This window comes from Cibotium barometz, chromosome 27, assembly GCF_041138505.1.
Source record: "Cibotium barometz isolate CiBa-2024 chromosome 27, ASM4113850v1, whole genome shotgun sequence".
In the NCBI taxonomy this organism is placed as follows: Eukaryota; Viridiplantae; Streptophyta; class Polypodiopsida; order Cyatheales; family Cibotiaceae; genus Cibotium; species Cibotium barometz.
Window position 1 is genome coordinate 1,274,055 of NC_141072.1, and position 72,089 is coordinate 1,346,143.

General features: G+C 40.0%; 1 protein-coding gene across 1 annotated transcript; it reads left to right on the plus strand.

Moving 5' to 3' along the window:
* The first annotated feature begins 26,616 nt into the window (after nt 1–26,616).
* Nucleotides 26,617–29,164, plus strand: LOC147622982 (obtusifoliol 14-alpha demethylase-like). Its single transcript, XM_086821006.1, has 3 exons — nt 26,617–27,512; nt 27,787–28,232; nt 28,325–29,164. The coding sequence occupies exons 1-3, from the start codon at nt 27,018–27,020 to the stop codon at nt 28,878–28,880; spliced, it is 1,497 nt and encodes a 498-aa protein (XP_086677132.1). The 5' UTR covers nt 26,617–27,017; the 3' UTR covers nt 28,881–29,164.
* The last annotated feature ends 42,925 nt before the right edge of the window (nt 29,165–72,089 follow it).

Here is a 72,089-nt window from a genome sequence, read left to right on the forward strand (position 1 = left end):
AACTCCTAACCCAAGTTAATCTAGCTAATGGAGAGCTTAACCCAAGCTCTGATACCATGGTAAAAGTATGGATCGAGCTCTCCTAATAACGACACATCTTAATCACACACTAATCTACTCTAATGACTACTAATCTAAGGCGGATAGAAATCAAGGAGACTCATTGTGAGTGTGTGCTAATTAAGATTAAACTCAAGTTCAATTAGGTTACAAGATGGAAACTTGTACTCATATAAAGACTTGAGATGTTGTGCTTGTGTTCCATTGCTTGGAATGTCCCCCTTTATATGAGGAGAGTATAATTTGTCTTTTCTCTTGCATGTGGGATAATTCTCAACTCTTATCACATTCTCATCTCTCATGTCACCTCAAATATCAACATTGTTAATGCCCAGGGTACCCCCACTACCCTAACTTGAATGCTTTGAGGGGGTCCATGATTCCTTTGACATTGAAAGATATAATGGACTTAAACATTATTTCCTTTGTGTTTTGGGAATCTGCATTGTCCTAGTTGGGAGAATAAAAAATGTGTGGTGGACAAATCCGGATGAGGCAGTGCTGGACTAGAGGAAGGATGAGGCCACATGGACAAGGGAAGACCAGAATCATGCTTAAGTGTTGGGGTTGTTGTGTCCATTATACTGTTCTTGTCTCTGCATTCGAAACTCAGAAGCCTCTCCTCCTCTAGGGTAAGGGCTATTATGGGAGTCATCACAAAAGTCCATTTTGTCAATTTCTCTTTCTAGTCATTTCGAGTTGTTGAGTTGGGACTCCTAAACAAATTCTTCCCGATCTAGACAATTTTCTCTCTTCATCCTATGGTTGAGAAGGGTCTGCTATATCTATAAGAAGTGGGGTGAACCTATTTTGGTTTCTCCCTCTACCTTGTAGCCTGTTTAGGGTTAGTTTAAACCCTTTCCCTCTCCTATTAATCGGTTGAAACCATCATTATCCTTTTGAGAATTTTCGGTCAGAAGTGTGCCCGAATTTTGTTGAATACGGGAATGATTCTTAAGGGGAAAATTTCTAATGAAGTGTCATGTTTGTTATAGTGAAAACATGCATTGGGAAAGTTTCTATAGAGGATAGGCTAGACAAAGCTAGCATTGAGATCAAGATTAATCAAAATATCTTCTAGATGTTCCTTATTCAGATCAATTGCACATGGGGAAGAAGTATCTGTATAACTATAGAAACTGACCATCTAGGTCTTCCCTGGCTTTTATAGCCTCTATGAAATCCATAGAAATACTTTCCCACTTAACCTCAAGTATTTGTAGTGGTTGTAATATTCCACCTACTTTTAGGTGCTTAGCTTTAATGATTTGGCACTTAGGGCATTCTATAACATAATTTTGGACATCCTTCTTTAAACGTGCCCAATAAAACTGTCTTTTAACAAGTGTATAGGTTTTAGAAATTCTCGAGTGCCCTGCACTTGGATTGTCACCACGACATTCTACTAGTAAAATATTCTCACGAATATTTTCTTCTTTAGGTACACAAATGCGACCTTTATATAACAAGTACCCATTATCGATGGAAAAAGTTTTCGACGATGATCTATCCTTTCTACCTCTTAACTTCTTTTGAGTATTTAACCATTTGACTTTCATGGTAAGACAATACTTCAAAATTGGCACCATACAAACAATGATGCCACTTCTTAAGAGCATGCACAATTGCAACTAGTTCTTTTTCATAAGTTGAATAGTTACTTTGAGCTTTGTTTAACTTTTTACTTTCAAATGCAACTAGTCTTCCCTTTTGCAATAATACTACTCCTACAACAAAATTACTAGCATCTGTTTCCAATACAAATGGTTCATTCGAATAATCCACTATTTACTAGCATCTTTTTCCAATACAAATGGTTCATTCGAATCCACTATTTACAAAATAGGAGTAGTAGCTATTGCTACTTTCAATTTTTCAAAACTAGTTTGTTGGTCGTGAGTCCAACTAAACTGTTTTCCTTTCCGTTTAAGTTGATTCATCATTGGAACAACTACCTTAGCATAATTCCTTATAAACTTTTGATAGAACCTTACAAGTCCTGAAAAGTTTTGTAATGCATCTATATTGGACGAGGACTTCCATCTTAATATAGCTTCAACTTTATCAAGATCCATACAAATCTCTTTCTCAAACACTATGTGTCCAAGATATTGCACTACATTTTTAAAGAAGTCGCATTTAGATATTTTAGCAAATAATTTATTTTTTCTTAATAATTGAAATAATTTTCTAAGGTGCTCAATATGTTCTTGTTCATTTTGACTAAAGACAAGTATACCATCAACAAAAACCACCACAAATTTCCCGAGTTACAGTAGACTTGGTCTACCCGGCTGAGATTGTAAAAAGGGAGTGCATTACTGTCTAGGTAGAAAGACTCATGTAAGGTCTACTCGGGCCCAAAGAAGAGGAACAATACCGAATAGGGGAATAGGAGAGTTGAGTGAGAAATTCATAAGCAGAGTTCTTACTAAGGCATTGTATTGTAATACTCAAGAATGGATTGGTCTTTGTCTTACTGTTGCTTTCTCTCTATTCATCTCTGTCGATTCACAGTGTTCAATCTTATGTGAAGTTTGGTCTTTTTTGTGGCCATGGAATACTATTTGGATTCAAGATAGCCATAGGAACTAACTCGCTTTGCATTCTTAATCAATCTCCCTACACTTAGGCAGACACGTGGCTCAACCTCCTAGCATTTAGATTATTACTAGACACCGACACTTTTGGTGACCCTGCTGGGGAGCTGGTATGCTAGGTAAGGGAGTAGTAGGAAGATAAAGGTTAGTTCTAGGCTAGTCCTACATAGTTAGTTATTAGAGTGAAGGTAGTTGAAATAGATCTACAAAGGAAGTGCAAACACACTCATGTTAAAAATGTTCAAGAGAGTCATAAGAGTATAATGGAGTATGCATGGAGAATGAAGGTAGCTTAAACAGAGCAATGCAACACCACCCACGCATATAGGCCAAAGCTGCAGAACAACACGAAGGACAATTACATCATCTAAGAAGACTCCTAGAAGGGATTTCACGCCAGCTGGAATGACAGATTCAGGAACCACTGAGAAATCAAGAAGGAGATCACCAAGAGCCATGAAGCTCAAGAAGAAGAAGAACTGGCAGCTGGGGAAGGATGTCTCTAAAGTACCCTAAGTTCAAGGGCAAGGGTGAGGAGGATCTAGATGCCCACATCTTTGCCTTTGAAACCACATTCCTGGGCCATTAGAGCTCCGTTGCCACAAAAGATGGAGTATGTTGCGACAACATTGGGTGGCAAGGCCACCAGAGCTGGTATGCACAATATGGTCTTGATCACTTTGAGACATTTTAGGAATTGAAGAAAGCCTCCTAAAAAGATTTAGGAAAGCCAAGGCCATAACAAAAGTGCTAAAAAAGTTGCAGAGGCTAACTTAGACGAAGAGGCCAACAAAGAACTATGCAACTAAATTTTGAGCACTAATAATGCACCTAGATCAGCCCAACCGACCTACTCCAGCCACGTTGAGCCAATGGTTCCTGAGAGGACTGAGGGAAAATCTCTAGATACCAGTGGCCTCATATGACTTAGATGCCCTCACATTTGAACAAGTGGTGGCAAGAGCTACCAGAGCTGAGAGGATCTTGAAGTAAACAAGTAAAGACCCAAATAAGAAGAAGGACAAAAGGAAGAAGGAGGTGGAAGAAACTTTCAAATTGGATTCTAGAGAAGGCACCTTAGAATCAGAGTCAGTTAAGAGTCAGATGCCAAAGAGTGAAAGCCCCGAAAAAACAAAGGCAAGAAGAAGGCTATAAATGTTCAAGAAGAACTAAAGGCCGCCCTAGCCAAGATTGCCACGCAGGATTGACACTCAGAGCAAAAATCTGGTGAACACAAGGTGTAACAATCAAGGTCACACATGAAGGACGAGTGCTATATAAAAAACACACAAGAGATATGCACTATCTGCATGGGAGGAATAATCACAGTGTAGAAACATTTTTCTACAATACTGAGAATAAGAATCTAAGGGTGATGGAAGACAACAGGCAGAAGCCCTAGTTGTCAACCAGGTTGACCACAAGACCTCAAATCAAAATACCGTATGGAAGAGGAGGTGGTATATTTGGGCCAAGGGGATCTTGTTTCTACTACAATGGTCTAGGACATAGACAAAAGGGTTGTTGCAAGATCAGGGTGTCCAGTTTTGTCCAGTTTATGCTGGACTAGGACAATGCTAGGAGAGCAAATTTAGGGAGCAAGGTACTTCAAAAGAGATCAAGCAACTAATAGAAAATACACATACACTCAAATTAATCCAATATAATGTAAATTAATATAAATTAGTCTAATTTTAATCAAAATTAATAAAAATAATAATGAAATGATTAAAATTTGATCTTTTCATACTTAGAGTGATCCAAATTTTTTTCCATAAATGCACCATTACAAGTACACTAGTCCCTACAAGTTTTAGATGATTTGCATCAAAAAAGTAATTTTACTAATTAGATTATTAATATTTGATGGCCTTTTGATAGCCTGAAAGAATTTTGGAAAAGAGATAATTAAAAATCCAACCATTGGATTTGCAATTTTGACTAAGCACCACATTCTACTAATGTCTCACTATTTACCATTCTTTTCATTTACAAGATTGAGCATTTTAAGTGGTAGTTATTGTGGGTGCAAAAAGTGGCATATATTATAACATTTTAAAGACCTTGAAATATTTAAAGAAAATAGATAGATAGATTAAAATTTTCTCAAAAAATCAAGTTAAGATCTATATTATGTGAAGATATAAGGTCCAAAGTGGGAATCTTATATAAGTTTATATTATGTAAAAGATATTAGCATTTTATGGAATCAGTCCAAATTTGGGACAACGTATATACATTGAATTTGTACTTAAGGAAATGAGGACTTTCGACTATCTAATGCTTAATCAAATTATGCAACTATATTCCCAACTTTTTATGTGATGTTCCAACAAAAGAACTTGAAAGGAAACTCCTTCATTAGCTAGGAGAGATTGGCCACTAAAGCTAAACAAATGCCAGTTTTTTTATTGTTTACAGGATGCTTGAATGGACAAAACTGGGCACCCTGATCCTGCAACCACCCAAAATGACTTCCCTATATTTTAGTGCCATTAGCATAGAAGGAACTATAAAAGAGGCAACGTCGCAAAGGGAGGCAAACCCAGCAGGAGTTGATGCAGTTGTAAACATGGTAAAAGTGGACCATGGGGTAGGTAAAGAACAAGAAAAGCCACCAGAGGGGAGAGAGTCCATGAGAACAAATCACCAAGTTGGTGCAAAGTACACAAGGAATGTTGAGGATAATACAAGAAAGCCCTGAGAGAGCATTTTGAGGAAAATTTGGATAGGACAAAACTAGTCAAGAAAAGGGAAGAAATTAGAGTAGGAAAGAAGTCAGTGTGCAATGGTAGAGCAATCGAAGAAAGGATATTGAAGTGCCAAGTGGAGCCAGCCCAGAGCAGTGGAAGCATCTCGAGAAAGGAAATGGAAGGAAATCTAAAGGGAATCTAGATAGGAAAACTGACAAGGGAAAGTCAGGAAAAGGAAAGGGTATAAAAAGAGGAAGAAGGAAGAATGTACAGAGCCCAAGGTATGCCCACTGGCAAGGAGAAAAGCAGCAACTCCGTGAAGAAATATGACTTGTGGAAGGATCTCAACAAGATGAAACTCAACATCACACTGGACCAAATGCTAATTCTGGTTCTCAATTCAGGAAAAAAGTTACGTTAAACCATAGTACCAAATGAGAAACTCGTGTAGATGCCCTTATTATAGGAACCGAAAAAACCAACAGTAGAATGTAAGAATGTGGAAACATTATAGGATTATGACATGTTCATTCCAGAAGTGACAATCAAGATCAGAGGGTAGACAGTGACAAGAAAGTTCTGGATGGAGGATCATTAGTCAACATAATATCAGATAGCCTAGCTAAAAAGCTAGGCATCACTAAGCAGCTCCGTTCCAGATCCACATAGCTGACCTAAGAAGAGTCCGACGAGTTGGAGTAATAAAGGGAAAACAAATAGAAGTGGTAGAATGCATGTTCACTATCATGTTCATGGTCCTCAAAATGACTGAGATAGCAGGTGCATATCCTATGCTCTTGGGAAGACCGTGGCTCTCAAAAGTGCAAGGATAAAGCACAACTAGGATACATAAAAGATCATAAATAGGAGAGGGAAAAAGAAGGTCTGTATCTTGCAAGAAAAGACAAGCTAAATTTGGCCAGCTGACCGATGCATGCAGAGGGCCTAAAATACTTGGAAGGGGTAGAAGACGATGAAGAAGAGCAAATCATGAAAGAAAATCCAAATCTGTTGTCACTATTTGAGGTGGATATAGAAAGGGTTGTATAGAGATACGATCCAAAAGTTCTGGTGGCTCACCTTGAAGTGTTACTAAATGAAGAAAGTGTAAAGAAAGACTAAATGAAGAAAGTGTAAAGAAAGAGGAGGAGGATATGCACGACAGTGTAAAGAAAGAGGAGGAGAAGGATATGCACGACAGTGTGGCATAATTGCAGGCTAAGTAGGAAAAGGCCATGATGGCTCTCAAGCAGAAGGAATTCCAACCCAAGAAGCGGAACACTGAGGAGGATGAGCTTGAAGGAGTAAACTTGGGGGATGACCAAGAGCCCAAAATAGTCAAATTTGATGCTAACCTGAATCAAGTATTCAGAGGAAGACTCTCGAAACTGCTAAAATCCTACAAAGATGTGTTCCCCTAGAACTACTCCGACATAGGGGATTGATCCTAGCTTCTACCACACAAGATCAACTTAAAAGAGGATGCAACTTCTATCCAACCGGCGGAGAAGATACAGAATGAACCCCAACTACACCAAACAAGTAAAGGAGGAGATTGATAAGCTGCTAAGAGTAGGGTTCATTTATTCAGTGGTGGAGAGGGAAAAATGGCTTTCACCAATAGTCATCATCCCGAACAAGAATGGGAAGCTAAGGGTCTGCATTATTGACTACCACAAGCTAAAAACCTTCAACATATTGGATCCGTTCCTACTACCATTCATAGATTCCTTGCTAGATGTGGTAGTCGGGCATGAGACATACTCCTTCTTGGATGGGTTCAGTGGTGGGTATAACCAAGTATGGATGGCCTCAAAGTATAATGAAAAAATAGCCTTCGTGAGATGGAGTGGGGGGCTTTTTCCTCCAATGCAATGACTAGTTTCATAGAGAAACTTTGCTACTATTGACGATGCCTTACAGTCTTTCAAGGCCTTGGCCTCTACCCATTTTGTACAGTAATCCATAGCCACCAAAATGTATTTATTTCCTTTTTGTTGAGCTACTGACTTGAATGGGATGACAAAGTCCAGACCCCACTTTTTGAACAACTCTAGGGAAAATATTGGATTATGCAACATTTTGTCTACATCATTCAGTTTCCCTAGCCTCTGCTAGTATGTATTGCACTCCTTTGCAAACTTGTGCGGTGCGTGGCCACCACAATCTTGCTTGGAACACTTTCCACCTCGTGACTTCTTTGAAAAAGTTATCTCAGCATATTCCTTGGTGTGCTTCTGCTATAGCACAGCCTGTTGCTCATGTTTGGGGACGTATCTTCTTAGTATCTAATCTGTAAGATTCCTCCTCAGCAGCCTGAATAATGAATAAGCTTTTACCTCAATCCCTTGTAATCATTCCCTATTTCAGAATGCAAGAAAATATTATTTTTCCTTGTTTTTACCTAGAGAGAAGAAAAACTCTAGAGAGAGATAATTCAATATTGAGATATTTTTTGATATAAAAATTCTCCTAATATCTAAAATATATTTCCCTGAAAGAGAAGTTCAAAATAAATTCTCCAATGTGCATTAGGAATCAATTAAAAATAATATAAGGGACCTTAGCCTAAGGGTCTAGATTTTTAGAAATTTCTGGATTATGGTCCAATTAAGGTTCCCATGGGCCAATAGGATTAATCCAAGTGTTGGGATGAGAAAAATCCATAGAATAAGAGAAAATACCCAAAAATGAGTAAATGCTCACATAAGATAAAGAGTTGACTGAGTACAAGATTTATTAGTTAAAAATTAAGAGATATTACTAAAAAAATGAGATATTTTGGAGAAATGATGAATTTTTGACACCTTGGTAAGGAGGGGGGACCTTTGAGGTAGGCACCTCCTTCATATGTGTGGAAGGGTTTTTAATTCAAAAAAATTGTGATATTTTTATCTCTTGTCTCTCCTTGATCAAATTGGATAAAAAGGGGAGCCAAACTGGTTCCAATCTTGCCCAAATTGAGTGAAACTGAAGCTGGAAAATTCTAGAACCCAACTGGACTCAGCTAGTGACCTCCCTCACCTATAAATAGACCCTCATTCTTCTCATTTGTGAGCTATACCATGCCAGTATTACATTAAAATAATCATATTTTCTATTATCCCTTAAAAATCCTCTACTTTTGGGGATCTTGGAGCTTCTCTCTCTCTTCCAACAACTCTTGATACTCTCTTCTCCACTTGCTAAACCAATTGATTGGTTGGGGGCTTCACTTCTAGAAAAAGAAGTAAGCTAATCTTGAGGTAAGAATGAATTTTATGGTTTTTTGTTAAATTTTCTCAAATGACCTCTTCTCAACCCCTCTCAAGCTTGAGAAGTTTTCTAATTGATTATTTTAAATTCAAATCAAGCTTTCCCTAAGAATTTTAATGTGTAATCAAGAAAAAGTTAATCTCTATGCTTAATTAGAATGCTTTCTTATGTATATCTCTCTCTCAAGAAGAATAGTCATTCCTATGGCTAATTCTTTAGCAAAAGAATGCTTCTCATTGATAAATTCTTAATTCAAAATCAAACTCTAAGCTTGTTAAGCTAGAGAATAAGAAAATGGTATTTTTATGCTTTTATGTAAATAATGGTGAATTCTTTTAGATTATTTATAAGTAGTTAAAAACTACTTTAATTGATTCTAAATGGAAAACAGATAATCCTATCAATTTGGGAAAAGAGGAATAATGGAAATAGCTTAATCTAGTAGAATAATCATAATTAAGTTTATGATTATGGTTAAAATTATGATTTAAATTCATAGTTTAGATTTAAGTTTAAGAATAGATCTTCTATCATATTTGCATTACAATGTTTTATTCTTTTAAGAAAAAAATTTAAAAATTATCAGTAATAGCAGCGAAGCTATGGTAAAATTTTCAGAAAATAATACATATCTTATTTTTATGCATAATGCTAAAAGAGGACTTCCTACCATATTCTAGGATTGGATATCCTATGCAAAAAGAATGATTTTCATCATGTTCATGTGAAATAAATTTTTAGTATTTATGCATAAATATTTAATTAAAAGAAAAGTAAAATTTTTGGTAAATTTATTTTATGCATAAGAAATTTTTAAATGATAAAAGAGAAATTCCCATGACATTTGTAATTCAATCATTTAAATACGAAAAGAGGAAATTTTGGCATAATTGAAATAATGGATATTTTTATTTAAATTAAAAAAGAGAAATTTTAGATAAATTTATTTTATGATAAACGAGAAATTCCAATGACATTTGGAATTCAATCATTTAAATGCAAAAAGTAAAATTTTAAGCATATTCAAAAAAATGGATATTTGTATTTAATTAAAAGGAAGAAATTTTATGGTATTTTAAGTAGAGAAATGTTTAAATTAAATTTTGGTGACAAAAGAGGAATTGTCACCATAATTCCACCTAGAAAATTAGGATTGATAATTAAATTGGTAGAAAGAATATTCTTAGATATTTTATGTGGATAAATCACCAAATTGATATTTAACCAAAATTAGATTAATGAAAGAAGAGTATTTTTATAAAAATCCAATATTCTCATATAGAACCATTTATTAATCTATAATGGTTAGGAGGGAATGAAATTCATAAAGTTGGAATTTTTCTTACGGTTAGAAGTTCAATAGATTTTTTATATGAAGAAAATCCTTAGGAATCAAAGTTAGAAGTAAACCGAATAATTTTGGTTAGACCACGACTGTGAGAGGGGCGACTAGTAAACTACTTGCCCATCTCTCGAATCTGAATCAAGCAAAAACCTCGTGAGACCAATTCCAATTCTTGACACAAAGAATAGACTATCGTTGAATTAGCATAGTTTTTCCTTAACCAAAATCACCAAGAATCTAGTTGGAAATTCAGTCAAATGATGGGTAGATTACCCTGATGAGAGATCAATGATTCTCATTAAGAAAATTTGGATTAAGAGAAAAGGGTTTTGTGGAGCCACTCGCGAACCGGGAATTCTACTTGCATAGAGCCTGTGTTTTCTTTTAAAGGATTTTTTTACATCAGAGTGCTAGAGAGGAAGCATTTGGTATGTGATTAACTAAGGAGAGACTCGTTGCAATAGCTGGCAGGGAAAGCCAGCATCACATCAGCACTTGCATCTTTAAGGGCTCAACTTAAGTTATACCAAGACATAAAGAACTCCATAAAATAGGACTGTGAGGATTCACAAGTTTCTAAACAGGCCTCATTAAGAATTTTCAGAGGGCCAAGTGTGCCAGTGTACACAATAGGTACTCTTGAAAAAGCTGAAAGCCAAAACGAGGATGAAAGTGTGCGGTTGCCAGAATTGAACAATGTGAAGAAAACCTCACCACCGACTTTAACCCCAACAATTAAAGTTCGACAAGAATGGAGGCCCAAGCAACGACAAGTAAATCACTCAACAACTTTCGTGCATTCAGCACCAACACAAGAGCTTGTGTGTTTAAGCAAACAATCAGCAGTCTTCCCTACTACCTCACTCACATCTGAGCAACAAATTTGAGAATCAATACCCACATCTACAATGGAGACTTATGAGCGAATCAAGGACAAAATAAGAATGCTCTTGTCACCCCTCTGGATGTGAGAAATGAGTACACAAGAACCTGTTGCTCACAAATCAGGACTTAGTTGTCCCATAAAATCAATATAAAATTAAAATATTAAAAAATAATTTAAAAAAACCATCGAGGTAAAAACCTGCAACTTCATGGAATCAAAACCTGCAGTCTCACAAGTTCAGGTTTCTCAAGAAATACAATCTCACGGCTTAAGAATCTACACTTTCACAATTTATGCCTCATCATGGATTAAGCCCTCTCACGCATTAACACTTTCCCAACGATCTTCAATAGCCATTATATATTTGTTAAGCTTATTGCTTACTCTTCTTTTGGCTCAATTAATGTAGCAACTGCTCCATGAGTACATATCCATATTCATGCACTGGAGAACATTTGCACCAAAGCCTCACCCCATCGACAACTTCCAAGTACATCTCTAGATGGGGGGGGCATGGTGGGGTGAAAGCCTGGTCAATGGTACAACCCATCGCCTAGACAAACAAGTGGTTACTTCAACACAAAGTAGTTCAATAAGAGTATATATGACTCAATTCTTGTACTTCATGTAAATCTGCTTCATAAGAGTACTTAAATATACATAAAAACATAAAAAGCACATGGGCAGAAGAAGACAGGAGTAGGTCGTTCTCAACAACATTTGACAAGAATCTTGCTACACAAAGGGACATCATCAAAAGCCAATTACTTCAAATGATGAATGTCGCTTCAATGAATCAAATGAGGAGCTGAGAATCACCGTCTCATTCTGATGATTAAGTCTACGTTCCTCCGGAATCCTTCCCTATCTTCTCTCCCATTATTAACATCTCTTAGTTTCCCCACTAACAAAAATCAAATGTAACCTTGCTTATGCTTGCCAAAAACAAAGTGAGCAAAAAGCCCAAAAAAAAAACATGCTCACACAAATATGCAATCATGCTCACACAAATATGCAATCATTCACAAAAAAACCCCACCCCATTAGGAATTCCCAATAAACCACTAATCTCTTCATTCACTAACTAGCTTTTCTTATTCCTTCCGGAGGAACGAAGACCATTGAACGTCATTCAACATCAAATCCATCGACAAGCTTGTTCATTCTCCCCACACAAAGGTCTTCAATGCGATTATGAGGACATGATCGCCATCAGGAAGGGGGGATGTTAATTCCATTCTAGGATTAACAAGAGCTACCACCATTATCTTATATCAAGGAGTCACGGTAGATACACCAAAGGGTCATACATTATAGATATGAAGCAATAGTGTCCAAAACTACAACTTGGACGGGCGCCCGTAATGGTGTGACCGAGTATTTATGGCAATTTCCACTTCAAGAGTGTGTGGCAGCAAGATAGGATGAAGTCCTAAGTGTTGTACTTCATGGATATATTATGAGAGTAGTCATTGTAATAGCATTAGGCCTCTTATGAGCCTAAAGTGCCCGACTGGCCATAATATTTAAGTGAGCGTGAACACTTATGGCCATGTATATAAGTGAATATCTCTCATAATACAACATACTCTCTCATTGTGCAATTGAGTCTTGTGCTTGCTAATCCTCTTGCTAATCTCTCTCCCTAATGCATGCCAGTGAGTGTGTGTGAGTGACGTGAGGTGAGAGGAGGGACGAGTACTCGTAGTGCAATGCCACGGTGTGACAACGCTCGTGGGAGGCACAGTGGAATTGCTTCTCAAGGAGTTGTAGAGCTTGGAGACCTCAAGGGTTACGAGCTCGACCATTAAAAAAAATCCCCACAACAGTTGCAGTTCACCAGGTAATCTCTTTTTGGATGTGTTTCAAGGAGGGTTAGGGTGAGCCATAACAGCCCAGTGATTCTATAGCTGGACTACACCTACCTAGTCCAACCGAGTTATGGCATACTTATCTTTCTACAACTCACATGCATTAGGAAAAAATTGGGCTCCAAATGGGCCCTTTTAGAGCCCATTGAAATAATATAAGGCCAGCCAATGAGAGTGCTTGGATTCTAGATCCATGTAACATGGATCATTTTTGTCAGAGTGGTCCCCAGAATTTTGAGCTCAAAAAAGAGGAATAAAATATATTGGCATAAAACTCAAAAATAAAAGAATGTCACAGGACAATATAATCGACACATACATCAACCGTTGAAAGGTTTTTGGGGCGTTTGTGAGGCCGAACGGCATAACTTTGTATGCAAATGTCCTCCACATTGTGTTGAAAGCTATCTTGTGCTGGTCCTCTAGTGCTATGGATACCTAATTGTAGCCGAAGAATCCATCCAAGAAGCTATAAGCTTCTCTCCCAGCCACTCTTTCCAAAATGTGTTCTATATAAGGCAATGGATAATGGTCTTTCCTAGTGGTTGTATTAACCTTTTAAAGATCAACACATACCCTAATATTTCCATTCTTTTTTGGCACTATCACGATTGGTGATAACCAATCCGTATGTTCGATTTCATAGATAAAATCCACAGCAATGAGCTTGTCAATTTCCTCCTTTACAATTGCTGCATACTTAGGATTCATCTGGTATGGTTTCTACTTGGTATGAGCTTGTCAATTTCCTCCTTTACAATTGCTGCATACTTAGGATTCATCTGGTATGGTTTCTACCTGGTTGGTGTTAAACCTTCCATGATTGGAATCGTATGTTGTACCAACTTAGGCGGTACCCCCTTCATCTCCTTGTAATTCTATGCAAAACAATCCTTAAATTCCTTGAGCAGAGCAATGAGCTCGTCTTCTTCAACCAAAGTCAAATCAATGTATACGGGCCAAGCTTCTTCCCCTGGTCTTACAATATCCACCTCCTTGACTTCTGTCGGGCCATTGTATGATGTGGACAGCCCATCCTCTTTCACCCTTGTAGCTGTCAGTCGGACCACCTTCCATTCGCCCAACAGTGTAGGTTTTGAAGTGGTCGGGTACTGAGAGCAAGTCTCGTTTGTCCTCATTTTCACTTTTGGCTTTAGCCATGATCTTTCTAGCCTCACGTTCTACCTCTGCCAGGGCTTTATTGCATTTTTGGCACCCATCTTTTGTAAGCTTGTGTGTTTCTGACTCTTGAAGGATGATTTTCTCTTTGTGCCTTCCCTCCAACGATATCTTACTCAACTCCTCACCCCAATCCTTTGAAAACTCATCATGTACCTTAGTGGCCTCAAGATAATTCAGCCCCACTGGGAATCCGTGGGTTTTCTTCGTAATAGGGCATTTCGTCGGGCTATATACCGTTTCTGTTTTTGCCACCGTCTGAGGCGCTGAGTACTGGTACGGCTTCGTGCTATAGTACCTTCTGTGCTAGATGTCTCCCCTCCTGATTCCTCATCAATGATCTGCCAAATAACCATGTAGATAGAGGTCGTGGGACGGTTCCAGATTCCAAATACTAGGTTCCCCTGGGCTACATCACATCAATGGTGGCTAATGCATGCATCCAGTTTTCACTGAAGTCCGAAGGAGAAAGTGACGCATACATTTTCATTTCCTCCTCATCCTTGAGATCTCCCTCCAAGGGTTGGCATATCTGCATAGAGGTGTGACCGAATTGTTACCAAGCAATTGCCCCTCCATGGGGTGTGCTTTCCATGTTCTCAGATCAATCTTTAAGATTTGCGAATCCCTAAGTACATACACATGATCCAAGGCCCAATCATGCACCAATTTGGATTCTCTCATGAAGAGCCTCCCCAATATTATGTCATATGTATCAGGGTGGCGCAGGAAGTCCATGACCATGAATGTATGATGATGGCAAAACGTAAAGAGCCTAAATTTAACATTCTCCAAAAGCCCAATGGGCCTCGAAGATGTTTCGTCTCTCAACCATTTTAACGATTAGATCGGGTTTCCCCTAGTTTTCCCAGCAATGTTTTGTAATGATGCTAACCGCTGCCCCACCATCCAAGATAGCCAGTGCCCGCTGGTACCCATTATGATGAATCGGAATGGTAGCATTTGTGTCATGCTTTCGTAGTAGCGTCCCAGTTGGTTAATTGGTATCTTAACGACTCGAGTTTTCCTTGCATGCCTCAAGGTTCTTTCTGCCCTAGAGGTGGCATATTCTCATCTATAGTATCGGCTGGCTTTCGTCCGCCCTCTACCCATTCTTTTACGTCTGTCCATAGGGTTGGTGAATTGCGTAATAGTTGCCCTAATGGCATTTGGATAGGCATGGATAGCATAGCTACGAGACTTCCTATGTCTCTAGGTTCTTTGGAGATAGAGGGTTCTTCCCATGTATGTGTCTCGTATTCTTCCATAGGGAAGGAATGGATGGACTCCCCTAACCCATTTTCCTCAAACATTCTGGACAGTGTGTTTGCTTGGGATGCCTCTTCTGTTTCTTTCGGAACTGGGGTTGGCACATCCAATTCCCTATCCCAGGTTGGCTCATTTTGTGGATAAACTATATCCCTTACCCGATTGGCTCTCATCTTGGCTTCATGAAGCCATTGGCACTCTTCAACTAAGGCCTTGGCATCTTCAAACTTTCTTATTTCCTCGTCGGTGTTGGGGTATTCACCGACCCCCTTAGAAGTTGTTAGTTGCTCTCTTTGCTTTTCCTGGTCTGATCCTCTATGATTGATCCCTTGACACCCCTCTTCCTTTGATTGGGTGGATCCAATGTCAATTGTATCTTCTTCGGATCTATCTTGGATTGTGACCCTTGTGTCACTCTTACCTACTTTTTTCACTCTTCTCCTGCGGCCAATTCTGGAAATAGTCACATCCACTCGATTTCTTGGATTGTGACCCTTGTGTCACTCTTACCTACTTTTTTCACTCTTCTCTTGCGGCCAATTCTGGAAATAGTCACATCCACTCGATTTCTTCCCTTGTCTCCTAGTTGAGCTTGAGCTCTTGTTAGAACATTGAGCGGTGTGATCTTCCCAGATTGTACACTAATGGTCTGGATGGTGGCTTGACTGGCAGTAGAAGTAGAGCCATTTGCTCGGTATGGACAATCCTTGATCAAATGATCAATTCCACATTTAGTATAGGTGAGCACTAGCATGTCATTGGACGAAGCCGCCACTTGTTGTTGTGGTTGATGTGTATGACCCATATTCTTGTTTGGGCACTCGGTAACTCGATGCGGCCCTCAGCCAAAGCATTGTAGCGGTCCTCTTCTCAGATTTGAGTTCATGTCCTTGCCCTTCCATTGTATCGTGGTTTGAAACACTGGTACTGGCGTGTTATTCTATAGGACGTAGTATTCCAGCATAACCTCAGTCGTTTCCTCGTAGTAATCCCTGTGAAGTTCTATTTCCTGCACCATATCAACATCTTATGACGGCTCTTTCATCAATACTTGATTGATCTTAGCCTGTGGTGGTTGTGGTGGTAGAATTGGTGGCAGTAAAGGTGAAGCGTCTTGTACCCGAAACATCCCCTTAGGTAAGTAGTAGGAAGAGTTGGGTTGTCTAGCAGTAGCAGTGATCTGTACAGGTGACGCTGGGTAAAGCCAATGGGGCTCTAAGTGTGCTCTAAGTGTGCTGGTAGCTATGCAACATTTTTGAAATCTTAGATATCTACACATTGAAGTGTCATGATTTTCTAATTTTACACAATGAGCACAATAGAGTAATGGCCTTGCTCTTAACTGTGGACACTCGGTGGTGGTGTGATTCAATCTGCACAAAGAGCACCACACAAATTTCTTGCAGGGGTAAAGGTGATTTTGCCGATGCCCAAATGTTTCTCTTCCCTCTTTGACTTTCAATTTCTCTAATATGGAGCTCATCCACCATCATGTTTCCGTCTTGCTTGCTTCGAGTTCCAATTTCTTGGTGGTGGCTGGAGACACGCGAAGTCGTAGTTGCTAAAGATGTTTTAACATCTTCTGGTTGTGGCAATTCCAACATATTGTCTTCATATTCGATTGCCAATTTGCAACATGCATCAAGTGTAGCAGGTCAAGCTAGTACTAGGTAATCATGCATTTTATGGTCTCTAACCCCTCTCCGAAAACAAGGCAACAACTGAATCATCAGTTAACCTTTTCTCGAATTTTGAGCCTCAAATTTAAGTGCTTAAGATGAGAAACATAGTCTCTCATCGACTCATCTTCCTTTTGTTTAATATTATGTAATTGTGCCACAGGGCTCCATCTATCACCACTTCGGGAAAAACTGGGCACAAAAACATTCTTTAGCCTTGTGAATTTAACCTTATCCTCGGGCTTAAGGGTTCGGAACCACTAATGAGTTTTTTCTTCCAAGGTCAAGGAGAAGGCATGTATCATTGTCACATCACTGACTAGCCCATAGTTTCACATGTGGATTCAAAAATCTGTACATGATGGATGAGATCCCCGTCCCCAGAGAACTTTTGGACAAGTTTTGAAATGATATGTGGTTTCATCTGGGAAGGTCGGGATTCTAGAGCAGTGCCTAGTTCTCTGACCATCCCCCGGCCCATTTCTACTGCCATATTTAGCAGGTCCACCCTTGTGGCTACATTAAGGTCCATGGTTGGATCTATCCTAGGCCTTTGAGGAACTGCTCCCCCCATTCCTAGACCTCGTCCCCTTCCTAGGCCTTTGAGGAACTACTCCCCCCCTTCCTAGACCTCGTCCCCTTCTTGTATTAGCTCTTCTAGGTATTTCTGGTCCATGGGACGGAGGGACTCCCCATTAGTCACCTCCGTACGTCTTTGTAGAATCAGGAGTTCCATGTCTTGTAGGAATGTAGGGTGATTGATCATCTGCTCAGTATCCTTTTTGGTGTAAAGACGGTCCTCTACTTCACCTGCCATGCTTGCTAAGTTACCCTCCTCTTCTATGGTTGTAAACCCTTCCTCCATTCTGGATTCCTCGTTTATGGGTTCCAAGTTTGGTATTTCTACCTCACTTCTACCCATAACTATGACTGGAGTGGGTTAGAACTTCCTGTTTCCTTTTGCTCAGCTCGCATATTTTGAGTATTTGCTCTTATTTCCTTAAGCTCAATTTTTCTAATTATCGTTCCACCTCACTCAGTTTGAGGTCTAACTCTACTTCCTCGATGGTGGAGAAGAATATGTGACCCATCTTGGTCGCACTTTCTATGTCCCGTCTTATTCGGGTGGTGCCGGTATTTGACAGCCTAGAATTCGATGTTTGGAATGGCACTTCTTATTGTGGACCAAGTCCAGCACTTGTTGTTGAGACAGACCCATGCCCGCAGATTGTGCTTCTTCATCATGATTGGTTTGGAGACCAAAAAATCCCCGACAAGCGATATCAATGATACCACTGGACCTGGTTGGGGAGGGTGGTTTCTCCTCTTTCCCAAACCGAGCGTATCTCAGCCCTTCTTCCATGGACTCTTCACTACTAGTTTCAGCGATGGTCAAGTTTCTTAAAACACTCAAGTGTGTGCTTGCAAAATGTCCTGATCCCCACACTTCTTTGATACGAAGATCCTGGGTGATTCGATGCACTATTCGTCAGGTGTAAGATCATCTCTGATGAGTTTTTCAGATCTTAATTGCATGTATGTACGACTTGATAAGCTATTTGTCAACCCAATTTGATTTTGCTTCTGATTCTATCGCTGTGTTTCCGAAGCCATGAAACTGCAGAGAATGGTTCACGACATAAAATTGCTGGAAATGGTTCACAGTATGAACGTTATCCTGCACTTTCACATGCTCAAAGAATTTAGCCCTTTGGGTTAGATCCCCTCTTTTTGATATAGGCTGCCCTCCTTAACCAACCCTTGTGGCCTTGGTCTGCTGACTAATCGTTGGATTTGGCCAACCCGTAAATCTACAGAGAATGTTTCACGTCGTGTGAACATGAAAGGATTTCATGCCGTGAAGGGTTTCACGTCGTGAACGCTTTACTGAACTTTCACATGCTCAAAAATTTTAGCAAACTTCATGGTGTCAGAGGTGTCAGGATAAGGTTGCCTATTTTTGGCAAGGCAATCCCGTGATTTTTGGTGTTAATTGCGGCACTGATTTCGTGAGCGATTCGTAGCGTGAAATTGCAGGAAATGGTTCATGGCATGAACGTGTTTCTACAATTTCACGTGGAACTTCCGACATTGAAAATTGTGATTTTGGGTGCGTAATACTTATCCAATTGATACCAAATTGATTGTGCCACTCCTAAGGAATGAAATCCAAGTTCTTGGCACAGTCAATGGTCCCTTATGTTTTTTATTTTTATGAATTTTTGAAAAAAAAAAAAGAAAACCAAACACCAACTTGCTCATTCACATTGGTGTCTTCAATGATGCGAATATCAAAATTAACAAGAACAAATAGTGAAGCTTTATCCTAAAACCACTCCACCACAAACATACACAACATCTTATCCATTCATTTTCTACACAATTCACTACCAGAATGCAAGGGCAATAATGAATCTTATGCAATGGGAGCTGAAACTCCAAGAGGATGGAAGAAACAAAGGTGTTTCCTCGGTAGCGATGCCAAAAATGTTATGGGCTACCACCCTCCAAGAGGGAACCCTACACATTCACCTAAAGGATGAGCGATAGATCACAATTGTCGTAGGGCACTTACCAATGCTTTGAACTTGAGTTCCTTGAAGCCTCCAAGCTCACTTGTTAAGCTCCAAGCTCCAAGCTCCACCTCCATGCTGTCACCGTAGAGTCGCTCACACCGTAAGGCAATCACTCTCTCTCTCACTCTCTCACACAAGCATGAAAGAGGCACAATGCTAGAATTCTCTCACTCCTTCAATCTCTCTTAAGACACAAGAGAGAGCTCTCTATAGCACAAAGGGGATTGCGTCTTTTCATTATGAGAAAATGCTTTATATACATTTGGCCCTTATTCACACTTGGGCGCCCAAAACTTACTTACTAGGCCTTGGGTGGCCAATATCTCATAATGTACAACTTTTATAGTGCCGTTTCCTAACACTTATTAATGTCCTCAATTGAGGATCATGTTTGTTAATCCAAAATGGGATTAACACCTATACTACACATAGAAGTGTTACCGTGCCATCATGGAACCAGCTGTGGTAGTGCGCCTAGAGCAAATTGGGCTCGGCAGGTTTCCCATGATGATGGAACCTTGGGGATCCAACCTCCTAAACTGCCTTTACTTCATCGAAACCTACAATGCAAGCCAGGCAGCATGGTAGGTCCTCGATCCCCCCTCACAGTGCACCTCAGCTTGGATATGGTTTGAGAAGCCCTCTAACTCCAAAGGATTGAGAAATTGTATGTCCTCCATAGCCATGTCATGTAGCATGTGTGGGACACCTTCCAGGGCCCCATGACCGAGGATGGTTGGTCATGCCAGCACTAGTGCTCTCCTTCCTCCGAAACACTCTTGGGTGGACCGCTTCAACCGCTATAACCTCTCCACCCTCACCCAAGTTCATCGAAGGGTGCTAATAAAATGTGTCGAGTACCTTCACAATAAAATGTGTCGAGTACCTTCACAAGGAGCTCCATGCAATCTGCACGAACCCCCAAGGCAAGCTGTGGTGGCAGCCTCATGTCTTCTCACCAAAGTCTTATATCATGCAGCAGGGTGGGACGAATCGCCCAAACCCACGTGATTGTAGAGGGAGGCCACCGTACCTCACTCAATCCCCGAGCCTCAACCTTCTCCCACCACTCCCCCCTCCAAGCACCATCATTTTGAGACACAAGAAGAAGACGAACGACACAAAGCTACAGACGAGGAGGAGCTATGTAAGACCTCCCAATTCCTGGAGGAAACCCTTCTGCACTCCTCACCCAGCACCCTTGGTGGCCAACCCCTCCCCTTGCCTCGCGCCCTCTTGCCCCGATGAAGGTCCCTCTGCATCACCCTCCACAACCAACATACATACCATGGACACACTACGATGGGTGCAGGCCAAGTGCTTCCACTAACAACAGGCTTTCTTCGAAGGCATGTGCACCTCCCAAGGCACACTCCCAGATTTTGATGCAGGAATCTCCAATTTAGCTAGAGAGCTCATGACATCCATGACTGACTACATGCAGTGACAACATGAGTAGGTCACGGCCTCACAATCGGCCATGCTGCCGACCTCATCCAAAGTCAATAGGATCTCAAGGCTGCTTTACATGCCAATGCCAAACTGTAGAGGCCTCACTCATGGACTGAGAGACCAACCTTGCCAAAGCCCTCAATGTTGTGGACCATCTACAAGCACAGTTTTTATGAAACGCTCAAGAGGAAGCCAAATCTACCCAAGCCCAATGCTCCCTAGCTCAACGGGAAGCCGAGAAGATGCGGCACATTGCTCAAGCTGCCCAAGATGGCTGAGTCCACATATGCACCTTGTTCAAAGCCTACAAGCACGTTACAGAGCGAAAAGACAAGCAACTGCTGCAAGTAGCTAAAGAGCACCAGCCAAGCATAGCCACCTGCTCCGAGGCAAGCATCCATTGAAACCGAAGACAAAGTTGACACATTGATGGATGCAACCACCAAACTTCCCACCCCAAAACCCTGCCAACATCTTAGAACTCAATTTCTGGCCCCTCCAACTAAACCTCATCTAGCATAACATCTTTTTTGAGGAGCCCATCACCACATCCTCCCTCTCCTACCTAATTTCCGAAATCCCTCCCCACTCCATCAATCTACTTGTCGCCCTCTTCTTTCAAAGGCAAATCTCTTTTGATAGCCCTGCCATCCTCTTCACCCTCCCACCATCCTCTTCACCCTCCCAATCCATCCTCTTACTACCAACCTCTTCAATTGGGCCCACCTCTTGGAGCACAAAACAAGCCACTAAAACCGATGCCTCAATCGAGCTCATAGTGCCCCCTAGCATCTATCCACTTATGCCTCCTCCAAGTTTCTTACTGCCACCATTGCCTAAATGGAAAGAGACGGATAGCCCAACATCTACCTGGCCTAGAAGACCCTTCATCATGCCAAACCACCGAACCCTACTCCCCCCAAGGCCTCTTTGTTATGTATACTAGAGTTTACCATCAACTTGAGATCATCGCCACCACCGCCATCATGTAATTTGATGACACACACATGGCTTTTTCCTAGGACTTCACTGTAGAAGAGGCCCGCCAAGCCAAGACCTTCTTCTCCAAAAAACTTGCTATTTCCACTAACAAAGATGACGCTAAATACCCCTCCCCTAGTGGTGACACCCAAACCTAGGGACCTCACCCCTAGCACCCTTATCAGGCTCCTCGCTCGCACACCCACGGCAGCTCCACTACACTGCTGCACCCACCCCCAACTGGCACCCACCAACATGCGCCTGACCCCCCACCCTACATGCTCACCTCATGCATAATCTTTCCACCCCAAGCCTCCTCCTTGACCACCCTTCCTCTCCTCCCTTCACCACATGCCACCCATCCTCACCTACCATCGCCATCCCCTTCTCTGACACCACCCTCACCCCCTTCCTCTGTTTAAATTGGATTGGCCCGCCACTTCTCCCCCATGACAAACCCTCTTCGTTAGTGTGCCCACCCACCCTGCTTGATGCCTCGCTCAGCACCAAACCCTCTACCTCGAAAACCCCTTCCTACCATGAACCCTCACCCTCCCCAATCCCTATCAGTATACCCCTAGAGGAAGGTGAAATTCCCCTCCATCCCCCACAAGATCAAGATAAGGTGGATCCCCGATTTAATCCCCTCAATTGGTGCGACCCTCTAGATTACACCGAGTTCGAACAGGTTATCCAAATCCTCCTCGGTCACCAAATCCAACAAGCACACCTTGCGATATGGACATCCACGTCCCTTTGACTCTACATTGATGCCAAGTAGGATGCCTAGAAAGGTCAGCACCCGCATAGGCAGCGAGGGGGATACACACGGCCCAAACAACCCAAAAGCTTAGCCCATCACTTTTTGATCTTATGGGGGTGAACAACTTGTCTAGTGGTTCCCTTTTTGAAGCCTCACATTTGGCTACTGCAAAGCCCCGCGGTACACATCTGCACCAACCCCTCATACCTCCCCATCCACCGTCGATGGGCGTGGGACCTGTTCTTCCAAGAATAGCACTAGAACCCCAAAATCCAATTCAACTTTCCATGGTTCAGCCCCCCCACTTTCGGCAGTCCCTACACTGAAGAAATCATGATCGCACACACGGATGAGTACCTTCAATGCCAAATATGAGAGAGTGCCCGACCTGACCATCATCTTGTCACCATCCGCTTCTTTAACCTCATCATAACCATATTGGGAGAGTTCCCCACATGGTACCACTATGATGAGGATCCCAAGGCCTTGCATTTGACATCAACAAGGGCCCTACACTCAAGCAACTTTTTGGGTATTACGAGCAAATATAGTGGATGGAGTCACTAGCCTGGCAACTCCAAACCTTTGAAGACATGATGGAGACAATGTTCTAGACAAGATACAAAGCTTTCCATCACTCCCCCCAACACCCCAAATCGTGGTATAATTTTGTTTGCACCTACTCCCTCCACAAACCTTCATTGCCGGTTTCTAGGAAAACGGACCCAAACTAGGGAGGGGGTTATGTTAACCACAATTGTTAACATTAATCCTACTATTTTGATCAAAGCGTGGTTACACTTCATGTAAATCATTTTTATGTAAAACTACGCTAAGCGCTTCATAAAAAAAGATATGGGATGATCGAGCTTATGACATGTGAAATCCTGGCCATGAACTAGAAAGCCTAGGTGTACATAGAGCTAGAGAACTGGTTTTGGGCCCCCAATTGTTAAATGGGAGTAAAAAGTGAGCTCTTGTATATAAGTGACTTGAAGAAATATGAAAAGAATACAATCACATTATCACATTTGAGTCTTCTTCTACTTCTCTCTTACTCTTGTGTGGTGATAGTGGTGAGTTTGTATGTTGATGCTTGCTTGCTTTCTTGATTGTGTGTGTGTGCTTGTAGGTGATGCTCTCTATCTGCTCTCCATTCCCTTTTTTTTCTTCTTCTTCTCCTCTCTCTCTCTCTCTCTCTCTCTCCTTGCACACATGAAGGCATTGAGATAGAGGTTGAGCTTTCCATAGCTCCTTCTCTCATTACTCTCTACCTAGCACATGGAAGCTCCACTTGGGTGACACAAGTGGTGGTGGAGTGAGCCCCTAGCGACTTCACATCGAGGAGTTAACCCTCATAGGGTTGGCTACGTGCATGCTCCGAAACCGACCCTTGCATCTTCTCTTCTCTCCTTCTCCACCCATGCAAGGTGAATGCTCATTTTGGTTTACCTTCTAGAGATTCAACTGCCCTCTTGAGTAGCTAAGTAGCCATGTAAGCAGATACCATGTAAGATGATACAACATGTAGTGTATATAAGAGAACACTCACAAGAAGTAGGATCTTTCATAGCACAAAACTTTAAAACTCATATTACATAATAACAGAGATAAAGAAGAATAATATATTATTTTAGTGAATTGATATAGTGGATGGTAAAGCTCATATTACATAATAACAGAGATAAAGAAAATAATATATTATTTTAGTGAAGTGATATAGTGGATGGTAAAGCTCCACACCCATGTGCTCCAATAAAGAGAGACTTGATGGGCTGATCTGAAGGTACTAAGACAGAGGTTGTATGTTAGTAAAAGCTAGGAAGTAAACTCATAATTATGACTGATGAAATGCATACAGAAGGGTTGGCCATGCATCTATATAGGCTTTTATACGTGGGGCATCATGACCACACACATAGGTTGTGCTATCATCCTCTTAAAGATCCATAAAGATGATCTAAAAATGGCTACACAATTGCCCCACCTCCCACACCCATCCGAGCTTATCTTAGGCCTTCTTCGAGCCACACAATGGTGTCTAAGAGTAAAGTCTACATTGATGTGGGCACGTCGGAGCTTGTGATCAACGATGGTGAGATCAAGGTCAAGAGCGGAGTGACCGTGGTGGGGTAGAAGTGAGGAGCCACTCGGTGATATTCAACGATGGCAGTGAGACCCCCATTGACCTCATCATGTACGCGACTGGATACACATCCATGAATGGGTGCTACAAACACGACATGGTAATGGGCTTAGGTGTAGGTCACTAGCTACTGACATTATTATAGTAACCGCATGATCATTTGTTCTCTCGGACTCTCTACATTATTATTTAATGCAGATATTGTTGAGCTCTTCATTTTTTGTAGCCCATTGAGAGTGGGTCATGTTCTGTGCAATGTGAATTTTTTGGGGTTTGTTGCCAAGTTTCCCTCTAATTTTCTCCTCACTCGGAAAAGGTTGCTTGGTGTTTGGTAATAATCTCTATGAATCACAAGAGTAAAGTGCGCTTGTACACTTAATGTGGACATATTGACAATTCATGTGGCTTCTACTATCTAACTTTACAAGGAGAAAATGGAGGGCATGTAATATATCACCATAATTTTTTTGGCCTACATAAACTTGGTAGCTTCAACACACGAGAATTTCCATAGATCTCTTTTGAGATTTCAAATGAAAATGATTATTTAAAGGCAATCAAGAAATCTACTATTTACTCATGATCATTCCTTTCAATTCCAATAATAAAAGGTGGTGTAATTACAACTCCTATACGTTCTACTTTCATCATCAAAATATACGATAAATACTATTACAAATTTCGTACTTTGGAAAGTTGAAAGAATGTATGTGTGTGTGTGTGTGTGTGTGTGTGCGCGCGCGCGTATTTACATGAGAGAGAGAGAGAGAGAGAGAGAGAGAGAGAGAGAGAGAGAGAGAGGCACGTTTAACATTTTTTATTGAAGCAAAATAAACGTCCTTTTTAATTGAAAAGCTAAAGTTCTAAGAGAATATTACATCCTTTAAAGGTGAATATATGATTTCGTCTTTATCTACCTCCCAAGATTAATTCCACCAATCAATATTGTAAAGAGTCAAAGATATAAAAGACCATCAAGGGCTCCTTTTGCAAAGGTAGGCATTAACAAACTTGGGGGGAATATTTGCATGTATAATATAACAGTTGATAGATCATGAGAAGTGTGTTTCCATATAGAGTATGCTCCAGGCATTTAAGACATGCACAGATACATTAGTGTGGCTAAAAAAGTTCTTGTCATAGTTTATAACAAAACCATCTTGAGTTGTGATCACTTTTGTCCGCATGCCATTGTCGGCAGTGCATATTGAATAGTGCTTGCTACTAATAACCATAAACAATCTTTGAACTAGGATATTCAAATCCAAGACTGCTTAAATCAATATTAATGCATGTGTTTTTCATGTGTTGTGAGTTAATACTTTTGGGCATGTGTGCCAAAGAGAGCAGAGGGGGTGGGGTGGTGGGGGGGAATGATGTTTGGATATAAGACAAGATCAACCATGTCACTAAGGATTCTAGTGTTCGTTAGTTAGTCTTCCAATGGCATACTTCAAGGTTTTATCCTTAAGGCCAGGTTCAGAGATGGGTGGTAGACCGAGAACCCCTTTTGTGTGCATGGCTTTTTGCAGACTTGAGGGCACCCTATCATTTACAAAGGGGACACAAAACCCACACATTAATCCAAGCTCGCAGTGCACCTCATGCTAGAGCAAGTTGCTTCTACCCGCCCAATCATGGAAAGGAATGCAGGCGGACCTATGATACAAGAGCCGAGCATGGGCACTCATGTGCGTCTGGCGAATGCAGATGCACCTGAGTGCATCTACTGGAGGGCTATAGTTTCCAAAAGTGGAGGTGCTGGGTTCGAATCTAACGGCAAAAAATTGTCTGGAGTCCGGACAAGTGTGAATTACGCTTGCCCACTTGCAAAGGTGGCATATGCACGGACAAGTTTCCAGCCCTGCATTTTAGTAATATATAAGTTCAAAAGATAACTGACAAGACAGACATTGAGCTCATGCAGACTTGCGGCTCTGGCAAAGCTCGGCTCTTTGATCTCACCAGGCTATAATCACGCCTGAAAATCTCACGTTCTGGGGGGAGAAGGTTTGTGCCGAGAGAAAATCAGGGGTTTTTTTTAGACAGGAGCAGAGAGGATGCAAGGGCTTTTAAGAGGAAAAAACTAGGGTTTTGCAGATAGAAAACTAGGGCTTCTTAGGCAGGAACTGATTAGGGTTTTGCAAAGAAATGCGGGGAGAAAACTACGGTTTTCTCCATCTTCGAAGTCCCAGGGTTTCTGAGGGAGATCAAGACAGAAAATTAGGGTTTCTGTAGATTGCGATCCTTGGACTTTCCGGCATGGATCTGTTCTTCAAATCGCCTCTCCCTGTGCTGGGCAACCTGAACCCTCTTTACCGGATCTCGCTGCTCATCGTGTCCACACTGCTGCTGGCCAAGATCTTGTCCACCCTCTACTTCAAGCCCGCCCGCAAGAAGCTTCCCCCGAAGGTCCGTACAGTGCCCCTGATCGGGGGAGTCCGCAAGTTCATGAATGGCCCCATCAACATGATCCGGGAGGAGTACCCCCGCCTTGGAAGCGTCTTCACTGTCGATGTTCTCAACCGGAAAATTACCTTCCTGCTGGGCCCTGAGGAGTCCACCCACTTCTTCAAGGCGCCTGAGTCTGAAATGAGCCAGCAGGAGGTCTACCAGTACAATGTGCCCACGTTTGGCCCTGGTGTCGTGTTCGATGTTGACTACTCGGTGCGGATGGAGCAGTTCCGCTTCTTCAGCGAGTCCCTTCGTGTTAGCAGCCTCAAGAGCTATGTGGAGCACATGGTTTTCGAGGCCGAGGTATGCAATCGCCTCTTTCTGTAGATGCTTTACGTCTCTACTGATGCCTTTTTTATGTGGTTTACCAAGGTGGCATATGGATATCATTTTTGTTCATTTTTTGAGTTGATGCAAAGCATGCACGCATGTGAAGTTTGGATCTGATAGGAGTTTACATTCAAATTAACTCTAATTTTGCTTTGTATATTAAGGTGGATAATCACTTAGCAGTAATCACAATTACTGTGATATAGTCTGTAAGCATACTTATCATCATATTTGCTGATATGGACAGAATTTTTTCTCTAAATGGGGTGATGAGGGTGAAGTGGACTTGAAGAGTGAACTCGAACATTTGATTATCCTCACTGCAAGCAGGTGCCTCTTAGGCAGGGAGGTCAGAGATCAGTTGTTTCAGAATGTGAGTGATCTCTTTCATGACCTTGACAATGGGATGCTTCCCATAAGTGTGTTGTTTCCTTACCTTCCGATCCCGGCACATAGACGGAGAGATCAAGCCAGGAAGCAATTGGCAGACATTTTCTCCAAGATCATTCAAAATCGGAGGGCTTCTGGCAAGAGTGAGGCCGACATGCTCCAAGCATTCATTGATTCTAAGTACAGAGCAACTGGACGCTCATTGACAGACGATGAGATAACTGGGTTGTTGATTGCTGCTCTTTTTGCCGGTCAACACACAAGTTCTATCACCTCAACATGGACTGGTGCTTACCTCTTGAGGTGAGTTACTTCGTATTTCTTGGGTTTTAGATGATGTTTATGCAAGGGTTTATCTAATGCTCATTTTGCTTTATTTATTTTGATGTTTTTAGACACAAGCAATACTTGGCACCAGTGTTGGATGAGCAGCGGGAGGTTATGAAACGCCATGGAGACACACTGGATTATGATGTTCTGGGTGAGATGGATGTTTTGTATCGGTCCATAAAAGAGGCACTTCGTCTTCATCCACCTCTCATTCTTTTGCTCCGCTATAATCACAAGGATTTTCCTGTGAAGACTAGAGAAGGCAGTGAGTATGTGGTACCAAAGGGGCATGTTGTGGCAACTTCACCTGCATTTGCCAATCGATTACCTTACGTTTACAGAAATCCAGATACTTATGACCCAGAAAGGTTTTCCCCTGGACGCGACGAAGACAAGGCAGCTGGGGCATTCTCATACGTATCTTTTGGTGGTGGAAGACATGGCTGTCTGGGTGAACCCTTTGCTTACCTGCAAATCAAAACAATTTGGAGTCACTTGTTCCGCAATTTTGAGCTGGAGTTGATCTCACCGTTTCCAGAAATTGATTGGGATGCTATGGTTGTAGGTGTGAAGGGGAAGGTAATGGTAAGGTACAAGAAAAGGAGTTTGAAGCTTGAGTAGTAATGTCTTTCAAGCTCTCTCTTTTTAATCAAATTTGTGCTGGTCAGAAACAGTACACTTTTATAGCTGTAGCTTCGAAGTTAGCAAGGGGTTATGTTTTGGGTTTTCACGGAGCTTTGGTTTCAGAAGCTAGACGTTGAACATCATGTTACCATTTGTTCCGAGTTATCTTAATATTCAAGCTTTGTTATTTGTAAATACATATTTTATCTGCTCCCTTCACGTACTTATGACTCATGTTAGTAATATTTTTAGGAAATGAAATATATTCAATTTAAGTTCTCATTGTACGCTTACCTGCCATTGGCTCTCTCTCCATATTGACATTGGATTCCCTATATTCCTCACCCAACTCTATTTCATGGCATTGTGGCATGGAGATTCATATGCTTCCATCATACTCTGCTCTCATGCTGCTCAGGTATGCCCTTTCACGCTTTGAACATAGCTTAGATAGCTGGTTTTTGTCCACAAGGGTAATCTTCATTGATACTTAACGTATCTGTGCATGCCTTGATCTTAGAATAACAAAAGCATAATCTTGGTTTGTATTGATTAAGAAACAACTGCTTTAATGCTTATATTATTATAGCTGTAATGTTGCATGCTATAGATAAGACAGAAGTAGCCGTATATAAGTTTACTTCATTCTTGCAGCATTGACTGACCCCTAGTTAAGTTTGGTTGCTCGGGCTGTTACACTTTCTGATTATGGTATGGTATTGTCGGATCCAAATGTAGGTACATTCCATCCATTTCCGATGGGTACACAAAAGCGATGAAGTTGCTTTGACTACTGAACCATGCGTGTTTGTTAAACTCGTGAATTGGATGATTGGGCAGGGGGCGTAAAAGTTGAAAAATGATGTCTATCACCCATTTGGTGTGCCCTATTTTGTATTCATGCTCTCCTTAGTATTGTTTTTTTAAAAGAAGAAACTCCTCACTATAACTTATATAAACATATGCCTTTTTGTACTACCCATATTATGAGTTGTCCCTTTCCTAGAACTTGTTTAGAAGCTGTTCAAACTATGTTGTACTTGGTTTCTAGATTTCAATAGTCTATGCACAATCCCCTGATCATCCTACAACTGGTTTAGTGCTTGTTATCCAGTTTTCAGATTATCTGGCTATTAACTATAGATGTTGACGTCCTTGAATGATGTATCTGAACATTAAGCAAAGATAAAGCCTACATTAAGAATTATTTAGTCGTTTAAATGTTTTACCCATAGATAAAGCCTACATTAAGAATTATTTGCCCATTTTAATGATTTATCCAAAGATAAAGCCTGCATTAAGAGTTACTGGAATGGTTCTTTTTTGTCCTTATGTTAAGTGTGTGTGCAAAAACAGCCCAGTTGTCATGCTACAATTATCTGGGTAGATCTTCTTTGGTACATACTTAATCACCTGAACACTCTTTTCTCTCTTTGGCGTCTGCCTCTTTTTCTTTTCAAACTTGGATTAATATGTTGCCCCTTGAACTTCAAATCCTAAAGAGGATCCTCTTAAAGAATTCTTTTATAAAAGGTCTATTACATGTTGCATCCGCCTCCCTTTTTCTCTCTCATCTCAGTACCTTGTCAATCTCAAAGAGAACCTTTAGAGGAAGACACATAAGTGACATGGCCTCACCATCATCAGAACTGATCAAAACTATCACTTGGGATCTGTGATTTCAGATAGCAGATCTAAATGTGATGGGTACGTTCCTTACACCTGCATGTACCATTGGTTTATTAGTACTTGAATTATTATTTTACATCATAAAGCTAAGTAGATTCATTTTGACATATATCTGCAACAGATGTTTTGATTTCTCCTGAACAAATCTATGTTTTTACTAGTAATAAGTGTCCATGAATTAGTGTTTGGTTGGTCATACACTGAGAATCTAAAAGTGTTTTTACTGTGTGTTTAAATTTTAAAAGGTTAAACCCTTTTTGGAATAGGAACTCATGTCCTCCTAGGTGACATCTGTTTTATTTATCACCCTATGCTTAGGGGCTTGATGAATAAGTGTCTTAGCCACATCCCTTAACCATTACAGAGCCTTTGAAGAACTTTGGCTTGGATGGAAAAATACTCAAAGTACAATTCCTGTGGATGCCCATAAGGGATTTATAGCATTTCACTTTCAAAGAATGCTTCCAAAATCTTTCACCCTCATTAATCCTCCTTGTATGTATGCTGATGAATCCCTATGGGATGAAATTAATTGGATAACTCAAAAGGAATTTTTATTTCTAGCTTAGATAAATATGCTCACATCTGGATTTTCATATGCAAATCTTGTATTAGGTATGCTGCTCTCATGAGGGGCGATTCCCCTGAATGTTTAGCTCGTTCCTTAAATCCTCAAGAACTCACTAATCATATCTTCTCTATACTAGCAAACCTTGGTCTAAATACTACTGTTAATCCACAAAAAAACTGCTTTATATAGCTTACTCAATTCTCACAATTGAATCTTTTCTCTCCTTGCTGATCTAGTTACTCAAGCCCTCAACTTTCTTGAAATTGTCATGTTCTGATATTGTGGACAAATCCACCTAGACATTTTGAAATTTAGCAAACTTGCCACAAATGCTTCTTGGCTAATTGATTCCCAATATGAATTTTCAGTTAATATCCCCTCAGAAATCTTCCATATATATTCCTTTGATAGTACTTCATGCTATGAAATAATCCCTCATCATGGCCCTGATAACCTCATGCTACATCCAAACTTGAATTAACCAAGGCAACAAAATCCCTACACCTATGGTGGGAATCATAACATTTGTTGCATTTAAACACAATGGCTACAAAATCCCTACACCCATGGTGGAAATTATACAAATTGTTGCATCATAGAGACTTATACAGATTGTTACATTTAAACACAATGGCTACAAATCCGTGGCCGGAGAACAAAGCAATAACAAATGTGAATTGATGGTATCTTATATGTTCCTTAAAGTGTTTATAGTATTTGCTATGTGAATTGGGGAAGTGAATTACAAATGTTCTCTATATAGAAAATTAGAGTATCTACATAGGAATTTTAACTTTCATCTAGTAAACCAGTCATCTCTATATAAAAAAGTTGCAACACCTATATAGAAAACTCACTATATATTTATATGATCATAGTAAACAAAAGGTCCCTAACTAAAGATATCCACTTCCATAAAATAAATCAAGTATATTAGTATTAAGAAAGCAATCAATCTATATTAATAGAATTTTCATTTAGGAGAGAGATAAGAGAGAGAATGTGCACGTGTGTGTGTGTGGCCGAGAGAGAGAGAGAGAGAGAGAGAGAGAGAGAGAGAGAGAGAGAGAGCAAGATAATGAGAGGAAGAGAGCAAAGGGAGCAAGATTAAAGAGAGATAGGATAAGCAATATGGTAGAGAAGTGGTGAGAGGAAGTTATGGTGTACATATGTATGTATGTCTATTTAAGAGAGAGAGAGAGAGAGAGAGAGAGAGAGAGAGAGAGGCACAAAAAGTCAAGACAATGTGTGAGAAAGAGAAAAAGAGATTGAAAGAGAGGGAGGATGAAAGGAGATATTATGGAGGTATACCTAGATATAGACAGAGAGAGATATATCTAGGTATAGAAAGAGAGAGATATATCTAGGTATACCTAGATATAGACAGAGAGAGATATATCTAGGTATACTTAAGAGAATGTTATGGGTATGAAATTTATTATATTTTTGAAAGAATATATGCTTGAGTATTATGTGTGCAGGAACCAAACCTTAAGTCGAATGTGCGAGCAAATTATTTAAAGGTTGCACAAGGAGCAGGAGCAAGTGGTAAATATGTGCACAAGGAGCACTTTAGTTCAATTAATTTATTTAAAGGTTACACACACACCGTTCGTAGGATGGTGCCGTCGGGGCATTCCAGCCTCCCACTTTCCACCCTACTCATGCGTCAGTTTGTTTTCTAATTAATCTTACCACACTGTTTGACATAAATAAACATGTTCCTTAATTAAAGCCCTTTTCACAAGGTTTGTTAAAACAGCCTTTTTCCATAGTACAATAATGCAAAAGACAAGATTTATAAAAAAAGTTTATATATGAATCAATTTCATACAAGCCAATTTGGCTCTCTTATTCTTTTCCTTTATACTACCGATGATCTAGAATTCGGCCTTCCAGCCTCTACATGTTAGGCAAAACCTTACGGGACCATACACCTCATCGTCGACCGCTGGGGAGGACTCAAGCTGGCCTGTCGCCCCCTTAGGCTCCGTCGCTCGATCCTCCCACCCCTCAGAGGGATGTCCACGCACTAGGGTGGGCTAATTCACCGCACTAGCCTGGGCCCTCAGAACTAGGCAGCATCACAATCACTCACCTCAGTCGGCGAACCTCATTCTCCCAATGGTATGAGGGATACCATGGGCCAACTCTGGGCCTTACTAACGTCTCTACCATTTGGCTATACAAGCACAAGAACGGGGCAGCTTCAAGGCAGGGAGAGTTGTACCTGTATCTTAATTTAACTAAGATAATAATCCATTTACTCAACTAAACCATAGGACTAGAATCCATGTTACCTTCTTCAGAAAACAATCCTTTTCACAAAGATTTTAGCATTTTAACTTGAGATTGTGGATAAGACATTCTTTATTAAGGCATATACTATTGTTTAAAAGAATTTAAACTTTAACTAGTAAATCAATCAAATAGATCACTATTAACAAATTAATAGAGAAGTCGGGGCCATACCTCAATCCCTAAGAATGATATATAATTGAAAAATAAAATATGTATATACCTTATAGAAATTTGTCGTTTATCATTGCCTTTGCTCGTCGTTAACAAGAGCTTTAGAACTTGACATATGAGAATATAGTCTTCTAATACCTTCTCTTACGATTGAAATCATCCAATTATCCCCAAGATTTATCTCCTCTTACTCGTACTGTGACTTTTCTCAATTTCGAAGGTCTATGTGGCAAAATAGCCTTCTCTTGCAGGGCTACGACATACTATTCTTTCTTTAAAAGAAAAGCTATGGAGTTGTGGTCTCTTCCTCCGAAAGACCATAGCAATCTAACATTAGATAAGAATGAAGGGATATATACATCTCAAGATCTAGGATTACCTTGAGGCTACTTGCTGCCTTCTTAGAGTTTTTCCTGTGTAGAGACCCAAACAGAATCAGAAAATTATTTTGGCCATAACTCTCTGATAAAAACTCAAAATATGGTCGTATAGCCAGTCAAAAGAACCAGAAGGCATCTAGTCTACAAGCTAGTGTAGGTAGAATAGGCAAAAACGCCTGTATATAGTCGCAAACGCGTCATCTTTAGAAACGCATTGCTTTTCCACATTTTTAGTATGCATGGACTCTAAATATGTAAAAGTACTCTAAATATGACCTCCTATCACCTAAATTCAAATTTTTATTTTTGGAGATACTTATATCTTAATATAACTATTCTTGTCTTCTTATTTCTTTTAGGATTTTTGGAGCTAATATTTTTATTCTAACACTTTCCTAATGTTTCTAGCCTTATTATCTCACTCTCCTCCAAGTGCACTCTCTTTCTTTCTTGAAATCTAAATTAAAAGAGACACATACATACATGGCTTGGGAGAAACCTTACAATGCATCTCTCCCCCTTATGATCACTTGTTTCTCGCCCTTATATGAGGTGAGTTTGTATTTAGTGCTTTGTGGTTGTACTTAACCCTTTGTGGTTGTTTTCTCTTTAACTAATTGAAGGATCTTTTTTCTGGGAAAAAAAATGTGTTCTTGTATGGTGACTTGCAAGAAGAAGTGTATATGGATCAGCCACCTAGTTTTGAGGATACAGGTCAACCAGAGTATGTATGTAAGCTTAGTAAGGCCTTGTATGGGCTGAAGAAAGCTCCACAAGCATGGCATGACAAGATTGCTGAGTATCTTGTCACTATTGGTTTTCATATGGTAGATACTGATCACTCTTTGTATGTGTGCAAGAGTGTTAAGGGTATTGTGATCATCACAATCTATGCAAATGATCTTATTGTTGTTGGGGGTGACAACGTGGAAAAGATTAAGCATGTGAAAATTCTTCTTAAAAGGAAGTTTAACATGAAGTATTTGGGAGATCTTTGCACTACCTTTTGGGCATTGAGGTCATTCTCACATCTAATGGTATTTGGCTGCACAGAGACAATATGTATTGGATATGTTGTCCAAGTATGGGATGGTTGGTTGTAAGCCAATCTTAGTGCCATTAGATCAAAATGGCAAGCTCAGTGCAGATGCAAGTTATGTGTTGGAGGACCCCACTATCTACAGGAAGATTGTGGGGAGTTTGATCTATGTCACAATTAGCAGGCCAGATCTGAGTTAATTCCACAATGCCCTTGATCTTCAAGGCATAATCATTCACATACATGTTTTTCTTCTCCATAGTATGAAGCTCATTCTTCAACTAAATCTTTCGTGCCTTGGTGTTAGTTTCATATATAGCTTCACTAAGGTGTTCCATGCCTCCTTGGGTGACTTGGCATCCTGTATATGCCCAATCATGGTGTCCTATATGCTCATAGAAATCCAATACATGACTTTCCTTTCTCCTTGATTCCAATCCTTATATTCTTTTACATCTAGCAGTTGGATTAATCTCAGGTATCTCTGGTGCCTCCTCATGTTCACCTTCAATGTAGTCCCAGTAGCCTTTTCCCATCAAGAAATTTGTTAATCTAGACCTCCAAGAATGGAAGTTATACTTGTCAAGCTTCTTTGCAAATCTGATTAATTTCATCATTTGACATCTTGTCTGCAACACAAACTTGCCAAAAATAGCACTCTTGTTTAACCTGCACAAAATGTTGTAATATCTGTAAACAGTACTATACTGCACCCGAACTGACAACCAGTCCTCAACTTGAATACATACACCCAATAACACTTGTAAGACCTCTTTGCAGTACACATAGTGTCTGCACAACCAAATGCCCTTCCTGCAGTTCCAAAAACAAAATTCTGCAAAGAATCGAAACTTGCCTATAGTGTATGCGAATGCTTGCAAACTAAAAAACGGAGGTCAAGATGCACCCAAAATGTGTTTTCAGCTGTAAAATTATTTTCCAAACGGAGGTCAAGATGCACCCAAAATGTGTTCTCAGCTGTAAAATTATTTTCCAAACAATGTTATAGTTGCCCTGCAGCTTCACTCTCACAAAGACAGCTCCTTAATCAGAGTTCGTTTTGTTGAAATTTGAGCAAAATGATGAGCTATGGTGGATCAAACACTAGAATCAACATAATTAACAAAGTGATTAGCAAGTGATTAAGACGTAATTAGTGAATAATTAGCACATAGATTAATGTAGGCATGGATACTCAAAAACCAGCAAATTCTCATTAGGGCTATGCCTCAATTTATAGAGTTTACATCAAGCATCAAATCCCCTTGATTTCTCCATGATTTACTCCCTGAATATCTCCACCTCTTGCCTGATTCTCTCCACCTCTTCTCTTTTCCCAGAATATCTCCCAGAATATCTCCACACTCCTAAATTCCCTCATGCTACCCATTATTCTCTCCCAGTAGATTCTCCTAACCTTTTCACAGGTTCTTTCACAATTACATCTCCTCTTTTACAGCCTCTATCCAAGAGCTTGTTCCCACACACACCCTATTCACTTGTATATTTCAACACCTCCCCTCAAGTGAATAATCCTAACACACCTGGACCCTGTATCAAGTTTCCCTCTTACTTGATAGCCCGCGACCAGTGCCTCAAGTCCCTAAACTCCATAGTCCTTGACACTCTCTCTCTCTATGTGTCCAAGGCTACTATAAGTGCCCGTGACCTTGACTAAAGTGTTCACACATACATCTACCACTTGGCCTACATCATCGGTGGCTCAGAGGTGGTTTTACTTTATTGGGGCAAGTTACATTGGGTTGTGGGTTCTCTCTCTCTCTCTCTCAGAAAAGATGATCCGACTCCACTTCTCTTGGAGCCTCCATGAAGTTTGCCGATGTCGTTCCTTCTTCACTGGGTTTGCTGTAGCAGTCTCTCGCCATGTGTCCTGGCTTTCCACATTTGTGGCAAGTGAAGGTCCTCCCTCCTACTCTGCCTCTTCCTCGTCCTCGTCCTCGAGAGAATCCTCCTCGTGTGAAGAATGCTTTTTCCTCTCCTGCTGTTGAGTCGAGCTCTTTCTTCTCTTTGCCTCTGCTCTCTTGCTCCAGTAGAGCTGCTTCTATCTCGTGTATCTTCAGTTCAGGCACATTCTTTAGTGTTGCTACAATGTTTTCATAATCTCCTTTATCCACACTCTTCAAAAGTACAGCTAATGCTTCATCATCTTCTACCTTTTTGCCAATAGCTGCCAGCTGTTGCTTAATGCTTTTATATTTGTTCAAGTGTGTGATTAAGGGTTCACTTTCCTTCATGTCCAATTTGTAAAACTGCATTAATAGATTTATCTTGGAATTTTTTGCTTGTGTACCAAATAATTTATTGAGTTCATCCCATGCATCTTTTGCCCACTGTATCCCTGTGATATGGTGAATGATCTCATCATTTAAACTGAGTGCAATAAGCCCCAATGCTTTTTCATTCCTACACTTCCACTCATTTTCCCCTCTCTCTGGGCATTCATCTCTCCCTTCAACTAATCCCCACAGATTTTTCCTCATCAGCAAATACATGGTTTTTGTTTGCCATGTATAAAACTGTTCTCCATTAAATTTGGCTATTTCCTGTGCTGAATTCATGGTGATGTGAAGGGGGTCTTACCTCTTGATCCAAATTCAAGATTCAAGGGCAGTGTCTACCCTTTTACAACTCAATCTGGTGTTTAATAGATGATTACAATAATTTTATCAGCATAAAATCACCAGAAATTACATTAAATTGAGAGTAACCAATTTGTACGGGATGGTTGGAGTATCAAACCAACTCCGATTTGCAATCTGAAGCTTTAGGGATCTGTATCAGATACCTAATGGTTAATGTGAACCCTCAATTGCACCAAAGTACAGTGATTAGCACTGATTAATCATTGATTAGCAAATTAATGCTCTGTTTTGTGTGCAGAAAACAGAGTATGCGGGGAGTCCAGATCTGGTGCCTTCCACTTCAAATGAGCTCAAATGCTTTGAAAGGCATCAATAGCAATGAGTCTAGTAGAGGATTAAGCCAAGAAACACAAGATTTGACCAAATAATGAAAGCTTAATCTCTGTTTTACCAAAGTCACCTGCAGATTTGATGAAGAGCTTTGATCTCTCTGTAGACTTGATGAAACTCAATTCTGACTTCACCAGCTTGTAGAGCATGCTTGATTACCCCTTGTGCTAAGAGGAATTAGAGAGTTTTGACCTGAGCAAAGAGCAATCTTCATTCTACTTCAGAAAAACGGCGCCTGCAAAAAACGTGAAATCAGCTGCTTCCGCCGGCGGTTTGCTGCGTGGAGTGGATGGGCTGGTAGCCAAGGACCTTAGCTAGCTTAAGCTAGAAGCACAAGACCTAATTTTAACTGTGCTAGATGCTAGAGACCCTCCACTGGCTGGGGGTGAAGGGGAAGAGTGAAAACTCACTAAAAACTGATTTTTTTGCTAATTATCTTACTAATCTTGATTAATTCACTAATGGGCTCATAAATCTGGTTGATTCTAGGCATGGCTCTGATACCATGTTGAAATTTGAGCAAAATGATGAGCTATGGTGGATCAAACACTAGAATCAACATAATTAACAAAGTGATTAGCAAGTGATTAAGACGTAATTAGTGAATAATTAGCACATAGATTAATGTAGGCATGGATACTCAAAAACCAGCAAATTCTCATTAGGGCTATGCCTCAATTTATAGAGTTTACATCAAGCATCAAATCCCCTTGATTTCTCCATGATTTACTCCCTGAATATCTCCACCTCTTGCCTGATTCTCTCCACCTCTTCTCTTTTCCCAGAATATCTCCCAGAATATCTCCACACTCCTAAATTCCCTCATGCTACCCATTATTCTCTCCCAGTAGATTCTCCTAACCTTTTCACAGGTTCTTTCACAATTACATCTCCTCTTTTACAGCCTCTATCCAAGAGCTTGTTCCCACACACACCCTATTCACTTGTATATTTCAACACGTTTGTTGTCAGTGCCTCTTGAAGAGCTCCCGCGACAAGGGTGTAGTCTTCCACAAAATATCCTTGAGGATTAAACCTCACTTGCAGACCTTGCTCAACCATCTATGCAATAGAAACTAGGTTCTTTTTGTAATATTCGAAACATGAAGCTCATCAGGGAAGTACTTCATTTTGCCATCCTACATAGACAATGCCATTTTACCAACATGCGCAATGGAATGCGCAGTATCATCACCTGTTTCTACATAACCTGGTTTTTCCATTTTCTGCATATCTCTAAACCACTCAGCATGACTAGTCATGTGGTTAGAGGCGCCAGAATCCACATACCATATATCTTGAGATCCTAACACATCCCCTATTATGGAACTAAGCATGTGCTGCATCACAAATAGAAGCTCACTTCTGCCATCACCTCCATGTTTGCTAGATAATGCATAGTTGCGTTGCTGCAACTTCCCATTCACGGTTAATGTCATTCTGCTTTTGTAGCAGTCCTTTGCCATGTGTCCTGGTTTTCCACAGTAATAGCACTCTATGCTATTTTCATTTTGATTTCTTTGCCAACCACCTTGGCCTCTTTGGCTCCCCCCCCAGCCTCTAGACTGGCCTCTTCTGTAATCTCGGTGGTGTGAATCATTGGACTGTTGTTGTCCAGAATTTTGATTTCCTTGTCGGCCACCATCTTGGCCTCGACTATGGCCTCTACCTCTGCCTCTACTTGAATTAGAGTAGAAGGCATGTTCTTATATGTGTTCTTGCTTTGTGAAGAAGAATCCTCACCTAAAGCCTTTTCTTCTATGATCAGCATAGATATCAAGTCCCGAAAGCTCGAAATATTCTCTCTAACTGCAATGGAGGTCTTGAATGGCTTGTATGCTTTGCCGAACCCATTCAGACAGACACTCACCAAATCATCATCCTCCACTGATACATTGATAGAACCAAGGGATTCAACAATGCCCTTGATCTTTAAGGCATATTCATTGTGATGGACATGCTTTTCTTTTCCACAGTATGCAACTCTTGCTTTAACTGCAACTTCCTTGCCTTCATGTTAGTCTAGAACATCTGAACCAGATTCTACCATGCAACTACTGGAGTGTTTGCATCTTGTATGTGTCCTATCATAGTGTCTGTGACACTAATTGAAAGCCAGTACACGACTTTTCTTGCACCCTGATTCCAATCCTTGAATGCCTTTATATCTGCAGGAGTGGCATTCTCCTTAAATAACTCTGGAGGCTGCTCATTGTCTCCTTCTACATAAGCCCAAAATCATTTACCTACTATTAGGAAATTGGTCATTCTAAACTTCTAGGCATGGAAGTTATTCTTATCCAGCTTCTCACTAACAATTTGATTAATTCCATCAGACATGTTTTCCTATAGCAATCAAATAACCTGCAAATAAACAACTTTTGTGTGCAACCTGTAATACAGCAGTATCTCTTGTAACTGCTGCAACAACAGCGGTACCTCAGCACAGCCTGTGTGTCACCAAATGTGACCAGAGTACATGTACATACACCCAATATCAATAATACATGTACAAACCCTGTCTGCACTTCCAAAATGCACTGCCGCATTGCAATAACCATATTTCGAGCAGAAATAGTTCTCTACCAGAACTTCCAGAAAACTATCGAAAATACCCTACAATGACAAAACGAGGGGCCCATAATGCACTCAAAATGCAAATCTGGCTGAAAACACTTCGTCCAATAGGATAGAATACGTGCCCTACTGTAGCTCCACTCCCGTGAAGACTGCTCCTCAATCAGAGATGTGTAGCTCCGAGAGCTGCTGAGGGGGTGTTGTACCTAAACCAAGAAGGGAAAAGAGATGATGGTGCTCTTACCCATGTAGTACCGCTTCCTTCCTTACTTGTTCTTGCCTCTTTCTAGTCCCAAATCCATAATCGCCAAAATCTCTCCCTGGCCACTGTGGCTGGTGCTAGGTCTATGTGCCATGCACGTGCCCAAAAACCAATCACCCTCACCCTTTGCAAGGTGTAGCCTTTGAAATTCTCCAAGGGGTGCTCTAATCTCTCTAATTTGCCATGTAATCAAATAGAAAAGTGAGCAGACAACTTTCCTCATCTGCTCCATAGACCGCCATGAGAATATCGTGTCTAGTGAACACGCCTAGCCATACGGGTTGGGTATGGAATAGGAGTCAGCCACTCTGGAGGAATAGCTAAGTCACTATCGATGCTGAGCCTGTCTCTACCACCCTGGATCCCTGTCAGGCCTCTATCCTAATCCTCATGAGGTAACTGCCTGTGTGCAACCCAATCTCCAAGAGACCTGACTGGTCCCATGCTCAAGGTGCCCTAGGATATGTGCGGTCAAGCCCCTAGCATGTGGCCACTTGGGTAAACAGATTAGGGGGTTCTAGATCAAAGGCTGTCGAAGCTGCTCCTCTGAGGCCACTGGAACAATCTATCTGAGAGCTGGCTTGAGATGATCCCAAGCACGAAGTAGACTGGCTGCAAATCTTTCCTTAAAGGTAGGACTAAAACCATTGGCTCGCATCTCAGTGAAGATCCATCTAGTGCTCTGCGGCCATGGGCCTCCAAGGCTCGGAGTGCGGGCTAAAACCTAGGCCAAGAGGAAATCCTTCCAAGGCTCACCACCGGGTTGGAGTCCTCTGACAATCATCTTGCCCAATGGGGCATGACTCTGTATAACTGGATCAATGAGACCTAGTCTCCCTTTGCTATGTGGCTGAATGATCACTCTCCATGCCACCTTGGCCCTAGCTGGCCTCCCATCACTTCTGCCTTGCATGAAGTTTCGGATCAAATGTTATACTTGGCCAATACAAGCTCAAGAAAAGGCCCAGCACGAGGTGATGTACCACATGGTGGCAACAAGCAGTACCTGGTTCGCCCACACCACCACTCTGAATGCAAGGGATAGTCTCACCGAGCTCTAATATAGAAGCTTCTTCCTAATACTCAGAAGAAGGAGAGCGAGCTACTACTCGGGAGAGATGTCAATGCCAACCTGGCGGAGCCGAGGTATCGAACTGGAGTGCCCCCCGAGATCCACTAGAAAGCCTCAATTGGTCACCAAGTCGGGGTGGGTGCTGATCCTACCTAAAAACCACACAACTTGTGCCAGTTGATCTATGCTCCTTATGCATGATAGAAAATATCTATCGCCTGCGTGAATCTCTAGAGATTCCCAACATCTCCAACACAAGACTGATTTGTCATATGCAAACTTTGAGTCCAGCAGCTCCTCCTACATGTAGAGGGGAAGGCAAAATCTCTGAAGTCCGATCTCCTGGGCAGAGGGAAAACTACTCATGGCCTCGGTGACAAATAAAAAGAGGTATGGTGCCAAAGGATAGCCCTTTCGAACCGAGCACGGGAGAGGGGGAATCTGTCGCCTCAAGCTCCCTGAATGAGAACCTGGTTGGGGTTGTTGCAAGATCAGGGTGCCCAGTTTTGTCCACTCAGGCATCCTGTAAATAGTAAAAAAACAAGCATTTATTTACCTTTCGTGGCCAATCTCTCCTAGCTAACGAATGAATTTTCTTTCAAGTTCTTTTGTTGGAACATCACATGCAAAGTTGGGAATATAGCTGCATAATTTGATTAACCATTAGATAGTCGAAAGTCCTCATTTCCTTAGGTACAAAGTCAATGTATACACCTTGTCCCAAATTTGGACAGATTCCATAAAATGCTAATATCTTTTATGTATAAGCTCATATGCAATTCCCACTTTGCACCTTAGATCTTCACATAATATAGAGCTTAACTTGATTTTTTGAGAAACTTTAAACCTATTTGTCTATTTTCTTTAAATATTTCAAGGTCTTTAAAGTATTATAATATATGCCACTTTTTGCACCCACAATAACTACCACTTTAAATGCTCAATCTTGTAGATCAAAAGAGTGGTAGATAGTGAGAAATTAGTAGAATGTGGTGGTTAGTCAAAATTGCAAATCCAATGGTTGGAGTTTTAATGATATCTTTTCCAAAATTCCTCCAGGCTATCAGAAGGACTACAAATATTAATAATCTAATTAGTAAAATTACATTTTTGATGTACATCATATCTAAAACCTATAGGGACTAGTGTACTTGGAATAGTGCATCCATGGGAAAAAAATGAATCGCTCTAAGGATGAAAATATCATTTTTTATCATTTCATCATTATTTTTATTAATTTAAATTAATTAGAATAATTTATATTAATTTAAGTTATATTGGGGGTTAATTTGAATGCATGTGTATTTTCTATTAGTTGTTTGATCTCATTTGAAGTACCATGCCCCCACAAATTTACTCTCCAAGCATTGTCCCAGTCCAGCATAAACCAGCATAAACTGGACAAAACTGGACACCCTGATCTTGCAACAACCCGTTGTGAGATGCTGAATAAAGTCCTGAGACTCCACAAATCCACTCCGTGGGGAATCCCATCCGGCTCATTGTGCCCTCTATAAAACTCCAATCCACCCTATCATAAGCTTTCTCACTCAAAGTCAAGGAGTAGCACAATGAGGTCCTGCTGTCACATCCTAGCCGAAGTTGTAACCTCCAAAGAATACTCTGATCCTAAACAAAACTAGTCTGAGTGTCATGGATCAAGTCTGGGAGGGAAGGCTGAAGTCACTTGCTTCTACTGATGTCCTTGGCCAAAACCTTGTAGGCCGCCGTCCCTAGAAGGGTGATGGGTCTCCACTGCCAGATCCACCCTCCTCTCCTCAAAATGGACCGAATCTTCGTGCGGGCAACTAACGATCTGACTCAATCCCACGGGCTGTCCGGGGAACTCTCATAAAGACATTGTAAAGAGGCTAGGCCCCTCCTCAGACTCCTCTCCTGCTCTCGAAATCCCTCCAATCTCCTCTGGGGACTGCCTCCTGTAAAAGAAAATACTGACCTCGCGAAGGCCCTCATCCAAAGTGCATGCTACAAATCCTATGGAAAAGTCTGAATCTGCCTATATCTGCTCAATCTGGCTACAAATCTCGGGGTCTTGAATAAGGCTGTCTGGAATTCTAGAGCTCGCATATCTGCCTCCATGGGTCCTCTAGGGACAGAATAACTAAGGCATGATCTGAAAATGTAGTGCATGTCAGAATACCAACCATGCCATAGCTACAAGCCCACTCGTCAACATAAAACCTGTCTAGCCGAGAGAGGTTGGAGCCAATGCTTTGCCTATCCGATCGAGAAAAGCTAAGATTCCTAGGTCTGCACCCAAACTCTGGAAGATGCCAAGGGTCTTGTCCCCTACGAATCAGTATCATCTCCTCCCATGTAGAGTACTCCACCCCTGACACTGTGGTCGTGCCACCTCCAAGTATGTCCTTTGCTACCTCTATCATGTTGAAGTCACCGCACATGCACCAAAAATCGGCCTAGGGAAGGGCTTGCCAGACAGTGCTCCAAAAGATAGCTCTAGCTGTAGCCACATTTGGGGCATAAATGTTGAGCAAGCCAACGCTATCCTCTCCAATCAGAATGGTAATCCACTGAGCACATCCTGGAACTATGACTTGATCTTGTCATAGACGGCAATGCTATCCTCTCCAATCAGAATGGTAATCCACTGAGCACGTCCTGGAACTATGACTCTTGATCTTGTCATAGACGGCAAAAGCTGTTCAGACAGAGAGACACACTCCTCCTTGCGTCCCTCAAGGGACGAAGGATGGAGACCAAAAAGTATGACTCTTGCTTGGTAGAATCTTCCTGCAGTGGCGGGTACGCCCCTCAGTAAGATGGTGCTCCTGATAGATCCCCCCACCATAGCTCGATGCAGCTCTCCTCTAAGGAGGCCTCTTCTCTGAAAGCACTGAGGCCCCCCTAAGCCCTGAATGTTCCATGAGACAATCCTCATGACAATCTCTGTGTGAGGCGGAACTACCGGAACTACCGTCCACTCGAAGGGTCTTGGGCGCGGGCTTAGACGGGGAATTGTCACAATCTGTCCTGGTGTGGAGTCGCGCCAACTGGGCGTGGATCTTGCCCTCCATATATTGCCACTCTTCCCAAGCACGAGAGTATGTATACTATGTGCTCCATCGATATCACAATGGAGGTATTTGTAAGAAGGGGGGAGAGGTATTGCAAGAGAGGTATGCATGAACACAAAAAGCAGCACCTCCAGGCTAGAGGTCACCATCTCCCCTCCTCCCTGGTCTCGGTGTGCTGATCCACCAAGCTCCATTCTGGCCAAAGGCCATAGATGAGTAAGAACGTCTGTGATCTGGAGATCTTGCAGATGATGTGATAGCTCAATTGCTTGATCCTGTATGGTAGTGGCCACCAACTCAGGATCCCACTCTGTCTCAAGGGCTGTGCTCAAGGAGAAAGAGAAGATCATCGCGCCATTCTCTAGCGTAGAGGGCCTAGAGTGGTGGAAGACCACACATACCTGAATAGGGGCTATGGTCTCCTCAAACCTATTTGTCCGTTCCGTCAAAAGACATAGGAAGAAACTATAATCCACAAGCTGCCCCAAGATCCTGGGGGGCCCACCTAGAGACTCAGGTGTGTGGGAGAGCCCTCACTGGTGAGGCCGCAATGGTCATCTCCACCGGCTCTGAGAAACAATGAATCAGGTAATGAACGGTAATTATCAGATGTCTCCTCTTTAGATTGGGGGATGCAAAGGCCTGACGGGAATGCTCTAGAGAGGTGGAGGGAGGGGGGATCGTAGGCACGGAGAAACAGGAAGGGGAAAATGGAGAAACTGCGGGAAGAGTCAAAGGCGAGGGTGGGGGAGGGAGGGAGGAGGTTGGGGAGGAAGCGAGGGGGAGTGGGAAGGTGGAGAGGTTGGAGAGAGATGTTGCTAAGAGGTATCCCTTGGAGAGGAAGTTTGTTGGGGAAGGTTCGACGAAGTGAGGGTGGGGTCAACCTACCCCACTGGGCACTAAAGACTAAAGGAGAAGTCGCGAGCGACGAGGAATCGGCCGCCACCTCAGGGGGGCGAGGGGACCCTCTCCGTGACTAGAGGGGGCCCACCGTCACCAGGCGGGTGGGGTGATAAGTGCTCCAAATGGTTCTCTAACAGAACCGAATTGTTTTACATGTTGCTAGCCTGGTGTGCATGGCGACGATCCTCAGCTCTGGTGCTTGGCTAGCGACCGGGGCGGGGGGCAACCGTTTGCCACTCTCTAGCTAATGGGTCATCCATGGTCGGAACCTGGTGCTCCGTGGCCTAGAAACCTGCTCCTCCCTCGGCCCCCTGCTGACTGGGAAGTAGGAGGGGGAACCACACCGGGGGGTAGTCGCCTAGTCTGACACCGAGGGCAAACTCTGGCCAGATGACCTATCTGTCTGCAAATAAAGCGTTGGCCTGGAAGGTTGTAATAGTCCACTCGCTGCATAATGGGATCGTAGAAGAAAAGGCTTAGGTGAGGATTCTTCTTCACAAAGCAAGAACACATCAGAACATGCCTTCTACTCTAATTTAGGTAGAGGTAGAGGTTTTGGCCATGGTCGGCCAAGGTGGTGGCCGACAAGGAAATCAGAATTCTGGACAACAACAGTCTAATGATTCACAACAGCAATCATACACAGGTGGAAGAGTCCAGTCTAGAGGCAGGGGGAGCCAAAGAGGCTGAGGTGGTTGGCAAAGAAATCAAAAAGAAAATAGCATAGAGTGCTATTACTATGGCAAACCAGGACACATGGCAAAGGACTGCTACAAAAAAGCAGAATGACATTAAAAGGACTGCTACAAAAAGCAGAATGACATTAAAAGTGGGAAGTTGTAGCAAGGCAACTATGCATCATCTAGCAAACATGGAGGTGATGATAGAAGTGAGCAGCTATTTGTGATGTAGCACATGCTTAGTTCCATAACACGGGATGTGTCAGGATCTCAAGATTTATGGTATGTGGATTCTGGCACCTCTAACCACCACATGACTAGTCATGCTGAGTGGTTTAGAGATATGCAAAAAATGGAAAAACTAGGTTATGTAGAAACATGTGATGATACTACGGATCCCATTGTGCATGTTTGTAAAATGCCATTGTCTATGCAGGATGGAAAAATGAAGTACTTGGTTGATGTACTTCATGTTTCAAATATTACAAAGAACTTGGTTTCTGTTGGACAGATGGTTGAGCAGGGTCTACAAGTGAGGTTTAATCCTCAAGGATGTTTTGTGAAAGGCTTCAAAAATAAGTGTCACTCGGTTGCAAAGGGTAACAGAAATGGCAGGATGTTTACTTTAGATGTGAACATGCTTGAGATAAAGGTAGCCATGTTTGCACATGGAACAGGTGTCATTACAAATATTGACATATGGCACAAGCGCATTGGTCATGTGCATGCCTAAAATATTGTTGCAAGTTTACCAAAGTTTAAGGTTGAAGGTATGAAAAAGGTATGTGAAGCATGCCAACTTGGTAAGCAAGTCAAACATGCTTTTCCACATGAAAAACATGTTAGTGAGTGCAAGGCTATTGGATGTCATACATTCAGATGTATGGACTACAACAGTTGCAGGTTGCAGATACTATGTTGTACATTCATTAATGACCACACTAGGAAAGTGTGGGTTTATTTCATGGAGAAAAGTGAGGTGTTTGCTCACTTTGAGCAATTTAAAGCCTTGGTCGAGAAGGAAAAAGGCATGCAAATAAACTGCCTAAGATCAGATGGTGGGGGAGAATATTTCTCCAATGAGTTCAGCAATTTCTTGAGAAAGCAGCGAATCAAGAGGTTGTTTACGTGCAAGTACACTCCACAATAGAATGGTGTTGCAGAAGGAAGGAAAAATAGGCACATTGCAGAAGTGGCACATGCCTTGATGGCTAAAAAGAATATGCCACATTACTTTGGGCAGAAGCAGTACCAACTGCTATGTACATTATGAACAGAATACTCACTTTTGCAGCTGTTCATGGTATGACTCCTGAAGAAGTTTACAGACATAAGACCGGATGTGTCTCACTTGAAAGTTTTTGGGTGTATTGCATATGTACATGTTCTTGATGAAGTGAGAAAAAAGTTGGATCCAAAGGAAGAGAAATGCATCTTCATTGGTTATGCTATGGAGAAAAAAGATTATAGATGCTATAACCCTACCACTCATGAGATGTGAGTAAGCAGATATGTTGTCTTCGATGAGATGAGTAGCTTGTATGCACCAGTAGTGAAGGCAACAAAAGATGCAGATGTCAGAAGTGCTGATGCTGCACCACATATGTAGAGCAACAATCACAGGTTGTGCTGAGTGGACCTAGGGAGTCCTCGAGCAATGGATCCAATGTTAGCCCATGGTCAGGAAGGGTGAGGAATGATGCAGGTACACATGTATCATGGAAAGGGAAAGAAAAGGTAGATCAACCTTTTGTGCCTGATCTGTCATCAGCAGGTCACTCATATGTGGATGGTGACTCTAGTGGCTCTAAGTAGAGCCTTGATGAGAAGCTTGTCATTCTGTTTGTTGTTACTCCTGGTATGAGGAGAACCAGGGCTGTTTTGAGGACACCTGGCAGTGATCCAGGTGTATGCAGGTCTACAAGGGTTAGATACCCTGTTGACAGGTTGAGATATGATGGATATATAGCCCATCATTATGCTTACATGGTAAAAGCAATACAGGAGGTTGAGCCCACTTACTTTGAGCAGAAAATTGGAAATAAGAAATGGGAAGATGCCGTGGATGAGGAGATGGTAGAATTGGATGCAAATGCAACATGGGAGTTAGTGCCTTTGCCTAAGGAAAAGAAGGCAATTGGATGTAAAAGGGTGTATAAAGTCAAGCACAAAGCTGATGGTTCAGTGAGTAGGTACAAGGCAAGATTGGTTGCCAAGGGCTATGCGCAAACTTACGGCATAGACTATGAGGAGACATTAAGCCTGGGGGACCTTTTCAATAGTTCCTAGCTCATAGTACCCGGCAATATAATCACATAAGAAAATCCAGATGGACTCCCCTTGAAGATCAGCAAGATCAACCAACAGATCCATATAAAAGAGCCATGGACTCATCCGTTGAGGACTAGCAAGGTCAATCAACTAGATCCATGCCCGGTTTCAGAAAATAACTCTAACTCTTTGTTCCATTTTCTTCCTTGATGCACGTGTGGGTATCTTCAGCGACCCACAGCTTGAGCACCGTATCGTCAGCACCCTCTAGGGTCCTTCACAGGTTACCTAGCGCTTCACTCATAGGCCGCTTCCTTGGTCCCTCATCCACTGTACCGGAAGCTCACTATTTAAATTGAACCGAGGTTGGTCAAGACCTCGGCCGACCTTGCTACGCGAGACGTCCTCCATTGCAACTTTATCACTTAAGTCTCCAGGACCTCATTCACAAGACAGTCAAAATGCTTCCTCAGCATTCTTGACATAAAACAATCATTTAAAAATAGGTCAAAATGCTTCCTCAGCATTCTTGACATAAAACAATCATTTAAAAACAGGTCATAAATACAGTTTCTATAACGAACTCTCGTCTTTCCACATTGTTTCACATCAATCTACATTTCTTAATCCATATCCAATCATATGTATTCCCATCGTCCTTCATCCATTCTCATCCAATCACATCATATTCCATCTCATCACATCTATCCACATTTATCCTTATCACATCTCATCCATTCGCATCTACCCATGTCCACATCTCATCACATTATATTCATTCACATCTCATCCATTCATATCTACCCTGATCCACATCACATCACATCCATTTCACATCACATCTCATCACATCTCATCCATTCACATCTTTTCCAATTCACATCACAGCACATCACATCCATTCCACATCACATCTCATCCATTCCACATCTATCCCGAGTCACATCACATCACATCACATCACATCCCATTTCACATCACATAACATCTCATCCATTCACATCTATCCTGATTCACATCACATCCATTTCACATCTATCCCGATTCACATCTCATCCATTTCACATCACATCTCATCCATTCACATCTATCTCGATTCACATCACATCCATTTCACATCACATCTCATCCATTCACATCTATCCCGATTCACATCACATCACATCCATTTCACATCACATCTCATTCATTCACATCTATCCCGATTCACATCACATCCATTTCACATCACATCTCATCCATTCACATCTATCCCGATTCACATCACATCACATCACGTCACATCCATTCACATCCATCACATCACATCCATTCACATTCATCACACTCATTTATATCACATCCATTCACATCCATCACATCACATCCATTCATATCCATTCACATCACATCACATCACGTCACATCCATTCACATCCATCACATCACATCCATTCACATTCATCACACTCATTTATATCACATCCATTCACATCCATTCACATCACATCACATCACGTCACATCCATTCACATCCATCACATCACATCCATTCACATTCATCACACTCATTTATATCACATCCATTCACATCCATCACATCACATCCATTCATATCCATCATATTCATTCTTATCACCATCCCATCACATACATTCTATCCACATTACATCACATCCACATTTATCCACATCATATCTCATTCATACACATCTCATCTCATTCATCCACATCCATCCAATCATTCACATGTACGACTATTCACATCCATCCATTCATTCACATTCACACCTATCACTTCACATCTCATCACATTCACATCTACATCCCTTTACATCACATTACACCCACATCCCTTTACATCACATCACATCCACATCACATCCATTCACATCCACATCCCCTTTACATCATACCACATCTCATTCCACATCCGCATTCACATCCATTCGCATCCACATCCCCTTTACATCACACCACATCTCATTTCACATCCATTTACATTACATTCACATCCATTTACATTACATTATATCCACATCCACATCCACATCCATTTATATCACATCACATCACATCCACATCCATTTACATCACATCACATCCACATCCATTTACATCACATCCACATCCACATCCACATTTACACCCATTTACATCACATCACATCCTATCACATCCACATCCACATCCATTTACATCACATCACATCCTATCACATCCACATCCACATCCATTTACATCACATCACTTCCTTTCACATAACCTCACATCTCATTCTCATCTCATCATTCACATCCACATTCATTTACATCACATTCTTTCACATACACATCCATATCCATTTACTTTACATCTCATCCTTTCACATAACCTCACATCTCATTCTCATCTTATCATTCACATCCACATTCATTTACATCACATTCTTTCACATATATATCCATATCCATTTACTTTACATCTCATCCTTTCACATAACCTCACATCTCATTCTCATCTCATCATTCACATCCACATTAATTTACATCACATTTTCACATACACATCCACATCCATTTACTTTACATCTCATCCTTTCACATAACCTCACATCTCATTCTCATCTTATCATTCACATCCACATCCATTTACCTAACATCTCATCCACATTCATTTACATCACACCACATCCTATCACATCCCATTCACATCTTATCACATCCATTCACATCTCATTCCCATTTAGTAGCTTTTTCTACTTCGATACCGACGATGGGACTTTTTCTAAATTTCTGCCAATTGCTTGGCCCAGGTAAAGGTTCTCTTTCTCGAGACGGCTATTTTCATATTCTTTCTCAAATTCCTCAAGTGAAATATGTTCAATATTCTTCTTTTGAATAAAAGAATTCATGGGATTTACAAAAATCAATTCTACCCATATTTCCCAATAATGCTCAAAATTTCACTTTTGATAAATATTCATAAATTGAATTATACCTAAAATTTCTCTTTTTTCCATTTTACACCCACACTTTCCTTGTGTGGTCATCAATGAATGTTACATAGTGCCTGCAGCCACCCATAGACATAGTCTTCGCAGGACCCCATACATTTGAATGCTATTCCCTTTTGTAACCAACCTACACTTATCTTTAAAGTGTTCTACATAACAATCATTAGGGTTAAACCACACCTACAAACCCTGCTCAATCATCTGGCCAATAGAAATCAGATTTTTTGTAATGTTTGGAACATGAAGCATATATGTAAGGTACTTCACCTTACCATCCTACATAGACAATGGCACATCTCTAACATGGGCAATCGGATGAGTAGTCTCATCGGATTCCTCTATTTCAATAAAACTTGGTCTTTCACTCAAGACGCTTCATTTCCTTGAAATATTCACGACTTGTCATGTGGTTCAAAGCACATGAATCAACATACCATACATCATCCTTACATGCTGCTACATCATTTTCAGACACAACATTAACTGCATGTTACATAACAAACCACCTCTCCTTATCCTCATTATTTCTGCTAGAGGATTCATAGTTTTTTTTGCTACACCTTTCCATTTTGCATGTCAATCTGCTTCTTATAGTAATCTACTTGCATATGTCCAGGCTTACCACAATAAAAACAACCTCGTGTATCATTATGCTACCTTTTCCAACAATTACCATAACGTCTTTTACTCCCCCTGCCTCTAAACTGGCCTTTTCCACCTATGTGTTGTTGTTGTGATTTATGGGATTGTTGTTGCTCTGCTGACCGTAATTCTGATTATCTATTCAGCCACCACCTTGGCCATGACCTTGGCCTCTACCTGCACTTGTGTAGAAGGCATGTTACTCCAAACTACCTTTGTTTTGTGAAGACTGGTCTTCACCCAGACTCTTTTCTTCAATGATCAGCATTGACACCAAATCTGTAAAGTTAGGAATGTTCTCCCGAGTCTGAATAGATGTCTTGAATGCCTTGTATTGTGGCTCGAGACCATATAGACATCCACTTTATCATCATCTCAATAACAAAAACACTAATAGATGCAAGGGATTCCATAATGCCCTTGATCTTCAAAACATAATCATTCATACACCTTGTTCCCTTTTCTTCCTCGACGCACGGGTGGGTATCTTCGGTGACCGAGCACCGTATGGTCAGCACCCTCTAGGATCCTTCGCATAGGTAACCTAGCGCTTCACTCATAGGCCGCTTCTCCTTGGTCCCTCATCCACCGTACTGAAAGCTCACCATGGTCAAACCGACCTTGCTACTACGCGAGACGTCCTCCATTGATTCTCTGTCAGCTGTTGCAACTTTATCACTTAGGTCTCCACGACCTCATTCACAAGATGGTTAAAATGCTTCTCTAACATTCTTGACATAAAATAGTGATTTAAAAACAAGTCATAAATACAGTTTCTAACGAACTCTCATCTTTTCACATCGTTCCACATCATTTCCTGTTATTCCACATTCTTCTAAATCAATTCACTTTTCTTAATCCACATCCAATCATATGTATTCCCATCATCCTTCATCCATACATTCCATCACATCTATCCTCATCACATCTCATCCATTCTCATCTACCCATATCCACATCACATTACATCACAAATTGGCTTTCTATTAGCATACAGTACACCATGATTAGGCATATACAGGATGCCAAGTCACCCAAGGAGGCATGGAACACCTTGGTGAAGCTGTATGAAACTAAAACCCAAGGCACGAAAGATTTAGTTATTGAGAAAAGGCCCCTGAGTGAACAGGTGGTGAGCGTTCTAGTTACCAATGATGCCATAGGTACACCAATGAAGGAATGATTGGAAATAAGAATTCAACCAAATATTTTGGAGGATTATGATCAGTGATACTATGGTTTCATTAAAAGATTGTTTTAAAGCTAGCAAAATCTGTTAAAAAGGCAATTTCATATTGGGTGTGTAAGTGGTGTGACTATCTTGAAGTTTGCATGAAGCGCCGACGGTTAGGGGGCCTGGGAACTCTTTTCTCTGGTACCCGGAACAAAACATAACCAAATTCCTAAATGGATCCTATCACTACAGTGGTTGGCCGGTTGGCTAACCCATGGGACTAGATGGGGTTAGGTTGGACTGATGGATCCCTAAAATGAGACTCAATTCTGTTATGGTACGATAGATGAAGTAAATCCGCTGTCCTTGTTCTATGGAAAAGAATCAACGGCTGTGTCTCTTGATGAGGAAAAAAACATTGGTCTCTATGATCCAAGTGCAAGTCTGTTCCTTGATCTGACCATGTAACTTATGAGTTTGGTCAGATCAGTTAGTTGAGGCTCTTGACTACGTTAGAATAAAAATATCCTGTATTCTGGGTGAGAGAAGTTTTTTCGGGTTCGGTTTTGGAAGAACCGAGGGATTAGTCTCTTGTCTATATATCCGTGGGGGGCGAGGCCCCGAGTGAGAGGTTGTGCCCTGCGTAAGAAGTGCTACTTCTACTGCTAGCACCCCGAAATTCATTGCGCGGAGAGGACATGGATCTTTCAGCTGGTATTAGAGCGAATTGGCTAAAGTGGATCAACCGAGAAGCAAGAAATGTCAAAAATTTATGAAGTACTAGTAAAAGATTGTAATTGTGTGATGAAATTCATACAAATTGATATTCAAAATAAAAAATTATAAATTGGTAATTGGGTATTTAGATGGAAGTATTGCTATTGTATGGAATCCCTGACTTTCTTGAGGCCTAGATATGATGGTATGTACCTTATAACTCTAAGGACCGTGACTACCTGTATATACCGTGGGAGCTATAACTATAGCTCTTTACTGACAATATATACAAGTAAATCTAAGACCTTGAAATTATAAGCAAAAATGTTATCCAGATGATGAATTCGAATACTAGTTGATATGATTTAAGAATTCAAGTTGAAAATTTATGAGTTGATTTGGATTTTGATTGAAAGATAATGATTCCTGAATTCTAGTTGAAAGAAGATAAGATGAACAAAGCCACAATGATGAGGATGAATGGGATGAATCCCAGTGATGATTATAGTAACTAGAATGACGATTGTGGCTTCAGCAAACCACTATGAGATTAGTGGATTGTGCTGATAGATTGCTGTTGTTTGACCCTTGACCCAATGGATCTAATTAAGGGATGACAAATTGAAAACTTGTATAACTGAAATTCCCGTGGAGGAATGATCAGATGGAATTTTCGGTCTGATGGACCATTACTGTGTTAAAAATATGAATGAATTATTCTCTGATAATGAGTCCTATATGTTGTTTTGTTAGAAGGGATCTTTATCCCATGATTTTGTGGGGAGCTGGCCAATCTAAAGAACCTAGAATCAGTTGGATCTAAAGTCGGATTTGAATTATAAATAAAGGGACTTAACAAGAATTTTTGTATTGATAGGATCATGTATCGAGGTCGTCGTGGTAGGAATGATATCACTCAACTCGATGAGGAAGAACTCAACTTGGATGCTCGTAAAACTCTTCATAGATCGCATCCTAGACCTTTCAAGGGTGAGAACAATATATTTCTATGGTGATTTCAATACAAAAGACATGGAAGATTGAAAGATTTCTATCAAGATTCCAAGATTGAAAGATTTCTATCAAGATTCCAAGATTTCTAGTGAAATCTATGCTTTTCAATGATTTATCATGAGAACAAGTAATCCAAACATAAATAAATGACATGTCTTATCAAGACTTCATTGTTTAATGAAGTAAATCCATGGTGGGAGGGTAAATAATGAATAAGATGGCTATGTTCTTGTTGTTAATAGTGGTTTATTCTTTGATTCTATACATCATTAAAATGTTATCTTGATTAGTTATTGATTGTAAGATAGATTTTATTGAAACAACATTTCTTAATTAAGTGTTACTCATACCAGTTGTGTGGGTTGATTATGCAATTCATTACTTCCTATAAAAAAGCCCCTAGTGTCACAATCCAAGCAACCATAAAGTAAATGGGATACGATTAGGATCTATTTATAGGGACTTCAAATATGATGAATCACATGTGCAAGGCATTGGGCCCACATTTAGGTAAATTATGGGTTATTCACATTCATCCAGTTTCTAGAAAACTTCAGATGTGAACCTTTAAAGAGATGTTTTCATCTTCCAAATTCATTTACTTTGGCTATAAATTTGTGTTCACACTTTCCAACAATGGAAAACCACTCCAACGATTAAAGGTGGTGTAGCACTTCTTAATATTTCAAAGAAGTTACCAGATCTATTTGGAGAAGATGTTCCCCTTCCTCCCAAATGAATTCTTGTTTGTGGGGGGCCTCCATGGAATATCCTTACTACTTGATGTCTCAACTGAGTCATGTCTCCTCTCAAACACTACACACTCAAACTAGTATGGGTTTTTAGATGATTGGATAGTCCTGAAACTGAACTGATGAGAGAATTCTTGCTAATTGGATGCACTATTTTCTGGGGAGGAGATGTCACCACAACCACTCTCCCTGACCTCAAGTGCATGTAAATGTGTAGTAGGCAAAGACTCACACTACACAAAGATTATGCACAAAGATTGGGCTCTAACAAAGCCTTTGGTCCTCCACACCTTAAGTGTTTTGAGTAACTTCAATCTAAAAGCAAGTCCAAAAGCAAGTCTACCACAATTGAAGACTCAAGCTACCTTTTTTAGCTTTGTTGTCACACACCTTGCTCTGCATAATCACAGTCACGATTGAAATAGTTAAGATTTATATTTTTAGTCTGATGATATGTTTGAGTTCTTAAAAGTGTTGTTCCAAGATATATTGATCCTTTTTATTACTCTTTAAGATGATTTCTAACATGTGTGATAGAGGTAGTCACAACCGTGATCATGGAACAAGATCCTGTCTTCCAATCACAGTGTGCAGCATGGTTTCTATAAAAAATGATTGGCATTCACAATTATGGGATAAGATCATGTCTTTCAATCACAATGTAATTAGGATAAGATAAGATAATGCTCTCACCACCTGATTGGGTGATTAATTCTACTCTTATCTGGGTATTATCTTGGTGTTTAAAATCTTTAAGAGTCTTACAATCATTTCATAGTACACACATACATATAAAACTAGAATCTTATTCTTTCTTAGAGTTCTCAAGAGGATCTTGACCAACCCAACTTCTAGTTCTCTCACTTGATTAGATTCATTCCTTCTTATCTTGGTGAGATAATAGTCCTTCCACAAGCTTAAGGACTCTGTCCCTTTTAACCGAGCATTCCTAGTCCTTACTATAGACTTAGTTTTAACCTTACAATCTCTAATTCTATGCCCTTAAACTTTATAAGGAGTATCTAATTTATGCATCGTAATGCACATAGGGCTTGCTAACAACTTCTCTAAGTCCAAGAATGTAAGCTTCGAGTTTGCACTTATTTGGGTCTAATAATGTATTTCCAAACCCTTAATTTTATGGCTTAAATAAGACTTTCTCTCTCTAAAAGTGTATTATCTTTTGAAGAGATTTATCCAATTATCAAGGCTAATACTCACACAACCTAGCATATTTTATGAATAATTATTATTGTTTAATTTTTAGAAATTAAATCATTTATTTCATTTAGAAAACTTTCTAATATTATTTTTCTCTTTCTAATTCCAATGTGCCAACAAGGGGCACATGTGCACATAGGAAAGCCCCATATAATTTATGCACATGACAACTTGGGCATTAAATCTTAAATTTTATTTTACTACTTATTCAATTATTCAAACTTCCAAGTCTCTCTCTCATTAAATGCACTCCTTATTTAAAAATTCACACTCTCACTAGAACCTTAGAAAATATCAGCTACATTAAGATACGAAACAAGGGATCTTGCACAAACTTAAAGTTGCTTACAACCCTATTGATTAATGAGGATATGAACATCAAGAGTAAACCATCCTCCAGTAGTATGCAAGATCAAGCCTTCTACTTTGACACAAGGATAGAGGTAGAGGCATATTTTCATATGGAAGTAAAGGTGCAGGCCGATGTGGAAACATGAATCATGAACAAGAATAACATGATTCTCAATCACAAACATATGGAAGAGGTCACTCTAGAGGTAGAGGTAGAGGTAGAGGCATATTTTCATATGGAAGTAAAGGTGCAGGCCGATGTGGAAACATGAATCATGAACAAGAATAACATGATTCTCAATCACAAACATGTGGAAGAGGTCACTCTAGAGGTAGGGAGAGAGCCTGAGAGGTTAAGGTAAATGGCAAAGAAATCAGATTAGAAATAGCATAAAGTGCTATTATTGTGGAAAACCAAGATATATAGAAAAATATTGCCATAAAAAGAAGAATGGCATAAAAACTGGGAAGTTATAGCAAGAAGGGAACTATGCATCTTCAAGTAAACATCTTCAAGTTATAGCAAGGGAACTATGCATCTTCAAGTAAACATGTTGAGCTATACATCTTCAAGTAAAAACATTGAACTATTTATGTTACAACATCATATGCTTAGTTCCATGACTATAAATGCATCATATACTTAGTTTCATAACTATAAATACATTATCAAATACAAGTGATGTATACAGTATATTGATACTGATGCATCTAACCATATGACTAGCCATGGTGAGTGTCTCAAAGATTGAGGGTTTTGGAAAAAACATGTTATATAGAAATCGGTGATGATACATTGCACTCTATTTGCATGCTAGAAAAGTCCCTTTGTCTATGTAGGATGGTAAAATGAAGTATCTTGCTGATGTGCTTCATGTGCCAAACATAATTTGTTGTCTCTTAGGTAGAGGAAGGTTGGAATCACCTTCTGAAGCTAGAAATCTTTTGAAAGATGATGGTGCTGCTGGCTTCGGCGGGACCTTGACATCAAAGGCCTTGGCAAAATCCCTCGCCATCCGTACTGCTTCGGCCATGAAAATTGGCTTGGCATTCTTCACTAGGATATTCAAAGGTTCGTTTAGTCCTCCTGAATGAACCTGGTCTTCATCCAGCAATGGCGGTCGAGTACTTGAGAAGAAGAGCGAACGCTTGGTGATACAGTTCAATAGTTCTACTCCCCTAGGTTAACTCTAAGAATTCGTTCATCTTGGTTTCCAAAAAGCCGGGAGGACAGAATCTCTTCCTTAGGTAAATTTTGAGATCATTCCATGTCTGGGTGTTCCGATCCAGACGGTTTGTCTCACAGTGGCTTCTCCATGCCACTTTGCCTGTTTCTACTATCTTCAGCCTTGCAAGAGAGCCATTTTACTTTTCTCGTTGTACCCAGTGACATCGAAGTATTCTTCCATTGCTTCGATCCACTTCTCTACAGTCTCACCCAAGTTTTGTCCTTCACCCTTGAAAGGTCCAGGCTGCAATCTATGAAGAGTTTTACGAACATCCAAGTCGAGTCCTTTCTCATCGAGTTGGGTGATATCATTCCTACCACGACGACCTCGATCCATGATCCTATCAATACGAAAATTCTTGTTAAGTCCCTTTATTTATAATTCAAATCCGACTTTAGATCCAACTGATTCTGGGTTCTTCAAATTGGTCAGCTCCCCACAAAATCATGGGATAAAGATCCCTTCTAACAGAACAACATATAGGACTCATTATCAGAGAATAATTCATTCATATTTTCAACACAGTAATGGTCCATTAGACCAAAAATTCCATTTGATCATTCCTCCATGGGAATTTCAGTTATAGAGGTTTTCAATTTGTCATCCCTTAATTAGATCCATTGGGTCAAGGGTCAAACAACAGCAATTTATCAGCACAATCCACTAATCTCATAGTGATTTGCTGAAGTCACAATCGTCATTCTAGTTACTATCATCATCACTGGGATTCATCCCATTCATCCTCATTGTGGCTTTGTTCATCTTATCTTCTTTCAACTAGAATTCAGGAATCATTATCTTTCAACTAGAATTTAGGAATCATTATCTTTCAATCAAAATCCAAATCAACTCATTAATTCTCAACCAAAATTCTTGAATAATATCAACTAGTATTCGAATTCATCATCTGGATAACATTTTTGCTTATAATTTCAAGGTCTTAGATTTACTCGTATATATTGTCAGTAAAGAGCTGTAGTTATACCCCCCACAGTATATACGGGTAGTCACGGTCCTTAGAGTTATAAGGTACATACCATCATATCTAGGCCTCAAGCAAGTCAGGGATTCCATACAATTGCAGTACTTTCATCTGAATACCCAATTACCAATTTATGAATTTTTATTTTGAATATCAATTTGTATGAATTTCATCACACAATTACAATCTTTTACTGGTACTTCACATTTCTTGCTTCTCGGTTGATCCACTTTAGCCAATTCGCTCTAATACCAGCTGAAAGATCCATGTCCTCTCCACGCAATGAATTCAGGGGTGCTAGCAGCGGAAGTAGCACTTCTTACGCAGGGCACAGCCTCTCACTCGGGGCCTCGCCCACCCACGGATATCCAGACAAGAGACTAATCCCTCGGTTCTTCCAAAACCGACGAACCCGAAAAAACTTCCCTCACCCAGAATACACGGGCGATTCCTCCAGGATATTTTTATTCTAACGTAGTCAAGAGCCTCAACTAACTGAACTAATCCGACCAAACCCATAAGTTACATGGTCAGATCAAGGAATAGACTTGCACTTGGATCATAGAGACCAGTGCGTTTTTCCTCATCGAGAGACACAGCCGTTGATTCTTTTCCATAGAACAAGGACCGTCTAGGATTTACTTCATCTATCGTACCATAACAGAATTGAGTCTCCTTTTAGGGATCCATCAGTCCAACCTAACCCCACCCCAGTCCCATGGGTTAGCCAACCACCCAACCACTGTAGTGATAGGAACCATTTAGGAATTTGGTTATGTTTTGTTCTGGATACCAGAGAAAAGAGTTCCCAGCCTCCCTAGCCAGTGCTTCATACAAACTTCAAGATAGTCACACCACTTACACATCCAATATGAAATTGCCTTTTTCACAGCTTCAGCTCTCTTTAAAACAATCTTTTAATGAAACCATAGTATCACTGATCATAATCCTCCAAAATATCTGGATGAATTCTTATTTCCAATCATTCCTTCATTGGTGTACCTATGGCATCATTGGTAACTAGAACGCTCACCACCTGTTCACTCAGGGGCCTTTTCTCAATAATTCCTAGCTCATAGTACCCGGCAATATAATCACATAAGAAAATCCAAATGGACTCTCCATTGAAGATTAGCAAGATCAACCAACAGATCCATATAAAACAGCCATGGACTCATCCGCTGAAGACCAGAACAAGGTCAATCATCCAGATCCATGCCCGAGTTAAGAAAACAACTCTAACACCTTGTTCCCTTTTCTTCCTCGATGCACGGGTGGATATCTTTGGCGACCTAGAGACCGAGCACCGTATGGTCAGCACCCTCTAGGATCCTTCGTAGTAGGTAACCTAGCGCTTCACTCATAGGCCGCTTCTCCTTGGTCCCTCATCCACCGTACCGAAAGCTTACCGTGGTCAAGACCTCGGTTGACCTTGCTACTAGGCGAGACGTCTTCCATTGACTGTCTGTCAGCTATTGCAACTTTATTACTTAGGTCTCCACGACCTCATTCACAAGATGGTCAAAATGCTTCTCCAGCATTCTTGACATAAAACAGTCATTTAAAAACAGGTCATAAATACAATTTCTAACGAACTCTCATCTTTTCACATCGTTCCACATCATTTCTCGTTATTCCACATTCTTCTAAATCAATTCACTTTTCTTAATCCACATCCAATCATATGTATTCCCATCGTCCTTCATCCATTCTCATCTAATCACATTATATTACATCCCATCATATCTATCCTCATCACATCTCATCCATTCTCATCTACCCATATCCACATCTATTCACATCACATCTCATCCATTCACATCTATCTCGATTCACATCACATCACATCCACATCACATCTCACCCATTCACATCTATCCTGATTCATATCACATCACATCACATCCATTCACATCTATTTACGTCACATCGCATTTAGATCCATTCACATCTCATCGCATTTATTCACATCCATCACATTCATTGCATTCCCATCCCATCACATACATTCTATCCACATTACATCACATCCATATCCATCATATCTCATCACATCCATACACATTCTATCTCATTCATCATCGACATCCATACACATTCTATCTCATCACATCCATACACATTCTATCTCATTCATCGACATCCATCCTAGTCATCCACATGCATGTCTATCCATATCCATCCATACATTCACATTCACATCCACATATATTCACATCACGTTTCATCCACATCTCATCACATTCACATCCACATTCCTTTATACCACATCACATCTCATCCACATCCACATGCACATCCATTTACATCACATCACATCCTTTCACATCCACATCCACATCCATTTACATCCTATCACATCCACATCCACATCCACATTCATTTACATCACATCACATCCTATCACATCGACATTCACATCCATTTACATCCTATCACATCACATCCACATCCATTTACATCCTATCACATCCACATCCACATCCACATCCACATTCATTTACATCACATCACATCCTATCACAACCACATCCACATTCATTTACATCACATCCTTTCACATATTCTCACATCTCATTCTCATCTCTTAATTCATATCCACATCCATTTATATAACATCTTTTCACATATCCTCACATCTTATTCTCATCTCTTCTGTCACATCCGCATCCATTTCACATTTAGTAACATTTTCTTATTTTGATACCAATGGGACTTTTCTAATATTTCTGCCAATTGCTTGGCCTAGGTAAAGGTTCTTTTTCTCAATGGATATTTTCATATTCTTTCTTAATTTTCTCAAGTGAAATATATTCAATATTCTTCTTTTTAAGTAAAAGATTCATGGGATTTTCAAAAATCAATTTTACCCATATTTTCCAATAATGCTCAAAATTCCACTTTTGATAAATACTCATAATTTGAATTATGCTAAAAATTTCTCTTTTTTTAATTTAATTTCTTGGATCTCAAATACCATGGAAATTCCTCTTTTTACATTTAATTGATTGAATTCTAAATGTCATGGAAATTTCTCTTTTATCATCAAGTAAATTTATCTAAAATTTCTATTTTCTTTAATAAAAATATCCATTAATTCAATATGCCAAGAATTCCACTTTTACTATTTAAATGATTGAATTCTAAATGTCATGGAAATTTCTCTTTTATCATTTAAATATTTCTCATGCATAAAATAAATTTATCTAAAATTTCTCTTTGAATTTTAATAAAAATATCCATTAATTTAATATGCTAAGAATTTCACTTTTTCATTTAAATTATTGAATTACAAATGTCATGGGAATTCCTCTTTTATCGTTTAAATAAAATTACCATAATTTTCTCTTTTCTTATGTCTAAACCTTAAAAATTAGTTTTTCATTGAATGTGATGAAAATCATTCTTTTAGCATAGGATGACCAATCCTAGAATATGGTAGAAAGTCCTCTTTTCACGTTATGCATAAGAATAAATTATGTATCAATTTCTTAAAAATTTTGCCATAGCTGTGCTGCTATTATTGATAATTTTTAATATTTTTGAAAAGAATAAACTTAGTAATACAATTATGATAGTATAACTATCTTCTAAACTTAAATCTAATTTTTGGATTTAAATCATAAGATTATCATAATTTTAGAAGCATAAAAGTATAAAAAGCCACTTTCTTAACCTCTAGCTTCACAAGCCTAGAGTTTGATTTGTGAATTGAGAATTTATCAATGAGAAGCATCATTTGAATAGAGAATTGGTCATAGGAATGACCAGTCTTTTGGGGAGAGAGATAAACATAAAAAGCATCTTAATTGCATAAATGTAAACTTTTCTTAATTATTCATTACAACTCTTAAGAAAAGCTTGATTGGCAATTTAAACACTTAATTTAGAAACTTCTCAAGCTTACGAGGGATTGAGAAGTGAAAACATTGAGAATAGTAGAGAAAAACCATGAAATTACATCTTATCTCTTGATTTTGCTTGCTTCTCTATCTTAGAAGAAGCCCTCAACCAATCAATTGGTTAGTGTGTTGAGAGGAAAGCTCCAAGGATGGTTGAAGAGAGAGAGAAGCTCCACTCTCTGCAAAAGTAGAGGATTTTTCACGGATAATAGAAAATATGAGTATTTTAATGTAATACTGGCATGGTATAGCTCAAAGATGAGAATAAAAAAGAATGAGGATCTATTTATAGATGAGGGAGGCCACTAATTGAGTCTAACTAAGTTCTAAAATTTTCCAGCTTTAGTTTGGCTGGATTTGGATAAGATTTGGACCAGTTTAGCTCCCAGTTTGATCCAGGAGAGAGGAGAGATAAAAATATCACACTTTTTTTGATTTAAAAACTCATCCACATGTGTGAAATAGGCACCTACCTTAAAGTCTCTCTCCTCTTTTTACCAAGGTGTCAAAATGGTATCATTATTCTAAAATATCTCATTTTTTTTAGTAATATCTCATAGTTTTTAACTTATAAACCTTGTACTCAATCAACTCTTCATCTTATGTGAGCATTTATCCATTTTTGGGTACTTTCTTTTATTCTTTGGATTTATGTGAGCAACTCTTCATCTTATGTGAGCATTTACCTATCTTATGTGAGCATTTATCCATTTTTGGATATTTTCTTTTTTTCTTTAGATTTATCTCATCTAAACACTTGGATTAATCTTATTGGCCCATAGAAACCTTAATTGGACCATAATCTAAAATTTTCAAAAAATCTTGACCCTTAGGCTAAGGTCTTTTAAATCATTTTTAATTGATTCTTAATGCACTTTGGAGGATTTATTTTTAACTTTTCTTTCAGGGAAAACCATTTCAGACACTAGGAGGATTTTTATATCCAAAGATATCTCAATTTTGGATTATCTCTCTCTAGATATTTTCTCTCTCTCCTAGGCCAAAACAAGGCAAAACAATATCTTTCTTTTATTTTAGAGAGGGGAATAATTACAAGAAAAGAAGGGGAGGTTCTTACACCTTTACATCTCAAAAGCTGGAGGGCAAAGCATCAAACAGTAACGCAAATCAAGGTTTTATGTTTTAATAATCTTTGAGGGATTACCATCAAATAACTTAAGTAAATATTAAAGTTTTTTTTCTTTTAATTTTTTTAAAAAGACTTCTTATTTTTTTAATGGTTTTTTTCTTTTATATAAGTAAAGAAGAAAACCATAAGTAAATATTAAAGTTTTTTTTATTTTTTTAAAAAGACTTCTTATTTTTTTATGGTTTTCTTCTTTTATATAAGTAATGAAGAAGATGTAAAGAATACGACTATTCTTATTGTGTAGGTAGAGATGATAATTTTTTCATTGAACCTAACTCTTTCTTTCTCTTTGTTTTTTATCCCTTGCTTCTTCTCTCCGATTAATTAGAAGAACTTGCTTCTTTTTCATGGAGCGTAAATCGTTCTCTCTTTTTATCCCTTGCTTTCTCTCTCCAATGCATTAGAAGAAGTTGCTTCTTTTTCATGGAGCCCAACTCTTTCTCTCTTTGTTCTTTATCCCTTTATTCTTCTCTTAGATGCATTAGAAGAAGAATTATACAAAGTTGTTTTTGTTTCTATTTTATAGAAGAAAAAGGAGGAGGAGAAAGAAGATAATGTTTCACTCACCATGATCATATCATCGTCATCTTCATCTTTTACCTTTTGAGGAAAAGAAGTCGAACAAGAGATAAGCTTCAAGCATGAACCTTCTCTTTTGTATTTTATTAAGTGTAGGAATTTTTATACTTTTATGCAACTATTATATACAAAAGACTCTTTTATATTCAAGGGTCTTGACTCTTATATATTCTTACTTTATGCAACATCATCTCACAAATGTATGTTTTAATGCTAGTTAAGGATTTTAGGAGGATCCTATTGGCAATGGCAAGCCACCATAGGATTTTCAATGATAAATTTATGCTTGTAAGCATAACCAAAGCCTAAACAATTCCTAGAATTGATGTAAGCTTTATGTATTTGGTAGATCTTATGCTGGGGGGGTCACTTATAAATATGTAAGTGTAGCACACGTGGGTTCAACAGAAGAGATTTTTAAAATTTATTTTTTACACATTTTTTACATATAGAAGGGTACCATTTAAAGGAGTATTCACAGGTTGAATAGAAAAAGGGTATGTATTATTTATTAAAAATTCACAAATAAGGGATTTTTATAATAGGACTTGAACACACACGATACAGAGGGTTTGCTTATAGTGAACTGTTGAGAGATGTAATTGTGGTGATGTGTGTATGTGGGAAAGCACACTAGAGGTGCAAGATATTGTGGCAAGATAAAAATGCCACATGTAATATTGAATGGTGTGTGTTGACCAAAAGATTAGAAAAAGAGTTGCCACATGGATGATGATGTGTAAAGTGGGATAAGGCTAGAAAGCCTATATCATTGTATGGCTTAATTGAGATAGGCAATAGAACTTGTGTTGCGTGTGAAATCTCTCTCTCTCTCTCTCTCTCTCTCATGGAGTTCTTAGTGTGGTATAATCCACCCTAATTATGTTGCTTAATCTATGTCTATCACCATGAGCAATCCCATTTTAGCATTGTTTAACATGGTATCAGAGCTTGGGTGGGCTCTTAGTCATGGGTGAATATCTATATATAGTTTTTTCTTGGTTATGAGTTCTTTGATTAAGCATTATTTTCACTTTATTATGAAAAAGAATTAGCAAACTCATATTATCATTTCGATTTGCATTTGTGAAGATTTGAGAGAGATTTGTAGATGCCATTCTCAAGTTTGAGAGGAGATTTGCAACAAGAAGGTTGCATAGAAGTTGCCCAAGAGAGTTGCAAATGGGAGTTTTGCAACATGGAGAGCCTGTTCATCATCAAAGAAGCTGAAAATGGAGATTTCAGCAAGTATGAAGGCTATGGAGTCTTCAGTGTCAACAAGGAAGCTGCCAAGGAGATATGTCAAGGTATTTTGGTGATTTTGTCTCATTCAATTTTGCTTTGAGCATAGAAGAATGCTCGTATTAAAAGGGTTGCGATGTTGGGATTTGTGAATCCTATGGTTCTTTGCACTTGGGCAAAGAGCATGTGTGGAGGTGCATGCTTGTCAAAGGTGGCAAGCACTAATAGGCTGCTATGGTAGTCCTTGTTGAGAATATCAGAAGGGATATTGCTCATTGGTTTGCTCATGAAATGTGGGCAATGTTGGTGAAGTCCTACGGGGGCTTCACATGGTTGGCACCTCGGATTTCCTGTGGGAAATCCATGTTGAAGGCACCCTTGGAGCAACTACATTGCGAGAGAAGCCGCATGCTTGTCAACGGTGAAGACAAGTGGATTTGGAGCTCAAGTGTGAGCTCAACATGGTAATTTTGAATACTATGATGAAAGCCATAGTGATGGCTATTGGAACCTTGAAAAAAAAGGGTAGTAGCAAAGAAGGAGCTAAAATGAGCTTCTATATGCCCAAAAAGGCAGCAAAATGGCTCTATTAGAGAGCCTGTAAAGCCATATTAATGGCTATAGTGGAATCCTCATCTTGGAGCTTGGTTGAGAAAGAGTTTGCAGCAGTAGCAAACAAAGAAGAGAGAGCCGACTATGGATCTTGGCAAATAGTGCAAACAAAGGATTTGGCGCACCTAGAGAAGCTCTAGTTATGGAAGACAAGACGGAAAAAGAGGCCGAGAACCAGCAAGCAGGTTGGTGAGCGGCTAAAGCAAGCAAAAGGACCTATGGAATTTGACGTAGCAGAATGCACATGAAGAGGTTTGATAAGGGTAGCACAATAGCCAATTGAGCAGCAGGTCATGGAAATATAATCGCAGTAGTAGAGAGCAAAGGTGTAAGAAGGCCGATTGGAGCAACAACAGCTTCTTCAAAGCCCAGCTCTATCGCAGGCTGCTGGGAAGGTAGGTGCATATAGGTCACTTGGAGAAGATGAACATTGTGGGTCGTCGTCCTGCAATAATTGGCAGTCAGCATTGATGAAGAATCGCCGTGTGAAGCATGCTAACCACAAGAAGGAAGACGACCGAATTTGCAGCTCTGACAAAAACGATGTCTTAGCTGACACTGCATCCTCCTTGGCTCTCATAGTAGGTGTCAGTGTAGAAGAGAACCGGTGGGCTTGGTGGAGAATACCAGAGTCTGCTCGTCGGTGGAGCCTGCACGATTTCAAGAAATCATTTTTCTTCAAAGTTTTTTTTAAAAAAAATGAAAGATTCAATATTTTTTTTAAAAGGTTTTAAACTTAGAGCCATTTCACACCCCCCATATTCATTGTCTAAGACATTGTTCACACATAAATGTCATTGCTAAAATATTTGTAAAGCTGGAATTCACACAAATACAAAAGGCATTGTATTTGTTTCACCCATGTATGTGAGGGCAACTATACCTGAGCATGTGTGCTCAAAATCAGAATTTTTTTGTAATCACCCACAATGGTATGAGGATTGCCCTGCTCGAGCCCATTGAGGAGCTCAAAATGATTGTCATGATGTGTGCATGAGCGATGCACGTGTGAGGTGCATGCACATGGGTTGGTTTCACCCAAACTTATATGTTCAAATTGGACTCAGTGGTTCTGCTGTGAGCAAGTCAGCTCAAAATGGACTAGGTGTCTAAGATGGTAGACGAGCGTACACATGTTCGTTTGATGGACACTCCAATGTATCATTGAGGGGGAGTGTTGAGATGTAGCGATTGCGGTTGTGCAATGCTACATTGATGGGTAATGAGAGAGTTGTGAAACGCCTCGATTAAGAGGGGGTGTTGAGAGATGTAATCGCGGCGATGTGTGTATGTAGGAAAGCACCCTAGAGGTGCAAGATATTGTGGCAAGATAAGAATGCCACACATGTAATATTGAATGGTGTGTGAGTATTTACCAAAAGAGTGGAAAAGGAGTTGCCACATGGATGATGATGTGTAAACTGGGATAAGGCTAGAAAGCCTATATCATTGTATGGCTCAATTGAGATAGGCAAATAGAACTTGTGTTGAGTGTACAATCTCTCTCTCTCTCTCATGGAATTCTTAGTGTGGGTTAATCCACCCTAATCATGTCGCTTAATCTATGTCTATCACCATGATCAATCCCATTTTAGGATTGTTTAACATGAACCCCCCGAGATCTTATGATGATAGTAAAAAATAATATATCACCACTATAAGTGTAAAAATATTAGGTGGTCCTAATAATAAATATCTCACCACCACTTTAAGTGTAAAAATCTTAGGTTGTGACACGAGGCAAGGCTCTCATGTTGACCAAGCTAGGATCTAGGTAGAGAATTTTTAATTTCCTTTTTTGTGTTGGATCATCCATGTTATCAAGTTTCATACTGAATGGCTATTTATAAGGGGCTTTTTTATTGAGAAGGTTTGTGAGGAGGCAAGGCTCTCATCCTCTTTTAGTGTATTTTGATATTTCCATTGAGAGAGAGAAAAATTAGGGGTTTTTAATTTAATATTTATGAATAAGTAGTCCTGTAGTGATTTGTTGATAGTTCTTTGCTTTTCTGAAAGCATCAAATGAGATTCTAATATTCTAATGAAGGTCCTAGTGCCATGCTTTCTAGATGCATCAGACTCCAAGTGTGTGCATGATTATAGTATCTTTGTTTTGTTTGGGGATGATATAACTAGATGGATGTGTAATCAACAATAACGACTAGGTTTTCATGAACCTACTAGGTTTTTCCCCATGGGGGTTGATGTATCTAGAAAAGTGGGGCTAGTTATTGGAGAGAGAAAAAATACTAAATTCTAGAAACGGGATTATATCTATCTCCCCTTTTATTTCAAGGTAATCATTGATGGCACCATCTTGATGGCCTATTTATATTTCTTCACTCCTTTTATTGATCTTAAGACTTGCCATTAGAACAAGGTTTTAGGTTTTATGAAAGACTTTATATTGAAAAGATCCCAAGGTAAGAGGGTGTATTCAGTTCTATCCTCGCACAAGGTTTGAAGACCAAAGGATCTTGGTCACCTACTAGTAGTGTTGGACAAAGACACGTGATACTAAGTCCAGGGTTGCCATTCAAATGATGGGGACCTTTCTTGATCAAGACTGAGCTTAGGAGAGCCATCGCAAATGGCATGGATGTTGTTTAGAATGGTAATTAGTGGGACTCAGTTAAACAATGTATACTCTTTGGATCCTCTTTATCAAATAATATATCCATTTCACCCCCCTTTTTAGTGAAAGGTTAGAGAGGTATTTTTCACCTTGTGAAATGGCAAAATATCAAGTAGTAGCTCTTTTGTGATGTTCAGTCTCATATGAGACCCTGCTTGCTCATCGCCTACAGCATCACCTAACCAATGCTACTTTTGTTGGTGGTGGTCGCCTTGCACGTGAGAAGCCAGATGGAGACCATGATTGCTCCTCACACAGCAAAGTGAGTTGTCACCCTCGCCCTACACTCACGCACTGCCTTGCATTTGAGAGAGCGAGATGGAGACCCTGCTTTCTCATCGCCTAGAGCATCATACCACTTGCAATAATGCCTCCAAAGGTTAGGTCTCTATAAAATTATCATTCACAAATATTATTGTGTATCTTGATTTGGGATTTGTGTAAATATTAAAAATATTTATAAGTTAAAATATCAATAGAAGTCAAATATGAATTGACATCTAGTTTTTTGAATTTACACAAAACATACAGTATTTTTACTAGTTTTGTGAATTTGTAGTGAAAATCATAGTTAATTACATAGTAGTTGCTACCTTAATATAGATATATATATATATATATCTTTAAGGAATATTCTTTATTGAAATGCTCAAAAATGTCTGCTTGAAAAAAATTGCTTGGATGTTTCTGCTCATAAAATGTACGCATCCGGAAAGAGATTTTGCACGACCAAAGAGGAATTTTATGAAATGTATGGATTGAGCCTAATGAGTGAGGACCCACGTAAGCTCAACGATATTGATGTCTATGATAGAGAGTGATTCTTGGTTTTTACAAAGGTTAGAAGGTGTGCCAAGGTCAAATGTAAGCATGTACATCCATACCTCTTTCAAAAGCTCATGACATTGCATGAAAAGATGTATCAAGAGGCACACACCAACATAGAATTGTGGCCTTATCATTTATGTGTGAGGATTTGCATAAACAAAATGCCGAGCTCTGTATATGGCAACGACTAATCCTTCCAAATGTTGAGCTCTACATATGAGAACTATTGAGTTTTGCATATGGCAATGACAGATTTTTCCAAATTGAAAGTTTCATGAGCTTTATTTACTAAGAGTGTGATTAAAATAATAAAGAATCACAATCAACTATTATAGAAGATGGAGAGGTTTAACCAACACACGGGGCATGCTTCCATGAAACAGTAGAGAACTATAAGCCCTTTTTTGGTGATGCTTTATTCGAGCAGCTCTAGCTCTTTTCTCCTATGGCATGTCAGCATAGATATTACCATAGTGATCATGATAGTGTAGTCTATTGTCTTTATGTACATCTACTTGAAATCATCTAAGTATTGTTAAAACACAGATCTAGAGCTCTCCTAATTTGCCAAACTGACAAAACACAACCAGTTAAGCTAATCTTATACTAATGATATTACTAATCTACGATGGATACAAATGAAGAAGACTCATTGTGAGTGTGCAAATTAAGAATAGACTCACGTTTAGTTAGGTTACAAGATGGAAAGTTGTACTCATAAAAAGACTTGAGATGTTGTGCTTGTTCTCATTGCTTGAAAAGGTCTCCTTTTATATGAGGAGATACACCCTTTTCCTGGTTGCTCATGTGGGATAATTTCTAGCTTGCCCATATGGTAGCATACTCTTGATTACAAGTCCTCAACTCATGCCTTGCCCTATCTTGTGCCCAAGGCACCACAAATCGCAACAAGTATGTCCATGAATGTCATAAACGGTTGTGGAAGCAAAGCTGCAAAAGGCCACCATGGAGAAGTTTCAAAGCACCTGGACCAAGAAAAGCTACAAAAGCAATGTATAGATGTTGTATCTAAAAATAATAGACCAAAATATTACATGGAACACTGGGGATAAGAGCATATGATCCAAAGATATCTTTAGCCTTAGCAAATCTTCATAGACTATGGTTAGTAACATCTAGTAGCATCTTTTAGAGCATATTCTAGGCACCTATACCAAGTGGGAGAGGATATCTTCTTACACTCAAATCTAGGATTTTGGGTGCTCTCTTCAAGAAG

Excerpts from the sequence above, each read along its gene's own strand:
- LOC147622982 (XM_086821006.1), top strand. The coding sequence starts at position 27,018 with ATGGATCTGTTCTTCAAATCGCCTCTCCCTGTGCTGGGCAACCTGAAC. Across the intron at positions 27,513-27,786 it reads ACATGGTTTTCGAGGCCGAG|AATTTTTTCTCTAAATGGGG; the intron begins GTATGCAATCGC and ends TGATATGGACAG. Across the intron at positions 28,233-28,324 it reads ACTGGTGCTTACCTCTTGAG|ACACAAGCAATACTTGGCAC; the intron begins GTGAGTTACTTC and ends TGATGTTTTTAG.